The sequence below is a fragment of the Coffea eugenioides genome, chromosome 10 (assembly GCF_003713205.1).
Source record: "Coffea eugenioides isolate CCC68of chromosome 10, Ceug_1.0, whole genome shotgun sequence".
Classification (NCBI taxonomy): domain Eukaryota; kingdom Viridiplantae; phylum Streptophyta; class Magnoliopsida; order Gentianales; family Rubiaceae; genus Coffea; species Coffea eugenioides.
Window position 1 is genome coordinate 7,428,865 of NC_040044.1, and position 53,012 is coordinate 7,481,876.

Consider the following 53,012-nt stretch of genomic DNA (forward strand, 5'->3'; position numbering starts at 1 on the left):
CCACAATGTCGCCTGAACATCTGCATTGGTTATATTGTTACCATATATGCGAACTACCGCACTAACCTCATAAGCAAGCTTCCGGTTTACTTTCCCTGTTATCTCCTGCTGAATGCCATTCCAGCTCTGAGTACGTTCTGTAGCAGATGCAAACAATTTCCCAGATTGTGGAACAATTTTGCCATCTGCCATTGTGTCATGCAAAACAACCTTGCAGCCTCTACCAGACCAACCATTAAGACCATCGTCAAACTTCCAATTTGTTATGATGTTCTCTTCTTCAAACAATGGAGATCCTTTGCTCTGGCTCTGTCAAGTAACAAGTCCTTGTCAGTAACTTGAGCTGATTGCAGAAGCAATGGACACATTTACTATCCTTAAACACACAAATACAGCTGTCCTTCACGCCATCATACTAATCATTTATCCTACTATTGGCTAGTTCTCAATGAAATGCAAAATTCCTAGAAGAAGTGTCGTGGGAGAATCAGATAAACTTACATTACACCAACTGGAGCTAGAACAAGAGACTACTACTGATTCTATAAGCAGGTCCACACCGGGTAAAGGCCCTTCCAGATAAAATATCACCCTATCAGGCATTGTCGACAGCAAGAATGTGCCTTCTAAATTCTCCCAGCAATCTTTCAAAACAGACCTTCTGCACAAGGACACTGCCATCAGAGCAATGGCTCTAAAAATAAAACAGGGCAACTAATCTATGAGAAAGAGAAATGTATTGCCTTCCAATGAACAAGTAGCTAGTATCCATGTTCCTGTATTCCAGTTTTAATGTTGCTAGGACATCAGCATATCCCTGAAGAGCACCTGATACACCAACACGTGCAGACACTGTATATGTGGAACCAGTAGAGACTTGGCTTGTTATATCTTGCTCCAAGCCTTGCCAAGGTTCCTTCCGGTTTGTAATGACAGCATAAGTGCCAGGTTTGGGCGAGTTTCCTTCAATGCTACTTGAGTAAGCTGAGATCACATAGGCCTCACAACAATTCGGATGCCATGAATGAAGCCCCCTAGAGAAGTCATGGTTATGGATGATATTACTATCAGAACTGTTCCTCATTGTCCTCACATTTTCCTCTAAATTCTGCAGTCAGAAATTCATAATGTATATATTAGGATGTATTTGTGCAAGCTAATACATAAAACTCAACAGATAAAAAGGTTCCATCGCAATTCACTGTCATATGATCTCACAAAAGAAGGAAAACGAAAGGGTAACTCTCTTAACATATAACTTTGTTTGACTACACAAGTACAGGGTGTTACATCCAGATGATTATTAACCACCAAGGCAGCAGCTCCTTTTGCATCCAAATTCATAATGCCTCTTGAAGCAAAACAAGGTGGCCATGTAAACCACGAATAATTTAGAATAAATGAATGTTCAGGAAATGTTCCTTACCTACCTGGTACCCCTAATAGTTCTTGGAGTCATTGACAACATTAGCTCAAAACTAGCACTCTGTAGTTGCTCAATTCTTGCACTACTTATCAAAACAAATATGATGCATTGTCACGGATATCATTGACAACAATAGCTAAAAAATGGCACTCTGTAGCCATTCACTCAAAATTAGCAGCTGACGTTCTTATAACAAATTGAGTTTTTAGTCAGCATAATACTCAACAATTCAGTTCTCAAGTGTACAACAACTCTCTGGCCACCAGCTCCCACGCCCCGGTCACCAAGCTCTCCAAAATCCACCAAATAAGTAAGGGGAACTAAGGGGAAAAAAAAGATAATAATAGTGCACAAAGTTTGTTTATTAAGAATATGAGTTTATCATATGTACACTAACAGTACATACACTATTGTGGTTAGATGTACATACATAAGCAAAATTTGGATTGATGTACAACATAAGAATGTGACTTTCTTTGTGTGTCAAAGGGAGACTCATCAATTGATCCAAGTCTGAGAATTAGGAGCTACTAACAAACAACAATTAATTAAACAATTAATAATGCCCATCGGTCCAGAGCGATCCTTCAAAATTGAAATGAGGTCGGCAGAAAATTTAATAAACGAAGGAACAAGAGAAAAGCTTTAAGGTAAGCAATGCATACCTCAGATTGGAACGCATTATTGGCATTGCCCTCTGATGGGTTCTCCATATCTACTTTCGAACTCTAAAACCCATTAAGCAAGATCACTAAACCACACCAAAAATATCAGACAAAGATAGACTTCTAAGAAAAATTTCAGTACCTGCGAGGGACTGTTCTCCGAAAATTGCTTCGGAATTCGACGTCTGAAGCAGCAACACAGCCGCTTCATTATATACAGATACAAACTACTGTATGTTCGGAAGTTTTATAAGTGAAGTCATCGGATATGGCGGGACCAACTAAACCTACCGACCAATCAAAAGTCTTCTGCCTTCTAACTGTTTGATATCTTGTCCCAATAATCTAGACAGCCAGCATTGCAGGAACATTTGTTCTAGGACATTTTCTTTCTGCATTTTAAAAATGGGTTTCTCTTGTTCCTCTTGATTTTCCAGATTTTTTCATTAAATTGTGTACAAGTTGGAGTTGGCGGGGGATTTCTTTGTCTTGCAGACTGGGTTGGCCAATTGCAATTTTGAATGCTTGAATTGAAATAGAAGATTACCGGTTTTAGGGATGCTGTGTTCTATAAGTAAAATCATATCATCGATACCTTTCTTTGTCAACGGGTCTCTAGGTCTTTGATTACAAGTCAGATTTCATTCTTAACAAGTTGCAGGTTAGGTGAAATCCGGCTTTCCTTCGATGCGTGTTGTTGAGTCTGTTCCTTTAACTGATTATTAAGAGCCCACATCTTTCAAGTTTCAAGTTTTAGGTCTTAACTTCCTTTTTTTTTTTCGGTAATGAAAACATTTATATAATTTAATCTATCCTAGAGTCCACATCTTTCAAGTTTTAGGTCTCATATTTTTAACAAATATTCTATAACATTTATATAACATAATCTATCATATTCTACAGGAAGGGGAGTCTAAAGAGGTTGTATAATGGGTTAGCAAGTATACAGATCTGACTACATCAAGGGGGGTATTCTGACACTTCTTTTAGATTTTTGTCACTGCAGGTGGAGTTCGAACCTCTGACTCATCGTCCAAAGAGGGATTTAGTCCCTTTTTTATGACCACTAAACTTTGTTTTTTCAAGTTTTAGGTCTCATACCTAACGTTAAAATTCTACCAATCCATCTAACTTGCATCTTTCACTAAAAATAAAATTTTAAATTTTAAATATTTAACATTGAGTGCGTTTGGATGGGAGATTATTTGAAAATATTTATGGTAGCATTTTTTGTCATGCAATATATATAAGATAAAAAGATAGTTATAAAAACAAAAATATTGATTGAAAAATATGTTTTGAGTACAAGTAAATAATTTTTTGTGACTAATATGATATCCAAACAAACCCAATTGTTTATCTAAAGGATTAATAATACTTCTTTCACCATCTAACGGTGAAATTTACTCGTGGATATGCAGCATTAATTAGTTTTGGCTGTTTTCATGGAGATTTTTTTTGATTTCGTAATTACTAGTTTAATCTTGAAGTCTAATCTAATCCTTATTTCTTTGCCAGCATAATCGCCATGGTTGGTTATGACAAATTGAGCAATAAGACCGTCGCAATTGCCTTGATTTTAATTTGGAGAAAAAAATTGATTACTGCTTTAATGGAAGTGAAAGGGTTTGAACATTAGTGCGGGATATTTTCAGAAATTATTGAGGAAGATTCAAAATTTTGAAGTGGGTGTAGTTTTTAATGTTAATTCAGCTCAGTTTGCTGTTCAATTGAAATTGTTATGAAGAAACTCTCAATCTATGCTAATACTACAGTTTATAATAATTCATACAAACCTCTTATAGAATATTGCATGTGTTTGAATAGAGTATTATCTGAAATATTATTTGGAATAATTACTATAGCACTTTTTGTGATGTGATGATGTACGTGAGATGGAAAGGTGAGTTGGAAAATATGTTAATGATACAAGCGAAGTATTATTTGAAAATTTTTATTCTTAGGAAGAAGCATGAGATTCATAAAGTTTAGTTTATTCGATTTCCATTAATTTTTATACACACGATTTAGAAACTAAAATGATTCTTCTCTACCCTTAGCTTTGAAATAGGATTAGGTTCAAAGTCTGAAATAGGGCTGTAAACGAACCAAGCCGCTTGCGAGCGGCTCGAGTCAAAGCTCGACTCGAGTTCGGTCAATATCGAACTCGAGTCGAGCTCGAGTTGGCGAAATCGAACTCGAGCTCAAGTTCGAGCTCAAAATATTAAGCGAGCTCGAGTATATGTATATATATATATATATATATATATTATTTTTAATTTTACTATATATTTTTTTAATTTTTAATTTAATAGTAAAATTACATATATATCCCTAATATTTCATTATTTATTAAGAAAAAATAATTATTTGTTATTTTTATTAGATTAATTTCTAGAAACTCGAGCTAACGAGCAGCTCGCGAGCCAGAAATCGAGCTACATTATGAGCTGGCAATTCGAGCTGCTCGCGAGCCAAAAATCGAGCTATAGCTCGTGAGCCTTGTCGAGTCGAGCTCGAACCTGGCTTTTCCTTTGTCGAGTCAAGCTCGAGCTCAATTTTCTTGGCTCGTCGAACTCGAGCCCACCTATTATTAAGTCGAGCTCGGCTCGATAAGTCCAAAATTCGACTCGACTCGACTCGTTTGCAACCCTAGTCTGAAAGGCAACACAACACTCAGTGAAATTGAATGGTTGGAACTTGAGTTTTGGGTGCAAATTTTGTCATATTTTTACATGCTTTTTTTAGTGTATATTTGTTACACAACTATCTACACTGCACGATACAATCATTATTAATAATTAGGAATGACAACAAAAGTGAGCGTTCACAGACACACGCTCTATGAGGGGAGGTATGGGGTAGGGGGCAGGGGGTGGAGGAATTTCTTCCCCAGCCTTAAATGGGGCGGGTTAAGGCAGGGCAGCATAGCCCCACCCCATCCTCGTATTAATTAAATAAATATAATAAAATTATTCATATATCTATTTTTTCCATATTATCTTGAGTTAAATTATTAGTAGTAGATTATTTTTTCCTAATAATGTTACTATTAGTAGTAGTAGTAGTAGTAGTGATTGTAATATTAGTGGAACCAAATCATATTTAGACAACAGCATTTGTCTGAAAATGGCTATTGTTTCTGCTGTCCTTGAACCAGTGCAAAATGCTGTTGCAAGTTAGGAAAAGGTGCCTCGGACTGAGACAAACCTTGAGCTCGTTGTGAATTTTGGACTGCCTCATTAGTGTTTTGCTCTTGTATAAGTAGGCGTACTGATGATACTTGTATTAGCTTGTGAGTCTGATGTAACTAGGATCTAATAAACACCATTGTATGCACTTATTTCTTATGAATAAAGTTTTTATTTGTTCAAAAAAAAAAAGAGATAAAAAAAGTGCCCTCATGGGCACTCGCCGGGGAAACAGAGCTGGAGGGGCGGAGGCGAGGATAATTTTATGACAAGGAGGCGAGGGGCGGGGGATGTCGGAAAAAGTTAGTGATGAATTCCACATTAAAAGTGTGTGAAGAATGAAAGAGATTTATAATCAAGTGCACACCTATTCAAATAAATTTGGATAGTGGGAAACTTCAAAATTGCACATATATTTGTCATGTTGACTATTGAATTAGAATATAAATTTAATGGTCAAAAGATTGGCACTTGGGCACTTAAGAACTGAAATTAATTTTAATTAATTTTGTTTTAATATTTCTTTTTAACTAAACAGTTTTTTTTTAGGGGTTGTGTCTAATGATACAACTCTTAAATGTCCGTTAAGTATCCATTCATTTTAAAAGGTGCCTATTTCGGAAGAAATATGTTTCCAAAAAAGGTGACATTTCTTTTGGGATATCTGAACGTTATAAATAAGGATGTCCAGATATCAGAAAGCTCACTTTTTACTTCTACTTTTACTATTCTTCTACTTCTTTCAAAACGATATTCTCTAAAACCGTTCTTAAGAGAATTTCTGCATACTACTGTGTGAAAATTCTGGTTGACTTTGTTATTCTTGGAGGAAATTGCCGCAAACCCGGTAGTAGAATAGTGGGGACAAATTTTCTTAAGGAAAATGAATCTTTACGTCAAAGCCATTTACTGTAGTAGTTATTACTATTTACTAACAGGGGAGCCTTACCTTATCCCAAACTGCCCCATTGCCATCCCTATTGATAATTATAAGTGCCCTTTGTTGAAACCAATAGATGGCAGGCATGGCACTATAGTTAAACCCCGCAATTGTTGTACTCAAAATAATTTTGTTTAAAAGCACAAAAGGCGTAATAGTTTCACTGCATAATGTCAGGCTCTAATTTTTAAGCCCCATTTGGCGTGGCCTTCAGTGCTAAATAAAAAAGCACGCCTTTGGCTTCAACTCAGAAAACAGGCTCAAATCTGAATTATGGACGTTTGGATGGTCTTTTTTGTTACCTGTTGGTCTAAAGCTTGTTGTAGTAGTTTTTTTTTAATATTTATTTTTCCGAAAAAACACCCTTCCCTTCCCCCACCACCCATCACCAACTATGTTCGTTATCACCACCACCCACACAAGGATGCCAAACAGAGAAAATTGGCTTGTTTATTCATTGAAGCAACATATCAAGTCGTATGAATAAGGATCAGTAAGTTTCCAGAAAATAACAATTTACATTGCACAGAGAACAAAGACATCAAGGCACTTTTGAACAGTTTTAGGCAAGGATTCTGTGAATTAGCAAGCACAATGAAGACTATAGATCTATGGGTATTACCAGGGGTTCCACACCCTTGTCAACAACAAAAGTTTTAACAATGTTGCGTTCATCTGTAATAATTTTCACTTGATACAATCCCTGAAATCCTCTGAAGGAGAATTGTCCTCGTTCATCAATGTGGCCCTGAGCATGGGACAGCCACTCCTCCTTTAGGGCCAGGTATCTTCGACCAGCTTCATTGAGATCACCTTCTGCATTCACCAAATGCGCGTTTTTGCTGTACATGAGCAACTCCCAGAATCCCCACAACATTATACCGGCAACTGCTGGATGGGTGAAAGTTTCACGAAACATAACTTCCAAATCGTCAGCTCTAATGTACTCGTTGTTAGAAGACACATCTAGCTCTGTAAACCAGATTGGAAGCCCAAGAGTTCCTAATTTATCAAGAGCAGAACATACAATAGGCCCTACCGGGCAATCTATATGCCCCTGGATACCTATACCTCCCGCAGGTGCCCCCGGTTTATTGAGCTCATCTATTTGCTGGATGTATTTCTCTGGGGATGACCGGCTGTCTGAGCCATCTTCAACATTGTAATCATTCACAAATAGAACGGGAGAGGGGTCTAATTGTTTTGCAATCTTGAACATGTTAGCTTGGATATCTTTGCCTACTCGATCTTGATAGAATGAACTGTGCATCATCTCATTGTCTACATCATAATGCTGGAATTTCCCTTTGTAGCGTGTTAAGAGCCCTGTTAGGCGGTTTTGAACAGCAGTCAGCAAATCGGTGTTGTTCAGATTGCGCATCCATTGTTGAACTGCGCTCTCAACCTCCCAGAAGATGCAATGCCCCGCGAACTGGAATTTTGTGACTTGTACAGAAGTTCAAGAGTTCATCAGCATCTTTATAGTTGAAGGTTCCTTGCTGCGGTTCTGTGGAAGACCACTTCAACTCGTTCTCAAAGACAGACCAATTAACATGGTTAACAAAGAAGTCAACAAATTCTTCATTGTCGATGTTTGTTCTGCTCAGACATGATCCCAAGGGAAAGCTATTATGAGTTTGTTTAACTTTGATCGAGGTTCCAAGCAAACTATCCGACTCTGATCCTGAAAATTTCAGGACAATGTCATGCTTTCGTATCTGCAGGGAAGCACAAACTTTAGTTTGTAATCATTTAAGAATATCTGATTATTAATTTTCACGATTTCTCAAAGAAGCCAAAGGAAACGTAGTTTAGCGAACACATTAGAAAGTGAGACTACATAGACAGCTTTGGCCACTAGATGCTGGCTATGCTAAGCATGAAGCAGCTAAAATATCCATGTCCAGTGGTAAATGTAACAGAAGACAAAGTTAGAGAATGAAGCATCTTTCGCTTGTCTGGATGAGGAGGAAGGAGAAAGCCTCATCTCAGAAAGCTTATAGAACACATTTCTAGATATGAACATATGAAAACTTGGCAGACTAGATGAATCAGAAGGTAGTTCAGGATCATTTTTTAACTTATTCTACTCACAAAAGCAACAAAAGCCAAAGAAAAATCACCTTATCTGTTTGTTTTCTCAAGGCTTTAAATCTTGCTTTCCTGTCAACTGGAAAGATTTGTAGTCCAGCCACCATCAAATCAATACCAGAAGAAGGACCCTGAATACAAACCATCACCTTAGTTGGTAGTTCTTCAATCCTAAAAGAGCCACCAATTTCATGCCATCTGTCGTCGCCAATCTCAACTTGCCCCTTGTTAGCCAAGTCATCATCCACAGAAAGAGCAAAATTTACATTCTGAGGGCTATTAGCTCGAGGACCTATTCTAACCCAGGCAGATAATTGATATGTCAAATAAAGTTTCACTTTATCAGTAATCATCTGAGCAGGACCCATTGATGTTTCAGTGCGGTTTGACACAAGAATATGGCTACCACTTAAAGGCTCATGAGGTCCAAGTGAGTCGTCTCTAGCCATTGGAGGAAGTATGCGTGGTGATCCAGTTCCAACACTAAGGGTGCAGTTGCCCAATGGAAACCACCCATTAATGCCATCATTAAGGCCGCTATTAGCAACTATATTGACTCCATATGCTGGATTCTGAAAGACATCGACTGCAGAATTATGCCGAGTCTAAAAGAATTAATGAGAAATGAAGTCAGAGCAATTAATAACATACAAAAAACACATTCATTTCATGGAACCTGGCTATTCAAACTAACCTCAACTATTGGAGGAGGTGAAGGAGGAAGTTTTTCTGCATGTTTGATGACTAAGCCATCAAGAAGGATATCAGTGCCTGGAGGAGGACCTTCCAGAAAGATTATTACTCTTGATGGGAAACCATTGAGAAGAAACTTTCCTTGCATCTGCACCCATTCCTTTTCTGCAGCCTTTACACTGTAGATTTTTTAACTTTAGAAAACCTTTCCGATATTTTTACACATATAAAACATGTCATGATGAATAGTAGAAAATACAAGACAGTGAAAGAGCGCAATTTTATGTTACCTAGACCAGACAATCAAAAATTGACACAGATAAAGATGAATAAGCCTGATTAAAGATAATGCACTTGCAAGTCACTTTGTTGCATCTATATGAGAAGACATAGGATGAAAACTCAAAGCACATGCCAAGTAATTGAAGACCACTGTATATCACTTTCTTCATGCAAATGAACGGGTTTTTTTTGTTTTAATGTGCATGAGCATGTCAAAGAATTGCCAACAAAAGTTTTTATTTTAACCAGTCAACTCCTTAACTATTTTCATGTGAATATACCCACGAAACAGGTCTAATTCACATGAAGGAGATTGTCAATTGGGTGAATATGGTGTATAACCTGTATTAAAGAGAAACAAAAAAAAAATGAAGCTAATTAAGGATCTTCCTCCAAATGATTGAGCCTTAACAAAGGAAGACTTTTTCCTCCAAGTAATTAAGCATGTCTTGACTCTTGGATGAGACCATTAGCTTTTCAAATTCATATTTATAACGATTGCAACTCGTGCTATACATTATACAGACCTCCTGCATGCTGCATTTCAAACTACACGAAAAAGTATCAGACATGGCAGGCGATAACTTACCTCGCAAGCCCAATGTAATGCTCGCGCTGATCATCTGCAGCCTGAATTAACAATGTTGCACGAACCTCTGCATCAGCCCCATTGTTACCAAATACAGAAACTACAGCTACAACCTGATAAGCAAGCTTTCGCTGTACTTTGCCTGTAATGTCCCGCTGAATGCCGTTCCAGCTACCAGTGCGATTCGTAGCAGATGCAAAGAACTTGCCAGACGGAGGAACAATTTTGGCTTCATGCAAAACAATCTGGCAGCCTCTTCCAGACCAATTGTTAAGGCCATCGTCAAAGTTGGGATTGGATATGATGTTCTCATCTTCAGAGAAAGCAGGTTCTTTGCTCTGGCTCTGTCAAGTAATAAGTCCTTGTCATTAATATGGGCTGATTTTCCATCCACTGTACTAGTAAGTTGTCTTGTTTTTTTGACAAGCTGAATAGGTGCTTAGTACTGTACAGCCCGAGTAACATATTGATATCTCCTGATTGTACACTAGAATGGTGACAATTGCTCCAAATTAGAGCATACAGTAGTTATTGTCTATGGTGGTTAAACTATTTAAAATTCCTCATTTTGGTAACTAAACTTTTCGTTAATCAAAATGGTCACCGTCATTCTTCAACTTAAAAACGTAATTTTTTTTGTCACTCAACTAATAAAACTGTACATTGTTTGGTTGAACGGCTAATCGATATATGCTTTTAATTAGCCGAATGACTATTTCGTCAGTGACCGAGATATAAAATTTTAAATACTTTAGTGACCATATGTACCATTTGCTTTACAAATTAAATGTAGCATTTCTCCAGCTGTTGGACTATTTCAATGAACTTTGCTAGAATATGGACTGTAAGCCTGAATGCTAAAACAATGTAAGCAAACCATCTGATAATCAACCACATTGTTTCTTTGTTCAGTATAAGATGAAAATCAGGCCAATAGAAAATCCCAGCCGGAGGAAAACTCACAAGGAAAATCTCCGATGTCTGATCAGGTTGATCAAAGCCATCACGGTGGACATTGCTCGTTGATGGGTTCTCCATATGCCCTCCCGAAAATTTGGATAATAAGATAAACAAGCAGCCTTAATACTACAAACTCTGAAGACTCGCACATACCTGCAAATCAATGACTCTGCTGTGAAAAGTGCTCGAAGAATCTAAGACTCGGCGTAAGAAGCAACATGCAGGAGGGCGATTCATTTATAGCTAGCCGTGATGAAGATTGTTGGAGGGTTTGGAAGTTTTGCAAGTTAACTAGACGCCAAGCGCGGGATGTCACATGCAACTCTTTGCTGTTTTCGACATTTTGTCTCGGAAATCCAAGAACCGTGCATGACAGCAGTAGGTTTATTCTTTATACAAATATGTTATCCGTTGATTCTACAATGCCCATGGATGAAGATCTTGCATGCAACGCTTTGCTGTTTTTATCTTGGTAATCCAAAGACGGAGCATCACAGCATATATTTTTAGTACAAATATCTTTTGTCCAAGATCTTGCGAGGACAAAACACAAGAAAGTTGAGACCCAATAGATAAGTCCAAACTCATATTTCACTTCAAAATTTTAAGTTATAAGAGGTCTTGAATCTTTACCTATGTATTAAGTACTCGTTTTTCCTTTCCCAAACTAATGCGGGACAAATATCTTACTCACAAACCTAGCATTTTTGTTTCTTTGGTTCTCCTGACTTGCAAATTTGCAAATTTAGTTTCCAAAATTGGTTTTTTTTTTTCCCTTCATCTCTTCCACTTGGGCTTAAATTGGACTGAAAAATTCATTAACTTTTGGGATCCTTTGATAGCATTACTTTGGCTTGGTTTTGGATGTAGCAGATGATTTCTGAATAGTTAGCTTAGTGCAGTGCTACGGTGCCGTAAAGAAGCCTATGATAGTTTGCCATTGTTTGAAGTTAAATCAACCAATGAGCATATTTCAAGGAGTCGAATCAGCCTTGAGAAGATAAATTCTTTCATAATCTATATATTATTAAGAAAATGTTTAGTATTAATTAAAAAAAAAAAGAATATGTGTAGTATTTTTCTTCTTTGTGACGGCTGTTATTGGCTTGAGCCTGATGTGGCAAATTTAGGGTTGGGATTCCAAGGTTTCTAGACGTGGTCATGACCTTCAATATGGTAAAAAGTAAACCAAGGAAGGAGAATCTAAGGGGTTTGGATTATGAATTTTCGCCAAAAAATTTTGGGAACATTCCTATCACGCATTCTTAATTATTTTTTCAAATTACATACATCGTCTCATCATTGTATTTTTTATATAAACTTCAAAAACTTATAATCCAAACGGAAAATTTTAGTTATACCAATTTAGATAAAACTAAAATAATTGCAAAAGTACATTAGGCTACAAGGCAGTTTTTGCACTTTTGCACAGGATTTTATATGCTTACTTCTTGTACATTTTACATGTGGAAAAGTCTGAAGTAACGATAGTTATGGTAACGAAACTATTTTTACCTGATATAACAGGTAAAAATACTTTTAGCGACCATTTGATTACCTGTTGTACTGGTCATCTAAACAAGATAATGCCTAAAATTTTGGGTAGTAAGTTTCGCATTAAAAATAGTAAGTTATCCTTATAAATTAGTAACTTTTATGTCTCAAAAAGTAAACTTGAATAAATATGGAACTAACCTTTTTTTTTGAAGTAAAATACTACTCTATATCTGATACTTAGTTTTTGGAGAGTTAATTTAGTTCAAGTAATAGTAAGTTTTTATAGATTAATAGTAAATATTGTTGATAGAATAGTAAATTTGGTTAATCATCAAAACTTAATAGTTTGTGGCATAAATTTACTATTTTACTTAAAGAAACTTACAATTGTACGTATCATTTATAAATGTTATATGTTTGAAGCATTTTAAATATACTATGAAAACTTTTTTTTTTTTGCATATGACCTTATAAAATATGTAAGAATAATTTGTCATATGTTAAATTTTTTATTACGGGAAAATAAACAACTAAGTTCCCAAAATATTTCACTTTTATTGTTTAAAAAATCTCAACTTGTTGGTTAAATTCAAAATAATTCTATTGTCAAAAATAGTTTTTCTCAAATTAACTTTCATGATTAGATGTGAGATACAAATATGGTAAAATATCCCTCATACATATGTCATGGATATTTCAGACTTTTAGTAAAAAAAAAATTTGTTGTTAAAATAACATATATCATAGTGTACTAATTATTTTAGGACCATTTTATAGGTGAACTAAATTTAATTTAAATTATATAATAGATTATACATGCATGTGATTTTCATTTATAATTATTGGATCCTATTCTTATGAACAATCTCCCAAGGGAAAAAATCCAGATCATACTGATTTTCTTATATTAATTGTTATACTAATTTTGTCATTTTTATTATTATATTATTTCTCATTTTGTTTAGGCTTTTACTCTTATTATTTCTTGTGTCTCAGATGTAAATTTATTAAAACTTTATCATCTTATTATATTCATAGGTGTTAAATTATAAAATTTTGATATATAAACAAGTAATATTCTATATATAACTAGGAAGATTTGTTGTTATTGTTATTCGAACTTTCAAAGTTTTAAAAAATTGAAAATGATTAAAAGCTTATAATATGACAAATTTTTTTTACATATTTCACAAGATTATGTGAAAAGTCAAACTATTTTTCATAGTATTTTAAACTATATAAATAATTTTTTTTAAATTAAACCTATAATCATGTATTATACAGGTATATTATGAGTACTTACTAACTAAGGTATTAAGAATTAATCATTAATAAAACATCTTATAGTTATTTCAAATAAATTTCCTAATACTAGTTTGAAATATGTTTTAATCAAATAGTACATGTGTCCCATAAATCAGTAAGTTTTGATTATTAATCAATTTACCATGTTATTAGTAAGAGTTACTATTTATGTATAAAAACTTACTATTACTTGAATTAAACTTACTCTCTAAAAAGTAAATTTGGGATATAAAGTAGTAATTTATTTATTTAAAAAGTAAGCTTAATATTTATTCCAACTTACCTTTTGAAGTATAAAAGTTACTAATTTATTACTGTTACCTTATTATTTTAGATAGAAAACTTACTTTCTTATTTTTAAGTGTTATCCTATTTAGGTGGATAAACCTATCAAATAATCAAATGGTCGCTAAAAGCAAATAAAAAATAATTCGAAAATGGTCATCTAAGTGTTATCCTATTTATGTCTAAAAAAGTAAATTGAAATAAAAATGAAAGTTACTTTTTTAAAAAAAATAAATTACTACTCTATATTCAAAACTTACTTTTTAGAGAGTAAGTTTAGTTCAAATAATAGTAAGTTTTCACGGATTAATAGTAAATCCTGTTGATAGAATAGTAAATTTGGTTAATCATCAAGACTTACTAGTTTGTAGCATAAATTTACTATTTTACTTAAAGAAACTTATATGAAACAAGTATTAGGAAGTTTATTTAAAATAATGCAAAGATTTTTTTATTAATGATTGAAACTTAATATTATAGTTTTTTTTTTTTGACCTTATACTTTTTTATTTATCCAAAAGTAAAAATTACAAAAATGCGCCCTGCGCAGTTTAAGGCCTAATATATGGCATCTCTAGCTGATCTATCCTAAGGAGAGTTTTAATCTTGCGTGGAAGTGACTCTTCTCCGGTGTATACCACACCGTGGCCCAGCTGCAATGCGGCTAAAGCATCCGCTACCATATTGGCTTGTCGAAAGACGTGGCTAAGATCGGCCCCCAGCTCTGATAACAATCAACTTAATATTATAGTTAGTAATTGCTGGTAACGTAAATGTATAATATATGATTGTATGTATCATTCATCAATGTTATGTGTTTTAAGCATTTTAATAAATGTATGTATCACTTACAAAGGTTATGTGTTCTAATAAATTTATTTTCTAGGTCACAAGTATAACAGTTAAATTTGTACTAATGTGGCATAATCTTTGAAAACTATAATAAATTTACCCACATATTAAGTTTCGTGAGACTCAAATATATTTTGTATCATTTACAATATGGATTTATATGCACATTTTTATCAAACTTACTTTTAATTGGCAAATAGTATGTAAATTATTATAAAATGTCATTTTATAATAATCATAATTTTTATAGGTGAATGGTATATAAACTGCTAAAATTGCCAATTTATAAATGATCAAATCTTACTACTTTATGGCATATATTAGTTTGGTCAACTAAAAAATTATCGTAATTAAGTGTACGTTGGTTGTTGATTTGAAATTTGCACCCCTGTCACTATTTCGTTATTTCTATCACAAGTTTTTCTAATCAAAGTAAAACAAAGTCAAATATCTTTTCCTTTTGTATGTAGTATTTATATTTAGTAAAAAATTAATAAACCATGATTACATTTCAATGTTTCTAATGGAATTAGTAACATTTTCTAAATAAATTGGAATAATTTGTAAAATATGTTATTTTTTTACCAATATAATTAGGGGTGGCAACCGGGTCCAAATCGGAGCAGCGGGTCGAGTTGAGACCCAGGTATAATAGAAAACTGGCTGACCCGAACTTGACCCTCCAACCCGAAACGGGTCAGGATATCTGACCCGAATCTGAAAATTCCAGGTTGTTGGGTTGGCGGGACGACCCGAATGATCCAAAACGTAATTTTAATTTATTAATTTATCACTGTAATTTCTAATTCGCACAAGACTAATTACATAATCAAGTAATAAAAATTAAATAAATAATCCTAAACCTAATCTAAAATAAATTCAAAACACCGTAAAAGTGTTTTATTCCAAACCAAATATAAAATAAATAAAAGTAGTATAAAAGTAAAAAATAATATAATACATTATTTGTCCAAATATAATAATTTCAACTTCAAATAAGTTAAATAAATTCATTTAGGATTAAGTGATTAATGCCTTTGAAAAAAAAAGAATAACGTAGTTTAGTTAGGTAAAATAATTTTTAATTCATAATCAGGTGACCGGGTCATATCGGATCACCCACGGTTTGACTCGAATTCGACCCGTTTTCTTTGTCGGGTTTGTCGGATTCGACTCGATTCTAATCTGAACCCGCGAAACTTCAATCCGAATCAATTAATTTCGTGTTAGGTTCATATCGTGTTTTCAGGTCGTTCATGGTAATGCACCCCATAATGGTAATTTTTTGTGGTGAATAATTATAAATGTCAGTGTAACTGTTATCTTTACTTGCATGGTTAACTCACTAATTCTATTATGGTGTCATGAATTTTCAGTTTCAATCCGAGACTGAACGTTTTAACATTGCAATGGAATTGGTCCTACACCGTAAGAATGCATGGGGATTTCTTCTACAAGATCATTTGCAGAGAAGATGAACAATAAAAGTATTCATAGTTAGGAAAAATTCTAATTTATCTTGGCTATTTCTAGCTGAATACCAAGTACTTTATAACCAGAAGAACGTGCTTTATATTTGCTATTCTCCTATCTTACTAAATGTGCTTTATATTTGAAGAGAGAAGCGGTATTCTCCTGAGTGCATATGACAAACACTAATTTGCTGCGAGACTAATGGGATATACCTGTGATAAAAGGAAAAGTGATCCATCCATTGTCATTTTTTGGGCGGGATTGGAAAGTTGAGCTGCTTGGTTCTTCTATGTCCATGGATGCAGGAATTAACTGTTAATATGATGCAGGTGCCTAGCTAAAAGTTTGTCCCATTATTCCTAATGGCAGATTGTCATTAAATAGAAAGGTGGATTAGTTGTTTATTCGTAGAGGACGTGGGAAGATACTATTTGTTTGGACTTCTGCTAATGGCTTACTGAGGAAATCGGGCACTTAAATTCACAAAGGCCGATGCTCTCTCATAAAAGTGCCGTCAGTCTATATAGGAAAGCAACACACTTTTTTTTTGGTCGAAACGAAACGATACATTCGTTTCGGAGTAAAAACTTCTAATGCTCGCAGAAATAAATAAGAGTACGTGCTCCTACGACAGAATGGATGTTACACAGCCATTAATGTGGTAAGGGCATCCTCCTTAGTACTTTATAGCAAAATGTAGCATGTAGTAAGTAGCTGCTTATATAAAACTACCGAGGTTTTATCATGGTTAAGCATTAGAACAACTACTGCATAATAGTCCCTGACTAAGCTGAACAAAATGTGACAGGGTCACAACTACAAAAGTAGTAGCGCAATCAGAAAACACCTATAACAACTAAGACCAAAAGAGAGACTGTGTCCGATGCACCCCATGTTTGACTAGAACCATCCATATGGAATTTCATGATTAATGCTAATCTTCCCTGCTTCCTTTCACTTATTCCATCCCGTTGAGATATCCAGTCCTGAAAAAGAACATGACTTTCAGTTTTAGCATATCTGGAAGCGGAAATAACCAAATGATGACAAGAATAACAGTAAAACGTATGCGTGCTTCAAGCCCCTAAGCTTTAGCAGCAGAACAAGCCATGTGAGAAACATTTCTATAGTAAACCACCTGTACCAATTTTAATGCTCGAAACAATCGAAGTAGATAATTCATTTATTTGAGAACATAAGAATAAAAATCAAGAATACGGCTGTAAGCCACAAGAACAACTCAGAGAAACCAGTAATTTTTTTTTACTTAAATATGTACATTTTTTACTTTTAGTATTAGTAAGTTTGATTCAACCATAAGTAAATTTTGTCAAATAATAAGTAAATTAAATTATTCAAAGTGTAAATTTCTATTCCTGACTAAAACTTATCTTTCAGGCATATACTTACTAGTTTTAATTAAAAACTTACTAAAGTTAATATTAATTATTTTAATATAATATTTAAAAAAGTCGCTAAAAATTTTGATCTGTCACTAAAGGTAATAGAAACCTATAATAGTAGGTTTCCCTAATATCGTTACTGTAACTATAGGCACTGTAGCATTGTCCCTAAAGGAAAAGACTGATCATCAACTAACATGTCATAATAATTATGAATCTTAAAATTAATTTTCCAGTCAGCCCACCCAAACTGAAATCGCGCAAATTTAACACATGTTTCACACCATAAACACCTGCAAATGCTAAAGCAAGTCACTCCTATCTATCTACAGGAAAAGTAGTCGTAAATTCTCAGTTTTTACTTCAACCTCAATAATTGAAAACTTTGCTTACCAATAAAAATAAAAATAAAAATAATAATAATTACAATAATAAGCAACGCAATTACACATTTTTGACTATATATGATAAATCGACCGGAACTGATCAGTGGTCTAAATAATGGTATTCCCAAGTCACTTTTACACAAATTGATGCTTAATTCCTTGACTTTGAGGGAGACTATCTGAAAATTTTATGAAGGAAATCATACTACATATAGAGCAGAGATTAGTTCACTTAGCTGAGCCTTAATTAACCATATGTTATCTGAATTTTCCTTCAGAAGATTCCAAAAAGAACTGATTCCTAGCCACGAGATCCCCCCCCCCCATCACAAAAAAAAAAACTCTTTAGACAGCAGGGCAGGGATTCACGAAGACTCCATATATTAATGAAATTCATACATACTTCTAATTTAGGCAAGAGATTATGCATTCTAATTGATGTGTACATGCTAATGTAATTGAACCAAACATGCAGCTCCAGGACGGTGCTTTCTTGCTCAGGAGTCAGGATTCATTCATTTGGAGTATTTTAGCTAGTAATGACAAGTTTACAAGAAATGAGTTTGATTGTACTTGCTACCTATCCCATTGGCGTAAACCCCCAAATTTTTGACTTCAATACACAAAGTCGTATTTTTTGGACAAAAAAAAAGAGAATACACATAATTGTATTTATGAATACTTCAATCACTATGCTTGTCTTATTATGGAGCTTGGAGTCATCTTAATTGTCCATATCTTATGATTGAGAGTGGCGCAAGACTCCTTCCTAGCAAGTAAGCAGTGGTAATTAATATGTATGGATGAAACTTGGACCGATTCCCACAGACATCCAAGCCAAGTAACCCAAATCATTAATATGACCTTCAAACCACATATATACATACACTTTCTTTGTTTAATTGAAGGACAATGTTAGAGGGCCCCAGTGGAATCTTAGTCAATAAAACCACATTTATCCATTGATATATTTACGCCATTGGGCTGCAGCCGGCTGACCATTATCTTAAGTGCAATATTGTGATGGATTGTAGATTTCAATGATTATTATACTTTTGGCAAAATTTTTTTTCAAATGTCAATAATCTATGTCTTTACCTACTCTTGCTCCTAAATAACGAGGAAAAGGACAATTCTAACTGGATTATTAGGAATAGAAAGAGACTAAATTACCTTTGAATTAGACGGATGCCCTATGACACCTGTTGGATTTAAAAAAATTACATAAAGTGGCAATTGATAGAAGGCAAGATTCAAAACTCTGACCTCCCAACTCACAAAATCTTAAAGTACTTTTTGTGGTTTAACAAGTAGCGTACATATGCAGGTATCATCTATCCTTGCATCTTTTTCATGATAAGAAATCTATCTGGTCATTTCTTTCCCTCCAGCTTGCGTTTTTCTCAACCCAGTCGGAAGCCATTGAAAGCATGGCAAGTGCCAGTGAACAATTGAGTGGTAGGTGGTCTCTTAATAGAATGACTGCCCTTGTTACTGGTGGCACCAGAGGCATTGGGTAAGCAAATTTCTTCAAATATAGTTCCTGGTATTTATATTTATATCCAAAAATTAGTAAAATCATTTCAACATTAGTTTTCTCATTCACTCCTCAAAAGGGTATGTTAACTGTTAACAACCAATTGGACAACTTTTAATGAGCAGAAAAACCTACTCAATCACGGTCATATCTCGTTTCGTATACATAAATCCTTACTTCCTTCACTTGTTCTAGTATATATGTGCGATTATGTCCCTAGTAGCTTTAATGCAACATCCAAAATGCGTGTCCCCATTTTAACTATTTGACCCAAAATTTCAGGCATTCCATAGTGGAAGAGTTGGCAGGATTTGGAGCCATAGCATACACATGTTCATGAAACCAAAAGGAACTTAATGAAAGGCTGCAAGAATGGGGAGCAAAGGGTTTCAAAGTTTATGGTTCAACTTGCGATAAGGCTTCAAGAACAGAAAGAGAGGAACTAATAAAGAACGTCTCTTCCACCTTCGACGGCAAGCTGAACTTACTGGTAAGTACAAACTCTGATCCATAAAAATGGTTGGTCCATCTATTTCTTGACTTGTTAAAGAATCATAAACATCATCTCTGTTTAGAGTTTTAGTATATGCATCCAGAGTAATTCTTAGGGGAAATATTTCCGATATCTTGGTTTGAATTAATTTCCCAAATGCGGACTGCAGTGCAGATATTTTGTAGGATGTGCCGGCTGAAAGTGAATGATATGCTTAAAAAGGAGTAATTTAAGAAGCCTCCCATCAGATTTTTAACAATTTGACTGCCATTTCTATTTGGCAATTAGAACTTTTAATTTTCTCACCCGCACAGAGTAGCAATCATAACACAGAAATTTCTCTTTGACATTTCACCAAACATCTTATATGCATTCACAAATTAATCACATTTAACTTAAACGCCTAGTCTCAAGTCCTTTTCTAGATGTTTCATATGACTATTAAGCATATTTTACCCGTAGACAATCAAAACTACAACCATTTCCTAGATGTTTCAGTGGACATTTTCAGCCCCAAAATTGCAATAAAATCTTCAAATTCTCAGCCTTGATTTCGCAAGAAAATCTTGACAAAGAAAACAAATAAAATATAAATAAATTACAGCAATATAATCAAACGATTTCAAGAGGACATGATGGTCTAACCTCGTCACTGCTCTTTTTCATATACTCTTTGATTGGCTACCACCGTCGCAAACCCTTTTGTTGTGTCTGCATATGGCAGCACCCAAAAACAGCCGATCAACACCCAAAAAACGGAATCAGATTCGGAGAATTTATTAATTGGTCACCCGGAGGACCCTGTTCCCAACGTAAATGATGAGTTGAATCGAAGTAACAGATGCTCCCTTTTATTGTGTCTGCATATGGCAGCACTCAAAAACAGTCGATCGATGAGAAAGGATATAGGGAAAGTTTGAACTAAAGATGAAAATTTTGAAGTGAGAAAATTTATTCAATTGTAACCAAGAGAAAGTGTAGACCAAAGTGAAAATCTTTGTCTGGGAATTCAATCGTATCGTTGGAACTGAGAACTAAGTAAGAAGAAGGCAGATGACTTTAAAGAGATGAACCAAAAGTGTTTCAGGAACCCAAAACCGTTTTCAGAAACTGGTAACTTTTTAACTAGAATATGTACATTTTTTACTTTTAGTATTAGTAAGTTTAATTTAAATATAAGTAAATTTTGTCAAATAGTAAGTAAATTAAATTACTCAAAGTGTAAATTTCTATTTCTGATTAAAACTTATCTTTCAGACATATACTTACTAGTTTTAATTAAAAACTTACTAAAGTTAATATTAATTATTAACATATAATATTTAAAAAGGTCGCCAAAAAAATTGATTTGTCACTAAAGATAATAGAAACCTATAATAGTAGGTTTTCCTAATATCGTTACCATAACTATAGGCACTGTAGCATAGTCCTTTACATGTTTTTTGAACTTAATAGATAACTCCATAATCTATGCTAATGCCACGAAAATTAACTATTATTATTTGAGAGTTTCTTAATGATTTTACCCAATTTCTTTATAATTAACTCAAGATGGTCCGTTGCCGAGAAATTTAGCTCCGTTTGGATTGATCTTTTTTTAAAAACTCCAATTTTATATACAATACTACAGTAATACACAAATAAAAACAATATCAAAAACATCAAAAACAACGTTAAAAATCAAAAATAACCTCAAAAACACAAAAAAAAAATAACCTAAAAAAATAAAAAACAACTTCATCTACAGTAAAAGTTTTTCATCTACATAAATATAATAAAATATTTCAAAAACACCCCAAAAATAGCTAATTCAAACGGTATAATCTGTCATGAGAAGTAATTGATCTTTAACCAGTAAAAGTGCTCCAAATAACATTATTGAAAAGTTCGTAAATTCTCCATAAAATACAATCTAAATAAGATAATTGGCCAGCCCTTGTTTGGCCAATTGACAGCGTGAGATTCGTCAAAAACAAACCTACACTTGCCAAGATGTTGGTTTAAATTTGCCTTGTGGGACTCGAAAAGTAGTTTAATTCAAATTTTCTTCAGGATACTGAGTCATTTAAGATCCTTCCTTCAATTCGCTGGCACCTGTCTGGAAAGTGGATTCTAGCCATCTCTCCGTTTCTTCCCATGTATTCTTTCAATCGCAGCTGGAATATTGTGGCTCAGTCGAAACATATGATTCTCGACGAATAATACACTAGTATTCAGGATTGACAACAAGAATATGTCCACTATTTTCCTTAGCACCAACTTGTTTTATATGCGCTTGAGGACTAGATGGATGTCAGCATTGTTGTTGTGTGATTTGGAGCTGGTCTTTGGTTGCAAGTTTGATGGTACTCGTGATTTTGTGAATATGCCGATGAAGTGTTTGCGCATTTGTCTGAACAACTAGTCTGCGTTTAGATGCATCCTTTTCATGTTAGCTTCATAAAACCTTGTTATTAGCGAAGAAGAAATTTAGCTGAAATTGGAAAAAAGAAAACATCTTGGTCATGGCTTTCTGGTACTTACGGTTACTAGAAAGCTCGACATATTCAGGAATCAGAAAATTTTATTTAATTATACTTTCTTGGATTAAGTTTTTGTAGTAGATTCTCCCAATTCTGATACTGAACTGATGGACAGGGTGTTCGTATTGAATTTTATTTGTTAATTACATTTTCTTAACAAAATATCACTTCTAATTAATTGTTTCTTTTTGTGCTTAGCATTTTTCAGCTTAGACCTCTCTGGCTTCTGCAATGTCATAATTCTCTTGTGTATTTGCGTGATGGTGAGTTTTTGATTAAATTGCACCTTTATTCTTTTTCAGGTTTGCATTCTGTGGTTGCCATCCCTCGTTTCATGGTTATAATATTGCTGCTGAATAGCTGCCAGAATTGGAATTAGAATGCTATGTGGATTGCTGAATCATCTCATTCTTGGAAAGGATTATGGTCTGATTTCTAATCAATTTGAGTAGATGAACTATGCTACATGGAGATATGATGTCTTTCCGGAAACTGGCCTACCATACTCCAAGACTATCTTCTGCATTACTTCAATCACTTGCTACTGGTGGTTTGAGGACTTATGAGAAATTTTCAGGAGCAGAATGGAGTTGCAGGCCTTCCACCCTGTTCAGGGAATTCAAATCAACCAACTTAATAGAGAAAAGCAATTGTTTGGATTTCCAGACAGGCTTTACTCGTTCTTCACTACCTTTTTCTACTGTTGCAGGAACAATTCTTGTCCAGGCTCGAGACCCAGGCAAACTGTACCAGGAGTTAGAAGTTGCAATCGAGGAACTCAGACTAAGTGATGCTTGGAATTTATACAAGCAATACATGCATATGGAGGGATTTCCTAGGAAATCAATTGTCAATGTGCTTGTAGCTACGTTGGTAGAAAGTTTAGATGTTCAATGGCTGGAGAAGGCTTATGCATTGTTTGAACAAGCCTCAGAAGAGCACAAGCAGAACCTCTTTGAAAAGGAGACTCTAATTTATCTCTCTTTGGGACTTGCTAGATGTGGACTGCCTGTTCCTTCATCAACTATTCTGAGAAAGCTTATTGAGATGGAGCAATTTCCACCCATTAATGCTTGGGCTACAATCCTGGCATATATGTCACAGACCTCTCCTGGAGCATACATTGCAGCTGAGTTGGTTCTTGAGATTGGTTATTTATTCCAGGATGGAAGGGTGGACCCACGTAAAAAGGTCAATGCACCATTGATAGCCATGAAACCCAATACAACTGCATTTAGCATTGCTTTGGCCGGTTGTCTTCTATTCAATTCTGCTAGGAAAGCCGAGCAACTACTTGACATGGTGCCTCGGATCGGTTTAAAAGTGGATGCTACCTTGTTGATCATTATGGCTCATGTGTATGAAAATAACGGACGAACAGAAGAGCTGAAGAAGCTTCAGAGGCAAATTGACGAATCTTATGGTGTAAGTGACTTACAGTTTCTCCAGTTTCATAATTGCTTACTCTCAAGTCATCTAAAAGTCGGGGATCTAGATTCTGCATCTCAAATGGTGCTGGAAATGCTTCACAGGGCAAAGAAAGCGCAAAGTGCTTTTGGGGCAACTACTTCAGCATTCAAAATGGTAGCAAATGGTAATAGATCATCCTCTGGACATGTTTCTAAAGAGGATTTAGACTGCAGAGAACCAGATGGATTGGAATATCCTACACTACGCCCTCTTTTGTCTTATGAAAATTTCTCTAGAGACAGGAAGTTTTTGAAACTTGGGGCAGAGGCCAAAGAATTACTTGATGTTTTGGTTTTCAAGGTACAGAGACAAGTAGAATTAATAACTACTGAACATGGTATTCTCCAGCCAACAGAGAGATTGTATGTGAAATTGGTTAAGGCTTTCTTGGAATCACAGAGGACAAAAGATTTGGCAGAGTTTCTAATCAAAGCCGAGAAAGAAGGTTCTCAAGTTTCTGCAGATAATTCTACCTTAATACACGTCATAAAATCATGCATATCCCTTGGATGGTTAGACCAGGCTCATGATCTGCTTGATGAAATGCGCTTGGCAGGTATTAGAACTGGTTCTTCTGTATATGCCAACCTCCTAAAAGCATATTGTAAAGAAAATCGAGCAGGAGAGGTAACATCATTGCTTAGGGATGCCCGCAAAGCTGGAATACAGCTAGATGCAAGCTGCTATGAAGCATTGATTGAGTCACAGGTGCTCCAAAAGGATACTCAAGGGGCCCTTTGTCTGTTCAAAGAGATGAAAGAGGCTAAAATACGCAGAGGTGGTCATCAAGATTTTGAGATGCTGGTTAAAGGATGTAGTGAGAGTGGTGAAACTGATCTAATGTCAAAACTCTTGCAGGAAATTAAGGAAGGGCATAAAATTGATTGTGGAGTTCATGACTGGAATAATGTTATTCACTTTTTCTGCAAGAAGAGGCTGATGCAGGATGCTGAAAATGCATATAAGAAAATGAAAAGCTTGGGTCACTCCCCGAATGCACAAACTTTCCACTCTCTTGTAATGGGCTATGCTGCTATTGGGACAAAATATACAGAGGTTACAGAATTATGGGGTCAGATGAAGGCTCTTGCCTTTTCCAGCAAGATGAAGTTTGATCAGGAACTATTGGATGCTGTGCTTTATACATTTGTGAGGGGTGGGTTCTTCGTTCGAGCCAATGAAGTTGTTGACATGCTTGAGAGGGGAAACTTGTTCATCGACAAATATAGATACCGAACCCTGTTCCTGAAGTACCATAAAACACTATACAAGGGCAAGGCTCCAAAGTTTCAGACAGAAAACCAAATGAAAAGAAGAGAAGCAGCTTTGAATTTCAAAAAGTGGGTTGGTCTAAGTTGAAGAAGACATCAATGTGGTGATATTCTAGGAATTAACTATTTCATCAAGGCTTTCCTGCTTTGATGAATTTGTTTTAGCTGGCCATTGAAAAGAAAACCGTTAACAAAGCTCCCACAATTTAAAAAGAAGATTTGCAGATACCAAGTTCCCAACTGCCGATTGTGGTCTTTGAACTCCACTTATTTGGAGGAGTGGAGTTGGTTGAAACCACTTCCCATTAGTCTTGCCATGTAATCTAAGTACTCATCTTGGTGCCTGCGCAGAGTCCGCTCCGCAATTGTATTACCTAGTTGTGAGTTCAGTTATTTTAGTTCTCCAAATTCTTCATTAAAAAATTTGACTTGACAGTAGTGAATGATCTACTAATTTGTCAATGGTTTCCATTTCATATTACATGTAAATTTGTACATATGTAGAACTCGGTTCATGATGGGACCGCTTGTTGAACTTCTCATTGACAATAACATCATCTGATTTTATATCAACATGGATAACTAAAGGACTGCCCTGATCTGCTGATAAACCATTTTACTGCATCCATTTTATATACATTTGAGAATTTATGTGTGCAGTACAATTTCCTTCTGAACTTGGTGGAGAATAATCCAGAACACTAGAAGCATGAATAATTTTCATATTTCTCAGCTGTACCTGCAGCAGTGCCTTGATGAAATTGTTATTTGCTAGACTCTTGCTCCTTTCCTTTTCCTTATTCTGATGACACGTATAATCATGTTACTTAAGGGACTCTTTTTTGCCGCAAATTTTCGAAAGAAGATAGCAAGGTGTTGTGCGTCAAATTTGAGGTGCTACCTAAGGCTTACTCCTTTATGGAGATTTGAAAAAAAGCGAAGGGGAGTATAATTGAAAAACTTCTTTTCTGGGTGAAGAATATGTAAAAGGCATTTTGGGAAGCGTCCATTTGAATTTTAATCTGATTGCTTCAAAAAAGCCGTCGATTTGAGAATTTATTCGTTGTTCTTCATTTTTGCATGTTCTATAGTCACCTGAAGCCCGGGGAACTAGACTGCGACAAGTCGTCGCTAATAGTCAATAACGAGCTAACACGAGTCGGCATTAACGAAATAGTCTAGTCAGCCTAGGAAGGGAAGGAACGATTTCTGCACACGTTGACCCATGGAAGACTTTTAAATGGATTGTGAATGAGCGAACAAAGATAAGAAATACTACTTAAAAGCTCTCCTTGAGCGAAGATTAATAAAGATTGCGAGTAAGTCGCAAAGAAAAAGATTTAAAGCTCTTACTGGATGTGAGTCAAGAAATCAAATCTCTTAATTTGTATTTTTTTCGGACTTTTTTGAAAGTATTCGGACTTGTCCAGTCGCGATTTAATTCTTTCTATATCTCTCATTGACTCCTTTAGATCCACCTTTTTTACTTCATGTATAATAAAAATTATCGTATCGAAAAAAAAGAACAAAGAAAGGAAAGAGGTAAAAATCTGTTATTGCCAATTTTATAAACCTGGTCTTGTCTCCTGTTATTGACTCATTAATTGTTTGCAAATTGCAAATGTTATTTGAAGAGCATACCGCTGCCTGGTTTATGTTGGCTTAGTTAACATATCGGATAGCTCTATTTTGTCAAATAATATTTGGCTTGTATCATAAACACATTTCCCAACTCACCTTTTCATATTCTCAACAATATTTTTATCTCATCACAAAAAGTACAACAGTACTTATTTCAAATAATACTCTATCCAAACAAACCCAGTGTTTGTAAAAAATAAAACACAAACTTTTTAGGAAACAAATTCCTCACAACTCAAAGGAAAGAGTTTGCTTCTTAACTAGATGCAAACCCAGATTTTTTTTCTATTTTTGAAGGAAAGGTACTAGGAAAACAATAAAATTATATGTCAATTTTAATTAAGTTTGAGAAGTTAGGACTGTAGTTTTTGGACCCGTTTCCTTTCAAAGCCAAAAATAAAACAAAAACAAAAATTTTTTTTGAACATTTGATGGCTTATACAAATGGAAATTTCCGTCCAATAATGTAAAAATAGGGTCGCGAAATAAGAGAAAAATGCAATTTTGGTACCTAAACTTTGACGCATGAGCGGTTTTAGTCCCCAAATTTTGGACGAAAACAAATTTGGTACCCGAACTTTCAAATTTTGAGCACATTAAGTACCCTTGACGATTTTTTCCCAAATTGTTACCGGAAAAAGCCATGTGACTGTCACGTGTCCGGCCAAAATGGAATAAAAAAAGGTCAAAAATGCAGTTTTGGTACCTAAACTTTGACGCACGAGCGGTTTTAGTCCCCAAATTTTGGACGAAAACAAATTTGGTACCCGAACTTTCAAATTTTGAGCACATTAAGTACCCTTGACGATTTTTTCCCAAATTATTATCGAAAAAAGCCATATGACAGTCACGTGTCCGGCCACAATTGTATAAAAAAAGGCCCAAAAAATATCAAATGCCATTCTAATACTAAGTATTAAATTTAAGGACTAATAGCGTAATAAAGAAAAAATCCAAGGACTAAATAACATCACATGAGTCAACAAAACCCAAGAACCGATACAAATGAGCTCCAATTCCAGACAAATTTTGTGACTTGATTCTTAGATTAATGAACTGGAATTGGAGCTCATTTGTATCGGTTCTTGGGTTTTGTTGACTCATGTGATGTTATTTAGTCCTTGGATTTTTTCTTTATTACGCTATTAGTCCTTAAATTTAATACCTAGTATTATAATGGCATTTGACATTTTTTGGCCTTTTTTATACAATTGTGGCCAGACACGTGACTGTCATATGGCTTTTTTTGGTAACAATTTGGGAAAAAATAGTCAAGGGTACTTAATGTGCTCAAAATTTGAAAGTTCGGGTACCAAATTTGTTTTCATCCAAAATTTGGGGACTAAAACCGCTAGTGCGTCAAAGTTTAGGTACCAAAACTGCATTTTTTGCCTTTTTTAATTCCATTTTGGCCGGACACGTGACAGTCACATGGCTTTTTCCGGTAACAATTTGGAAAAAAATCGTCAAGGGTACTTAATGTGCTCAAAATTGAAAGTTCGGGTACCAAATTTGTTTTCGTCCAAAATTTGGGGACTAAAACCGCTCGTGCGTCAAAGTTTAGGTACCAAAACTGCATTTTTCTCGCGAAATAATGACCAAACTTATGCGCTACAATTTTAAGTCATCCCTTAGAGCGCCATTTTTTTTTTTTTTCCTTTCAACAACAAAAACAAATTAATTAGTTAATCAATAACAAACATACATAAATTTGGCCAAATAAAACTAGATTGCACATCATATGTTTTAGAAAAAGCTGAATAACAAATTTTTTGTAAAAAATAGACTTTCAACAATAGCAAACAATTCTAGAGCAGGAAAACATACAAAAATTCAATATTCCTGAGACCATTGAGTTGGAGTTCTTGAATGTTCCTGGAACCTATTCTCTCTTCCCTTTATCAGAGCAACTCTGATATACAAAGTTCAACAATTTATATTGTTTGATAATTTTGTTCTGCTTTCCCATTCTCACCCTCATTTTTATACAATAACAACGTGAATTTTGAAATTCTTAAAATTAGGGGATAAAACCACCTCTCTCTCTCTCTCTCTCTCTATGGGGATAGAATAATAGCAATTTTATTAATGAGATAGTTGAAAATCATCCTTCACGATTTACTTGACAAAGTCACGAGAGATAAAACTATTTTAACATCGAATTCAAATACAAATTAATTATGAATAGAACATAACATTCTTGAATTTGGCTAAAACTAATTGAAACCACCAGCCTCTTGGATTAATGCTCAATCCAATCCGATTAAGATTCAAATTCATCAATTTGATCAACAAAATAGCTTTTCCAAATGACCCATAAAATAGCCTGTGGATGTTGATCAATTAGAGGTGCTAGAATAAACGCTATTAAAAGTTCTTATAGTGTTTTTGGTAATTAATTTTCCGTACCTTAAGTGGCTCAAATTTTGATAACTTAAAAGTACTTTTTATTAAAAACACTTGTTTCAGAAAAACTTCTTTATAAGCCGTCATAATCCCAAATGAGACCTTAGATTGATTCAACAATAGAATTTTGAGACAAACATTCCCATCATCAACTCCACAGTGGAATTTTGAGGTAAGGAGAAGGATTCCAAAATTTCATGTATAAATTTGCTTCTATTTTTTTTGGTTCCATTAATGAAAAAAAAAAAACAATTATTCAATGTACATTAACAGCAAACCTACTCGTGTCAATCAAGTTTTCATAGTCCAATGAATAAGATGACTAAAAGAAATCATGGTACGCAATTCAATTTTCGTCTCCTCTTTTTTTCCTAAGTCCAAAGACTTTTAATATTTTGACAAACCTAAACCCCTTGAGAACCCACAGAACCCGGCAATTTTCGTCTCCTCGCCCACTTCTTTTTCTCCTTCCTCTAATCTCATGTGACAAAAAAAACAACTATTAAAAAAATGGTAGCAGAATAGCAACGCAATTTCGACCTCGTCATGCCCGACAAATTGATTAGTAGTCAAATCCCATGACGGCAGCTCCAAAGACTCCGAAGTTTGAAAATTCAATTCAAACGGACTACCAAAAATAGCCAACCTTTGACTTTGTCGTATTCTAGAAACCAAGCACATTACTACCAGTATTATATTTATTAAATGAGGGTACTAATTATATTTAACTCTCCATTTCATTAGTTGGACCAAATAAAAGATTGTCGACCATTATTCTTCTGAATCTCAAAGCATCTCCAAACTTGCACCTGCCCTGCAAAATTGACGTTTCCCTTTTTGCCCTTTTTGCTAAAGGAAAAACTGGATCTGAACAAATGTACCACATGGCATTTCGAAAGACTCCAAAAAATTAGGTGAAAAAGAAAACGGATCAGCCCAAAGTGGAAAGCTAAACTAAGCATTTACTTATACAGTAGTTAAAATTTTTTTTTTTAAGAATAAACAGGAAGTCTCGAGTCTGGGAATGTGAGTTTGATAAAACTGAAATTTGAAAATTGAGATATGAAATCTGAAGTTTAAATCCATTAAACTGTTAAATTGTTAAATACTAAATATGATATATTTGAGTGTATATCACATTAAGTGATAAGTGCGAATTTTGTTTAGAAAATTCAATGTCATTGAATTAATTCAAATGTTCAATTTTTTTTATTATTAAACATGTTTGAACATGTTAAAATTTGAATCCATTCATTTAAGTGATGAATTAGGTTATCAAATAGGGTCTTACACTCTCTCATTCGGACCATCTAACTCGTCTCTCTCCATATACACAGTATTGTTCTTGTTATAGTATAAAAAAATAAATCTAGTAGTACTTAATTATTATGATTAATTCCATTTTGCACCCTTCAACTATATTCAAATTTTTGCTTTGGTCCTTTAACTTTAAAATGAGACTCTTTAGTTTTTAAACTATAAAATTTGTCTCACTTAAATAACATGATTAAGGAAGTGAGACAGATTTTATGTCTAAGTGAGTATATTTTGAGGACTAGATTGAGACAAATTTTATATTTTAGGAACTAAAATGGACAAGTTTTATATTATAGGGACTAAAGTATGACAAATTTTATAACCATTCTAAAGTTTAGGAACTAAAATGAGAATTCAGGTCCAGTTAAAGGATACAAAGTGCAATTAACCCTAATTATTACGAATTGTCCGCCTTATTATTTTGACTGTACAAATTGTAGCATTTGGCAGTGGTTGCCATGCACAAGCTCCCAAATATTCTGAATCTGGAAGCATCTTCGAACTTTACAACCCTGCAAAAGGCGCTGAATTTAGCATTTGGCAAAAAAAAATTATACGTGCCCGATAGTTAGTGGAAAACTAAATAGCAATTGAAATGGGTTCAATCAAACTTTACGTCTTTTATAAATATATTTTTTAATTATTTTTTTATCTCATGTATATCAGATCGTTACGTTACATTTTTAACAAAAATTTCAAAAAATAACAATCTTATTGGCCTAATCAAAATTTATTATATTTTTCAATTGGAAAGTGGACTACAATTTAGGACAGATAAAAAAAGAAAACAGGACTATCAAAGTGGGACGGAGAAAGTATTAGTATTCTTAACAAATTCTTCTAGTTCCTGAGTGTGTTCTCGTGCATTCAAATAATATCAGAGGCAAAAATATATCACTCACAAAACACAAAAATATGTATAATTTTGCTTTTTTTTTTAGGAAATTGGTATTTAGAATTTCAATAATGACACAGCAATTTTTACCTCAATTAGTATCAAATCTGTCTTTTCAATAAATCATTCCCATCTTGAATTAAAATTGAAAGATAGTATTAAAAAATTTGTTATGGCATTAAATTTGTTGTCTGAACAAAAGTTTTTGCGGGTAAATGAATACTAGAAGGCCGAGGCGGGTGGTCCCAACCTTTTTAACTACTCACCGGCGAAAACAAACTGAAACAGACAGCATACTTATTCCGAACAAAAGTCTTGAGTCCTGACTTAATGAGCTCCTTTCTGCTGACATTTCATTCGTTCCTCCATTAGTCCTCTCGTTTACACGTAGTCACACAGTAGCTCCGAACATAAACACCTTCTATTACAATCAAACTAATTGAACAGATTGTTGATCGATATTTGAGGTATTGCGAGATGGGTTCTGTGGAGGAGGAGATGAAGGAAGATTCTAAAGCTGTTGAAGATAGCAACCTTGAAATGGGTTCAGAAAAGAAGGAGAACAGAGCAGAAATGCAGAAGAAAGGAAACAAGGATAAAAGGAAGAAGAAGTTGAAACAGAGGCGAAATTTTATTCTGCGAAGATTCAGTTGTATCAGAATGGACGATGAATATCCGACGGTTGATGAACCGACTGGCGAGGGAAGTTTTAATATGCAGGCTATTACGGATCGTACACCGACTCACTTAATTGTTATGGTTAACGGTATTATTGGAAGGTTAGCTTTTTGTTTTTTTTTTTTGGTACTTTAGTTTTTCATATTTTTGGTACGTTGTTATTCATAAGTTTAAAAGTTTCAAAGAATTAAATTAAATTGGCAAAGTATGAAATGTTAACTAAAATTAATGTTTAGCTCTTGGCTTTTTTCTCTTCTTTTTTTTTTTTTTCGGGCGGCGCGCCTTAGTGTTAGTGTTTAGCACTTGGATTTTTATTTGTGATCCTTTTGTATTGCAGTGCACAGAATTGGAGGTATGTTGCAAAACAGTTTGTGAAGGCATATCCCAAGGATGTTCTAGTGCATTGTAAGTTGTATCTTCAATAAATGTAGTGCTTAGATAAATTTGCATTGTTTGTTATGGTGACTTACTAAGCTACATGAGCTTGAATTTAACTTTGTCGACCATCTGATTTGATTTTAATTCAGCTGGAGCAAGTCAGTGTAGATGCATTATACAATCATACAAATGATGTCGAATTAACGTGTTATTTTCAGGCAGTGAGTCTAACTCAGCAATGCTGACATTTGATGGGGTTGATGTAATGGGAAAGAGGCTGGCTGATGAGGTTTGTTGTTCATGGCTTTTGTCTTAGCGCTTAACTATTGCTTTTGCAATTCATTATTGGGCTAATTACCAAAATCTATCCAAATTTTCAGGTGTTATCTGTTGTTCAAAAGCATCCAAACCTTCAGAAGATATCATTTCTAGGTCATTCGCTTGGTGGCCTGGTAACAAGGTATGCTATAGCTGTGCTTTATGGAAAAGATTTTACCAGAAAATCCCACGAAGAAAATGGAGATTGTAAGCTTGACGAATCCAAAGAATCATTATCTGAAGACAAATATAAAGGCAAAATTGCTGGACTGGACCCTGTGAATTTTATAACCTCTGCAACTCCTCACCTTGGTTCAAGGGGCCATAAACAGGTGAATAATTGCTAGCATCAATTTTCTGGATTTTGATTTTGATGATTATGACCTCTAACAGATTAAGCATTATATGTGCGTACAAATGACGAGCAGGGAGAAGTGCTCATATACTACAGTATGAACCTTTTCTGTATGCACCTTCTGTTTTACTTAACCACTCCAACAATGTAGCAGTGCCATCATGGCTGCAGTGTTTCTGGTTTAAGATCTGAGATTTATCTGCTAGTTTGTTCTTTAATATTTCTATCATATGTTGTTAGAATTATATCTCCTAGTTTAAAGGTAATGTAGCAGCACCAAGTAGCCAACAATTGGAACTTTCATAGGCTGCATGCATTGCTTTTGTGTGTTCTTGCACTCCAGTACTCTAGTAATGATTCTTTTATCATTTCATGGACTTGCAGGTCCCTTTGTTCTGTGGATTGTACACCTTGGAGAAAGTAGCATCACATACAGCATGGATACTTGGAAAAACCGGAAAACATTTATTTCTGACTGACGGTCATGATGGGAAACCTCCACTTCTGTTTCAAATGGTCAATGATTCTGAAGATCTTCAATTTATGTGAGCAAACATGAGTGAACTTATTGTCCCAAAGAATTAAACAAAAAAGAATAAACTTTTTATTACTTCTTTTTTCATGTGTCCAACAGAATATCTGAAAATTTTCTTCTATTTCTTTACCATTTATTTCTTGTTCCTGGATTTGCAGATCCGCATTGCAATCATTTAAGCGACGTGTGGCCTATGCAAATGTACGATATGACCGTATCCTGTTATACCCTTGAATTGATGGAGCTTTTCCACTTTAGTAGAAATTATTAGATACCTTATGCAGTCAAGAAACTGTTCAAGTTACAGATATTGAAGAATAACATTGCTGCAGGTTTAATTACTTTCATTTGTTTTAAAATCTCTGCCATACTTGAAAAACTTAACTAAGTGCAGACCTTGTTGGGTGGAGTACATCATCTTTGCGACGTCGGAATGAACTTCCAAAGGTAAACATTAGCATTTAAAGTCAGAAAGATGTTTTCATATAATATGATTTTCTGACAGTTCAATTATATTTTCAGCGGCGCAATCTGTTAAAAAATGATAAATACCCACATATCGTGAACGTAGAGACGGCAAAAACAGCCATTTCACAAGAAGAGACGGATGTTCGAGTCGAGGGATTTAGGATTGCGGACATGGAAGGTTTGTTTTTTCCTATTCCTCCCTTAACCGATAAAGTCTCTTTTTTATCAGAGGTCTTCAATTGGGAGTTTGACCTGCAATCCATTTATCATTAGATAATGGTGTTGATCCTGCAAAGTGTAAATAGTTAAGTTTTGGTGGAAATATGTTGATGATTTTGGTCTAAATCCAGGAGAGACCACTGTTAAATTTATGGTTACACATCATGATGATACACAAGTAGTAGTTTCCATGTAGCTTTTCAGACCAGGATTGAGAGCCAATGACATGCAATGTTGCATGAGCAATTAAATGTGACTTTGAAGTGTAAGCTGGTCTTAGTAAATCAATTTTATGAACTCTTGGTGGAAAACATAATCCCTCTTATTAAACTATCCAGAACATTAATCCTATCTGTATGTTAGTGGCATGAGAAAACGTCCAGATTTTGGTAATTTGACACGTCTCAACAGTGTGCTGTACACTCAGTGACATTGAGAGAACTAAGTTTAAAGCATCCTATATGCGGATCGGTGATTTATATTTATCGAATCCATCTCATGTTACTGTAAATTAAACTGTTTAAAAATGGTGTTTTAAGTGGCTTCTCTGTATTCTTGAGCTGGTAAATAAACTCCATGTGTCTTTAGGCAGTGCCGAACTGCCAATCGGGCTGAAGATTATACTCTGATGAGAGAGTAGATGATGCTATTGATGTCGAATGAAAAAGCAATTCAAGATTCTTAGAAAGGATTTTGGAAATTTCAGAAGAGATTAGAGATTGCTGTAGTCTTCATGCAACTGAGAGTTCCATTTTTAATCCCGTGTTTTACCAGACTTGGATAAAATGAAGTTCTGTGTCAAAATGTGGGCTTATCAAGTGTTGGACAATTTAAATTCTTTTGGTGGGAAGTTGGACCGGACCATTTTACAGGCCATGTTATCTTCTTTCGATCGCATGGTCGAAAATTCAGAAATTAATCCTATGGTGGAGGACCATATGAACTACTTTAGTTCTTTGCAACTACAGCCACTTCTTTTGGTGACATCAGGACCCAAAACATGGCATGATGTCATGAGAATATATACATCTGGAATTATATGCCAATTATTTTATTGACACGCTCACTTGTCGATTTTCTTAGCATTGAGCTGTTTGCATCTGCTTAAATATTTTTCACAGATTGTTCATCCATTTTGATTTCGTGTGATGTTTGATTCATTCATTTAATCTCTACTTTCGAAATCTTAGAGGTCATGCTGAGAAGTTTAACAAAATTGAGCTGGGAACGTGTTGACGTCAGTTTCAAAGGAAGTAAACAGAGATATTTTGCTCACAACACCATTCAGGCATGTATTCAACCCCTAGCTCCACAACGAGTCAATAATGCCTTTGCTCGCTGCAGGAACTTCCAAATCATGTGTTTTTTGCTTGCTTAGGTCTTTTATTCTGTCATTTTTGTCTCATTTACGTTAGACGCGTGAAAGTTACCAATTTGAGTTTCTCCATTGAACAGCCAAATAAATGAACATCCAAGCACTAGAATTCCAGTTCACACAAATCTCTTCCATTGCTCTGAGTCCGTAGTTAGATGCTTACTGCCTTACTGATAACACTTGACAATGGCATCATCTATCTTCTTCTTGATGATGTTAGAGGTGTTAACCATCTAGGATGACGCTGAATGCTGCTACGGTGCAATCAACTAATATAATTATTTTCTGCCACTGCTGCGAGTTCTGTGGTTCAAGAAACTATTCTTGTTTTCCTACTTGTTCGGGTAATATATTGGCGCACCAATTCTGATGGTGCCGATGTTATACAAGACCTGGTTTACAGTTTCTTTATGTTGTAGAATTTGCCGATTCAAGTACTCTGTCTTGCTCTTCATCTTCATATAATAACTTAAAAGACTTACGGTTACCTTTTTTCCAGGTACAGAGCTACTGTATGAATTCTGACGGTGCCGATGTAATACAGCATACGATTGACAATTTCCAGCTGTAGAAGTCGAAATTTTGTATTGTTATCACTGCACATATCTTAGGTATATCATCATATATACCGTATTCTTGAGAATCCTGCTGTCTTGCACCATTATCAACCCATGTACGCTTTTGGAACTGGACTTAGAGGAGTCAAATTTTTGCTGTTTATTGTCTTATTCCAGAAGAGCCAGCAACAAAAACAAAAAATCAGAGGTCCGATATGTACATACTTCATTAATTCTTTGAGGTGGTATTTTCCACTGTAATATACCCTTTTGATCGTGTATACTACATAAATCCCTTTCTTTTTCACTAGATTGTTTGAGAAAATAATCAGGTAGATCATGTACAATTATTGTTTCTTTCTGGCCACCCTGTACAATATGTACCTAAATAGTAGTAGATACTGTTGTCACCGTTGGCACGAGGAAGAAAATGAAAATGCATAAAGTTGAGCATAGGTGAAGCTCCCACCACATGGAGTCCTCTGTGCCCCAAAGCAGGTGAAAACGGGTAAAGCCTATGGTGGGGAGATGGGACCTTATCTACTACTGGTGTCCAGATTGCCAATGTGGACAAAGCCTTGCAGGGTACGTACCTGCAGCAGGAAGCGCTGCTGACAGAATTATGGGTAGGTAGGTGTCCACTGTCCCCGGATCTCCATTATTAACTCGGTGATTTGATAATTAAATTCTGCAGAAGTTGGTTGAATCAGGATGGCGTAAGGATGCTACTAGTAGTAGAAGTAACTAAGATGAATCTGCAGCAGGGCAAACTGAAACTGCCCGTTTTACAGTACCATGGTGTAGTTAGCAGCTCAATAAAATGTAGAAATAGCCCTTTTCAGTTTTCATCATTGTACCTTTGCATAATTTGTGAGTGAGTTTAATTGAAATTTGACAAAATCCAATGCCCTGTATTTGTTAGTACTTTTTAAGTTCGAAGGATCTGAAATCACTACATTACCATTGAGAGAGAGAGAAAAAAAACAGCTAGCAAAACACCATAGCAAGCTGAACGAGGCATTGGCCCATTGCAATCAACTTTCTGTGGAGAAAACAGTAAAGATGATGGGAACCCCACTTCTTCTACCTCTGATGTGCCAAAACATAATAGATGATCAATCCCCACATGATTCTCTATTAGATTGCATACAATAGGAACATCGAGGAGCATCTGGCTTTCAAATACTCCTTTCAGATAGTAGAGGGAAAAAAAAAAAGGGTCATAGACACACGAGTGGTTTCACAAAAGCCCAAAAAATCAAACTTTGAAAATGACCTTTTCATCTACTCCTATGGAGAAGTGCAATAATTGCTCTGTGTTCTCTGAGAAGGAAAATCAAAGAAGAAAAGAATCGGTACAAAATAATTCTGTGCCTGCCACACTTAGCGCACCCCAAAAATTTTTTTTTTTTTCGATGACATACCCAATGCCGCCAATGATAGATACTATACATATTTGCAAGCCAGTTTCAACCAGACGAGTCCAATTCTTTATTCGTGAATTTCTCAAATTATACATGATAAAGGATAGCAATTGTCCCTCAAGCACACAGATAAGTATTTAAAAAAAGAAAAAAAAAAGAAGGTCAAATTTCTTTATGCAACTCAAGTTTCAGCATATTTTATACTTCTAGGCCAAAAGAATTGCAGACATTTGAGGTGAAGTAATTCTTGTTCCATCTTTTTGTCACATTAAAATGGCTTGTCGGTTCCTTTTTCTAATTCCTACGTACAAGTTGACACAAATAAGAGAATTGGGAAAATATATTCAAAATTTCAAGATTTACAATAATAATTTGTTTCGGAGTACTTCTTGGTATGGTAATTATAATTTATAAGAAGAGAAGAAAATTGGTCAATCAATTTGATAATACTACAGTAGTGTCTGTTTACGACTTCCATCATTCCTACTTTTGATCACCACTAGACATTTCCTTTTTTTCATCACAAGACTAGACAGAAATTGATTTGAGGCTGTGATATGACCATAGGCGTGAATGCCACCACTAGATCGGATCACCCTACACTATAACGATCCCGTAAACAAAAGAGTTTGCGTGGATTCGGAGGTAAAATTTTCTCATCAAATTCATGAATCATTATCATAGTTTACTTGCAGAGACACAGACACAAAGCTAGCTATATGCATAGCTACATCAAATCTACTAAGACTCATCTCTATAGTAGTATCCACCTGCCCTAACCTATAATCTTTCTTGGAAACTCGATATACTGTTCTGAGGGGAGAAGACGAGAGAATTTTGCGTGTTAAATACATAAAGTAGAGGCTAGAGATCGCCATTGAAGTTTACCATGCATGGCTGATTGGCCTCTAAATAATCAAAAAATCTACTACAAGCAGTAGTAGTATTTAATAATAAATGAACTGCTCAATAGCCAAGCAAAACAGTGATCCTACGATATACGCATAAATGAAGGGGACAAAATGAGTGAAAATGAAGGAAAAGGAAAGCCCATAAAGCCACATCCTTTGTGTTCTCATGTCTGATATCAAATGTCCTTTTTGCCAAATCCCTTTTATCCATCGTCACGTATCATACCGGCTATGAGTGCTTTAGTGTGTGTGTGCTGCGTGCAAATAATTGGTAAACTACCTTCCCTTGTTCCTTTCAGCAGCACTGCACATCATTCCAAATAGGCAAATACTAGTAATCTCATTCTGAAATCTGAATTCTCTCCCACCTTCAGTCTCTCTATCCTTAATTTTGTTTGGAGTTCCCTTTTTTAGTTTTTAAATTTTTTTTTCGCCCCTCTCCCCCTGGTCCCATAAGACTAGTAATAAAAATTGGGTCTTTTTCCCCTTCTGGATCAGAGTCTCAGAGCTTCTGAGTCTCGGGCTCATTTAAAGAGGTTCGAGATCTTTCCCTTTCAAAACACTTTTGTCTCTCAAGTATTTTTCTTCCATTTGGTAAAACCTTGCACTCCACATTCTATTATTATTTTGTCAAGAAAAGGACTGCTTGTTGTAGAAAACTGGTGTGTACAAATTTGCAAACTGCATAGAAGCTTTTGAGAGTAATGGAGAGCAGGTGGCAGCGATGCCATGCAGTCACTTCTGATTGACCAATCTTTCTTCTTTTACCTCAATATATATTCCATCTTTCTGACTTCCCGACTTGCTCTCTCCCTCTTTCCCCAACTCTTTTCACCTTTTTAGCTCAATGGGTTCAGGAGCTGGCCGCATTTTTCACTATAGAAATCGACATCTCCTCACTTTTGTGCTCTTTCTTCTGATTACAAGATCGAACCCTTTTAAAATCATTGCTGAAGGTAAGTTCCTACTTTATCATTTCTCCAACTCTTTTAAAACCCTCTCAACGTTAGTATTTTCAAGTGAATTTATTACTGAAGTCTCTGCTATCATTCACTTTATAGGCAGAGCAACTCCTAAATTGCAGGTTCAGAGCCTTGAAGCTAATCAGGTACTGAGCTTTTTCTTCTTTTACTGGTTCTGCAGAAGGGTGAAATTAACGTTTAGAATCGAACCCTCGTCTTAAAACTGTTAAAAATGAGAACAAAACTATATCCAATTTTCATTCAAGAAAATCCAGAGAGGATTCTTAATTAGTGGAATGTAATTTGTTGTTTGTTTTTGTGATCATTAAGGTCTTAAACAATTCTGACAATTTTCTTGTGTTTGTCGAAAATTGTGGATGGTGGTGGCAGAAGAGAGTTGAAGAGAAGGTTGTCATGGTGAGGTCTTTGATAGGATCAAGGCCACCAAGATGTGAGAGAAGATGCATGTCTTGTGGGCACTGTGAAGCAGTTCAAGTTCCAATTGTTCCCAGTCTAAAGCACCAAAAAACAAGGAGCAATCAGTTCTTTGCAACACCTACTATAGCTTATTCAAGAGGTGATGATATCTCCAACTATAAGCCTATGTGTTGGAAGTGTAAATGTGGCAACTTCATTTTCAATCCTTGATTGTATTTTTCAATTATTAGACCAAAAAAAAAAAAAAAAGGACCCACAAGTCGAGCCTTTTGTATGAAGAAAATAAGTTTCTTCACTTGTCTATATATGTGTAGTCTTGGACAAAAATATTTAGTTCCGGCCTCTAATATGTGTTGTTCCCAAGCTTATATCAATTTGTATATCTAGTTTTGCAAGTGTTTTAGGATTCATTAATGCCCATTTATCTTTTAATTATTAATGTCAAGATCTATTTCCTACATATCCAACCATAAATGCACTTTGTTGTTACATTCTTGTCAAACTCCAGACAGTCAGTATGTACTGTTCCCCAGCTTATCAATTACTAGTATATATAGATAGCTTTGCAAGTGTTTTAGGAGTCATTAATCTCCTTTTTAACTGTTAAATATTAATGGCTTGAACTATTGCTACCTTATCCAACCATACATGCACTTTTTCCTTGCAATTTCTATTTATATTCTTGAACTTCAAGCATGATCACCAATTTGTAAATCCCACATGCACGTGTTGAATCATCCAAATTCACGCCTGATCAAAAGTTGATGATTCTCAAATATTTGTCTCAAGTGAACGTTAAACATCATGGCAAGATCATTATTCTTAATGATTAGAGAATTGATGATTCCCCAAGTAATTAATAGTGGATAATTGCCAAATGGGTCATTGTCCCAGTACAAATGGAACCACTTTTTGGGAGCTGTAAAAGGAAAAGAATGAGGCATAGGACTGAGGAAGGGACATTTTTTTTGGAGGGGGAGTTTTGTTTGATATATTGTTAATGTCTTAATCAAGATGTTTAGTACAATCAAGAATGGAGGGGAATGTGAGGATATTGGAATTGAAATGGAGATTTGGTACTATTTTTAATGCGATAGAGATGTGAGAGTATCAACCATGTCAGTTTTGCAGTCCTGTTTTCGTATCATACAAGATTTTCATATATAAATATTTTTTGCATCAGGATTCAGAAAAAGAGCTCCTGAGTTCTGAGTCCTCTCCTGCAGGCCTCCTCGAATGGATAAATCTATGGGTCTGCTTGGACGCTAGCTGCTCTTACTGCTACTGCCTCATTTCCTTCTTTGATATATTATTCCTATCACTACAGTTTTTCTTGACACCCTACATGAATACTATAAGAGTGAATTTCACAGTTTGGTTTGTGAATAGAAGGGACAAACCAATGGATGTTGGCGCAAGTGGAAGGAATTTAAGTCCTTGACAGTGTCTTGGTTCGAAACCTATTAGAATGAAGAGAATAATGGGAGAACTTCTCCTATAAGGGTTAAATTCGATTCGAACAAAATTAGTCGCAAACTGTAAGTAAAATAGATGGATACCTGCGACTTATACTAAAAAAAAAAAGAATAGGAGGGACAACATTTAGCTAGTTCCGCAATAGCTATATGTATATATATGTTAGGTAAGTGAGAGAATTTAAATCTAATACCTCTTAGTTAGATACAATTCCTTTCACCTTACTACATAATCCAACTCTTGTATATGAAACGATAGTAAAGTTAGTTACACTCGTAGTATTTCTAAAACAGTACTATAAAGTATTATATCCTATTGATCCTAATTAGTGGGGGAATTTAGGCACCTAGTACAATTTTTGACGCATCAATGTTACTAATTATCGTTACCTATGTAATTGCTCTTGTACTTTGTGACCATATTCATGCTCAAGATCGACTCGATAAATTCTAAGGATAGTTTGATCCTAACTAAGGTTTGGCGCTAAAACTAATGGTGATTTTGATAATTTAGCTATTATCGATGAACACTTAATATAAAGTTTGAGTTTGAATTCGATTTCAAATTTGAGTTAAGTCGAGTTTGAATTTGAGCATATTTGAGCTTAAAAAATAAAAAATTATTTTTTAAAAAAGAATAAAATACTAATTTTTCCTTAATAAATAATAAAATATTAGAAATATATATGTAACTTCACTATTAAAATAAAAATTTATATATATATATATAATCAAGTGGCTCATGAGTTAATGAATTGAATTTTTCCGTGTTTAACTTCGAGCTCCAACTCAACTTGGCCAGCTCGAACTTAACTTGAGTTCGATATTGACCAAATTCAAATCAAGGTTTGATCGAATCAACTCACGAATGCTCGGTTTTTAGTTGAATCCTGATCCAGCTGCCAACTTCTTGGGCCCCCGCCAGGGAAGCTCACAGCTGGGCCTGTACAGTTCTTCTCATATAAATGATTCATGACTGAGGAGAAAATATGGGAAGATATAAAAAGTAGACAATCGACCCCATTATCACTATAGAAGTTGCTAATTTTCCAGTTATCCTTCTCAAAAGCGAGGCTGTGAAACTTTAAAAAAAAAAAATTTTGTGAAGGGTTGTGAAACAGGTTTGAAGAAATATAAATATTGAATTGGATTGGACTGAAAGGAATAATAGATGGTTAAGGAAAGATGGGCCCAAATTTCAACTCGTTGGGCAGTTGCCTGAGCCTTAACAGTAGTCAGCCCAGGATCCAAAAGTGGGTTGCTCCGATTTGGACTCCGTTATGGATAGTTCCAGCCTGATTCAATTTGCACTTTGGGTGTCTACGTACTTGAAAAAAAAGTAGAGAGAGAGAGAGAAGAAGAAGAAGAAGATGTACTTGAAAGGCAAACCAATCCCAAAAAAAAAAAAGTGCAAAAATGAAACCATCTTTATTCTTCTTCTAAAGCACATAAAATTGCTAACTTTGAATTGAAAATATCTAGTTGAAAGAATAGAGCAGCCTTTATCCTCTTTGTCCATTATTATCAAATATGGGTTACGTTTGGACTAAGAAATTGGAGGAAATATTTGAAATCATCCCAAATCTCTTTAGGTTGTTTGGATTACGCAGAAGATATCTGCCTCGATCATTTACCAATTATTTAAATATATTTTTATATAATTATTTAAATACATTTAAACACTAAAATAATTGATGAATTACAGTTTCAAATACCTCCTAAGTAATCCAAACAGTATAAACATATTTGGAAGGATATAAAATCCTTCATAAATCCCTCAATTCGCCTCGCCAACCATTTTGCCACAAAATTCTAGAGAAGTGATTTTTAAAAAAAAAGGTCTCCAAATATCCAAAAGAGAAAAAAAATCATAGACAGCCATCCTACCTATACACCTTTACGAATGAATGACATCTCAAAGTCTCTCAGAGCCACCGAGGTTGGTCTAGTGGAATTGGTTTAACGATAAGAGGAGGGTTTTTAAAATTCTTTTCGCTACCAGATTTAGGATTCGAATTAGGGGTAAGAAAGGCGTAAGAGAGGATGGAAGGTAAACAAAAATTATATATATAAAAAAAAAGACACCTCAAAGTCTCATACCACGAATTACATTAAATTCAAGTAAATGTAAGGCATGTTTATGGTTCAACAAATTATATCAAACCAATCCATCCCATCCAAGCACTCACTAAACCAAAAAAATATGGTCACTAGTCACTCACCTTGGTCGCTACGCATTGCTTGGGACAAGAACTGAAATGAACTCGACAACAAAATATTGGCACCAGTACAACACTTTGGGCTGGATAGCAAAAGACAGCCTAATTTAATTTGCTAAACTATACTATAAGTGTGTGTGTGTGTGTGCAACTGGTGGTGAGTCGGTAAAGCAGAATCCTACGATTCCCAATGCCTAATCATAAACCCCACGGCATAAGCATTTTGTTGGGCGGTTTGTTACAAGATGCGCTAATGGCCAAATAGAAAGAAGCCATTTTTCCACGTACATTTATTGAGAGCTTTCTCTATCGTAGATTACTGTAGGTGCTCTATGATCGACACGGATGGATAAAGCTGAGCTGCATTGGTTTTGTCTTCCTGCTGCTACTGGTACTAGCATTGTATTGTACCTTTTTTGTGTCGGAACCATAACATTCCTATCTTATTCTACAGAGAGAAGCTGCTAGCAGGTATACAAACTCGATCAAATCTAAAAAGTATTTTTTTTCTTGTCGTAATGATAATATTTTTATAATTTAATCTATTTTTTTTTTATAAAAAAAGAGCCTAACAGATATATATACATCTGACTCTAAATCATAGAGTGCTTCGGCATTTCTTTTGAATAGGAATCAGTAAGTACCTGGATAGATGGGGTTATAACGTTTCACCTACAGCGTAAATACCTTTTTTTTGGTGGTCATTGAACCAAAACTAGGTGGTTAGTATATTGTTTTTTACCTTGGCCACCATAAATAATAATGATAGCAATAAAAACGGCACCGACACATCCGTCCTCCATCACCTTATTAACTCCTTACCAAAATATCTCATAAATTCATGATATTCTGAATCCAACCAGTGCAGTACATGTGACTGCAACTTAATTAAGTATCATTAGTAGCATTATTTTCCACACGCATTCTCACTCGCCTGCAAGTGCAACAGCCTAGTTGCTTTACTGGTATGTTCTTTCGTAGCAGTTTATTTGGTTTACAGTAGTTTATCGTAATCTTGCTTTGTTATATATGGAACCCTTAGTGGCTAGTTGCTGTTTTTTTGGGATGGTTGGGATTCTTTGAAGCAATCTTTCTTGAGGTAGGGCGTCATCTCCGGAATCTGCTTATCAAGAACTTTATAAGATTGTTGTCTGGCTAGGAATGTAAATCTTTGTTGATCTGGTCAATTAGTTTCTCTATCTCTCCAATGAAGTTTGTGTAAGTTGTGTGCTTTTTTGTTCCTTGCCAGTGAGTTGCGTTCATTTTGTTTTGAAGAGGATTTCAATGGACCTTGTTTCTCTCTTAGCATTACTGCATAAATGCAGGAATCGATAGTTGTTGTTGTGATTGGTATTTAACCACCCCCCGGATTCTGCAGCAAGCACTGAATTTGACTGAAGTCTGGTTGGTGGCTATCTATGTCAAATTAAGTTTCCAGCTAAGGTTTACATTGCAATTGACAAATTTTTCTCCAACCTCTTCCCTGCTTGTGATGTGCATCAATTAGTTGAGAAGAATGTGCTTGTGCCCAAAGAAAAGGGGGGCGGGGGAGTTTCTTTGATGTTTTACAATACTTTTATGAATTCCGTACTACTTAGATATCGTAAAAAAAAATTGTATGCAAGTTTCTGATTACAGTCCATATGTTTTCTTGACACATTTCCACTAACTGGATGTAGTATATTTGGGTGGTGATACAGGGGAAACTCCGGCAAATCAAATGTTCTAGGTTAAGGTGGAAGTATTAAGTTGATAATGTTGAAGCAATCATCTAGTAGAAACCAAAGAGTGAAAGGGTCCAAATTGAAGCTAGCTCTTCAGATATGTTTACTGCTTGCCATATGCATTTGGTTGCTTTATCAAGCCAAGCAATTCAATGCCAGGAAGGTAGCTTTGGTGGAGAGCTCCGAAGTTGCAGCTGAAGAAGGGAAAATTGGGTATCCATTATTGAAGATGGGGAGGAAGAATCTTAATCCTAGACTAGACGAACTAGCTGCAGAGTTTCGGAGAAATCAGGATGATGAGCTCGAATTTGAAGATGAAGAAAACAAGTTCCAGGGGAACGAGGAAGATGAGATTGCAGGTGGAAACGGTGACATGAGTGTTACCAGCCAGGAAAAGATTGAAGAAGGAGAGCATGAGCAATTAGAGGATTTGATTGATGAAGATGACAAGGAGGAATAGGTTAGTGTTGGAAGTGACTAAAAGGTTGCATGTAAACGGAATTATAGTATACCTATATATCTTGGAATGAAGTGATTATGCTTGAAAGCTTGATTAGAGAATAAAGCAGAAACATCAAATGGTTCCAAATGCAGGTATCTTTTGAGGTTCAACATCAAAAAAAGAAACAGTAGCTTTAGTAGAGGAAGAAGTTAGGTACGAAAATTTGGAAGAATCAATAATTAGCTGGAAAAATATTGCAACAACAAGATCCGGGCTCTGATATAAAGTTTGGAATAAAGAGCTATGTGAAAGTTGCACTTGCTGACAAACAACATGCCAATGGAAGGAATCCAGAATCCATTTATCCTTACAGCTGTTCATCAGTTGATATATCAGCAGAAACAGCAGGGATATATCATAAAACACAAGTGGGAATGGGAAAAGATCTGACTGCACCAGAAGATACACCGTCCTCTCTTTCAACTTGCAATTGCCAACCAGTCCACTGTGTTATAATACCATCTCTTTTAGAACTTTCCACGAGAAGATATCATAATACTCCAGAGCCCAGAGCCCTGCACCTAAATGGAGGTAAGATTCAGCGTAGATACTTCTTGAACCCTCTTGTGGCTTTGAGCTGTGGTGTTTGGAAATCTTACAGTTGGATCACTACTGAATATTTAGGATTACCTTCTTGTTATTAAAAGTGCATTGGTGTTGTATAATGTAGAGAAGGCGGCTTGAGATAGTAAATATTAGAATTGAGGTTCTTAGAGAAGAATAAAGTAGCAGTGTTCAACTTCATATTGGCTGGCTGATCTATAAGCACCTTGAAACCAAGAATTCTAGCACTTTAATGAAGGATTTATTATATTCCAAGTTACCAACATAAAGCGTCCTTGTGTCCTTGAAACGACATGAAATTGTCTTCTTTAGACTTCAAATTGTGTTTGCTTATTTGTCATCTCGACAAAAAGTGTCTTGATTTCAGGTGGCTCATCCTACCGGATAAACCAAAGAAAATATAAAAAGAATTTGTGGATCAGGAGAAAAGAAGATGGCAGATCACTTTTGATTGTGCCACGTAACATAAATTCAAATTATACACGTGATATATATCTAAACTTGTTAGTATAAAAAAAAAAATTCACTACGCGGTCAGCGCATGAAAAGTTAATCCATGGAACAACGACATTTTCCTGATTTCAAGCCCAAGAGTAGATTTGACGTTTTTAACTTTCTCAACAATTTTGAGCGGCTGAATATACAGTTTAAGAAATGAAACATCTCTAGATAGGATTGCTTGCTAATTTAAAGTGGATCATCATTATAATCCTTTTAGACTAATTGCAACGTCCTGTCCTGGTTATATTCCATATATTCATGCAGCATAAAATCATGATCTTTGATTAGTTTATCCCCTTAAACATTATTACCCTGCTGCCGGGAGTGTACTTGGGCTTGAACATATTACACTTCGCCACAAGCCCAAGCCCAAGAATCTGATCCAGACTTGATGGTAGACTTGTGACATAAAATCATGATGAAGGCATTGGAGATCTACAGAGTTCATAAACTGCAAATTCATCAACTACCACCAAAACAAATCATGAATCCCTACTTGATTAACGCCCATCAATGTTTGACTAAAGAACAATATGGCCCCCAATTGTAGCAAGATATCAGAAAAAATGTTGAAGGACCACGAGTACAGAAAGAATAATTAACGCCAACAAGGTTATCCAAAGAAGGGATGCAAAAAGATGATGAGATTGAAAGCTTAATACCAAGAAACACCCAATATCAAAGGTTCTTTGAGAGCTGAACCATCAAAGCTAGTTTACCCAGCCATAGCCATGACGAATTTCCTTCAGCAACAAAGATAAAGCACAGAGCAACTAACTTGAACTCATCTGCTTCATGTGCAGAATAATAGCTTCTGATGCTTTACAGCTCTACTTATTCTTAGTCTTCACCGGCTGATGTGCATTCCATTGCAATAGCATCCATATTATGGATGTGCCTGTAATAACAGAACAACTTCAGTTTGAGAAAACTAGCGCTACAAGTACATCAGGTGAATAAACTTGACAAGCAATTGAAGTACTAGCATGCTGATTGGAAAAATGATCAACTGTAACTATTTCAAGAAATGAAACCATCCTGCACGAAGAAGTTATCACATAATGCTCACAGAAAATGTGTTTCAAATAGCCTCAGAAAGAATCTGAATCTCTATTAGGCCTATGCTTGGCATTATCATTTCTTGTTACATCATTTTCCTTTTTTATAGAAATCGTCATTCATGCTGGAACAGCAGAAATAAATCACTTGAGCAGCAGCAGCCAGCTCATCCTACCAATACTTGTCAGACCAGCAGAATTAAATAGGCAAGCAAAGATGTTTTATATGAGTTTCCGAAACAAGAATGAGGATACACAACATTCAGTTACAATTATGGGAAGCACTATTCCACATCCAAGGCAGACACAAGCTTAATTTCTTGTTCCATTCTGCTCAGTTTCAGGTCACATACAAAATACGTTGAAAACAAAATGTAGTGGTGACAAAATATGGTATTTTGAACAAATAGTTAGCGGTATAATGAGAAATGAATCTGTTGCTCATTCCTTTGAGGGATAGGACAGGCAGAACATTCTTCAAATCTTCTTCTGTGGAATAGAGGATTAATGAAGCAGAATCCGACTTAAATCTCAACATGTCAAACAAAAGGCAAATTTTTATCAAGATGGTGAAAATGGAGCGAAGAAGGACCTCAAGTAATTTCATTCAATAATTTCTCTGGTTACCATTGTTCACAGATAATGGAGTATAAACATTCAGAAGAAGTTATAGAATCCCGAAAATAACCTATTTCAATCTTCTCAAACTTCAAAATTATGGCCTCCTAGGGGAAACTAAAAAGATTGAAAAAAAAAATTTACACGATTTAAAGATATTCAAGAAGCAAAAATACCAAGATTGCAGAATATTTCAAGCAAAATACGCAATTGCATAGAAGATCAAGCAGAAATTGATGATATTTCAGACGAGCATTGTATAGCCAGAAGTACCTGCAAAGATGCCAACAGTTGTAAGGTTCCCAATGGCCATGGTATGATATATCAGGTACTCGGTCAAGAAATGACCAAAGGCATAGATGAAGGATAAGAATGTTGCCAAATACAATGGCTTATTGTCAAGGTTAAATGCACAAAGAATGCAGAGGGTGCATGTCAATAGTGTCCAAATCCCAAATGTCCTTCCATGAACTTCAGTCACTACAGAAGAATACAAGACATTTTACATTTTAATTAGGAAGATGCTCTAACTTCAAACCACTCACAAAAGTACACATTTTTAAATAAATCTTTCGAAATATAGCATATTACCAATCACATCAAGAAAAGCATGTGAATATAAAAACATTTGAATTTGCTGGTTAACAGGTCCATCTCCTAGAGAATTTCTAGTAGACTGCTAACCTAATGCTTAAGCATATAAGTTTACAGTGACAGCAGACCATTTACAAAAAGCCTTTTTCTTTGTTCAGACCTGCATTCCATATTGAAACCCATACAAAGTTGCAAAATGTTGCAGTCAGAGCTCAAATTCTGTTGCCCTACCAAAGCTGAATTGTTGTACTCAAGGAAGTGATTGTATTCTTCTTAGACTACATGACATTGAACAAAAGCATTGGCATTCTTTCAAATCAAATAATTAAGTCCATCGTCCATGACTCAATTAAGTTTCTGGCACCACTCCATGCTCTATCTCAATAGCCCTTTTTTTAGTATTACAAAAACTCTCAGCATTTTAATTTCGTCAACATCAGACATCTTATGGTTAAAACCAATCGTCACAATACCATCCACTCATCCACTATCTTAAAGTAAATCAATCATTTGTCCCTCTAGGATTAGACTAAGAAGGATCATGAACTAAGAAATAGACGCACAAAGACCAATTTGGTTCAGACAATTTCACTGCATAGGGAAATTAGTGAAGCCCAGAAAAACGTTCAAAATATAATTTTCCAGTGAAGATCAATTCTTTGAATGAAAGCCGCTGATACAACATAATTCTTCCAGCAAGTAGTAGTCCTATTCCATTACGAGGGGAAACAAAATCCCGGTAAATCAGCAAAAGCAAATGAAGGAAAAGAAATCCCAGTACAGAATCAAGAAGCTTTTAGCACGGAGGAAACATTCACTCCCTACACAAGGCGTAACTGAAGGGATTTGACTCTTTTGGGATCTCAAGGAAAAATATACTACTGTCACGGGTTCTTTAATTTCCCAAAACGAAATCACATCACAATCCCAAGAAGGAGCTGAATTTGTACGTAAATTCAAGCACTAGTATTATATGATTCACGAAATCATGCTGACCAAAATGTACACTACAGTTTGCACGATCCCAATAAATGGGAATCACAAGTGTGATCTCTTGTGAAATGTGTAAATGACAAAGTAAGTAAAGAACAAGAGTGGCGCTATGCTATTTGCTTAACTGGTTGTCTGAGAGAAAACGGCGAGGCGTAGAGCCCAAATATCCACGAATCCGAACCATACCGATGCCAACCGAAGTGAACCCACTAACATTAACCACCATCCCAGTAGTTTCATCTCCTCTTTCCTCCTTTTTTTTTCTTCTTCTTTTAATTTTTTTTTTCCCTCTTTTCCTTTTCCCGTTTCTGGCCGCTGCTGCCCTGGGTCTGTGGCTACGCTCGTGTGAGAACTGAGTAACTGTAAAGTAGTAGTACTTCAGCTGCTTCTTTTCTAAAGTTACTTCGTAGACTAGAATCTAGATTTGCTTTTCCTTGCTGGAATTAAAGTTGTTGACTTTTATCAGTTATTTTTTTGTAGGCCTTGTCAAAGTGGGCTTGAAGTCTACTTATGAGACAAATATTTGTGTGTGTATATATATATGTCTATGGTATTGGATCCATTTGGGACTTGGCCCATCTCAATTTACATCAATTTCTTGCTAACCTTTTACCCTCAATTAAAAAAAAAGTTTTTTTTGCAAAATTCAAGTAATGGGCTTGTTTTACTTTATTTTTATAAATTTGGTACTGGAATTAGGTTATGCCATTTAAAAATCCCCAACCAGATGCCATTCACCACAAGGTGTGAATTTGGATTTTGATTTTTGATTATGGTCACTTTTTACACCTTGCTTGGGAGGTGAGAATAGGGGGCAAGAGAAAAGATTCAGTAATCATTTATCTCTCCTTTGCGAGTTAAATCGAGGAAGAAAAGCAATCAAATGAAGGAGGGCCAAATTGCTTCCAAACTTAAAATAGCTTTACTTCCATAGTTGGAAAGAGATGGGAGGGAACAAAAAAGGACAATAGGTATAATTTCTGACGTATCCATTATTACTAATGAATGTGAGAGTTGATTCTATGTTCCTTTACAAAATACTAAAAGAGAGGGAAAAAAATGGAAACATAGAATGGAACAAAAAAATTTTTTATCTTATCTATTTATACTACGATAGATCATTTTTGTATGTATTCATAGATTGTTTTTGCTTACATAAATGTATAGTATCAAAAAGTATGCAAATCGTTCTTGAAATAAGAGATGAAGCCTCTAGTGTAAGTGACAATCATACAAGTCTTAATTAAAGAATTAAGGACTTTCACGTTAACATGAGATCTTCACATGCGGATCACTTGGGAATTGCAGCGAATAGACAGAACGAGGCACGTTTCTAGCTACTAGATATGCTAAACAGATTGGGATTATGAAAGTTGGTTGCCCGATAACGTTGGAAGTATAGATTTCCCTGCAAGCTTAGGGCAAACTTAGCTCAATTTGATTGAAGATGATTTAAATCATGTTGTTTACGGACCTTAACAAAATGTTCCTCTGCGTATTAATTTGGTACATGTCTAATTATTAGTCAATCACATATACAAAGCTAAGATCGAGGAATGCGATCTGAATAGGGTGATATTGTCAGACTTGCAAGCTAATTTCTGGAATTGAGTTTGAATTTGCGGAAGAACAAGGAAGAGGGAAATGAGATTGAGAGAAGAGAGAAGAGAAGAGAAATGGGAGGGAATTAACAGGCAGGAGAGAGAGAGCAGAAAGATTCATTTTTATTAAAGTCATAACCGAAATTCTGTTACTGGAGGGCTATTTATGTAATTTGCCCCCAACTAATTCTGCACTACAATACAAGCAACGCCATTCTTAGTAGAACGACGTAGTATTGCTTCTAAATTCTTAAACGCACAGCCCTTCAAACGACATTCCCCTTTAATTTCTTGTTCTTGACAATCTTGTCCCCTTAAACAAAGCTTGTCCTTAAGCTTGAAATTATGGAAATTGTCTGTCAATGAAGCTCCTATCCTCCCACGATGCTTCGGATTCTGGTAAGTTGTTCCATTTCACTAGCTATTGAATTATTGGTTGAGCAGCTCGCATTATAACACGCCTCTGGAGGACATTCTCTGGCTTCAGCAAGCACTGGTCTGTTGCATCCACTTCTGGCAATGTGGACTCCACCTGCTGTGTAATTCCCACTTTTCTTTTAAGTAAAGAGACGTGGAACACTGGATGGACTCGAGCTCTCTCTGGTAACTTAAGTTTGTAGGCGACTTCCCCTACCTTCACAAGGATCTGGAAAGGTCCAAAATATTTGGCAGCCAACTTCAAATTTCTCCGAATGGCCACTGATTGCTGCCTATAATGTTGCAACTTGAGGAATACCCAATCTCCCACCTGGAAGACTCGTTCAGACCTATGCTTGTCAGCAAAAAGCTTCATGCTATTCTGAGTCTTGGCCAGGTTCTCCTTGATGAGGGATATAATTTAGAGCCTAGACTGCACCATGTTACTAGCAGCAGGTACAAGGCTATCATAGAAGGGCCCCAAGGGAAGGTGAATTTGGCCTATACCCATACAATGCTTCGAATGGTGTTACTTACA

At 35.3% G+C, this 53,012-nt stretch overlaps 6 protein-coding genes and 1 pseudogene across 10 annotated transcripts in view; 4 read left to right on the forward strand and 3 right to left on the reverse strand.

Moving 5' to 3' along the window:
- The window catches only part of LOC113750050 (endo-1,4-beta-xylanase 1-like), a 5,911-nt gene extending 3,283 nt beyond the window's left edge, over positions 1-2,628 (reverse strand). Inside the window, exons 1-5 of the mRNA XM_027293966.1 lie at positions 2,234-2,628; positions 2,092-2,154; positions 744-1,108; positions 502-661; positions 1-309 (exon numbers count right to left, since the gene is read on the reverse strand). The exon at positions 1-309 is cut by the window's left edge and continues 44 nt beyond it. Of these exons, the coding sequence (XP_027149767.1) occupies positions 1-309; positions 502-661; positions 744-1,108; positions 2,092-2,154; positions 2,234-2,302 (966 nt within the window). The 5' untranslated portion in view covers positions 2,303-2,628. The remainder of the gene's footprint in view (positions 310-501; positions 662-743; positions 1,109-2,091; positions 2,155-2,233) is intronic.
- Positions 2,629-6,823: 4,195 nt separating this feature from the next.
- Positions 6,824-10,915, reverse strand: LOC113750313 (annotated as a pseudogene).
- An 11,106-nt stretch (positions 10,916-22,021) lies between these two features.
- LOC113748812 (pentatricopeptide repeat-containing protein At1g03100, mitochondrial) lies at positions 22,022-25,904 on the forward strand. The gene is made up of 2 exons (XM_027292376.1): positions 22,022-22,413; positions 22,893-25,904. Exon 2 carries the CDS (start codon positions 23,050-23,052, stop codon positions 25,417-25,419), a length of 2,370 nt encoding a protein of 789 aa, XP_027148177.1. The 5' UTR covers positions 22,022-22,413; positions 22,893-23,049; the 3' UTR covers positions 25,420-25,904.
- Positions 25,905-31,917: 6,013 nt separating this feature from the next.
- LOC113750914 (putative lipase ROG1) lies at positions 31,918-37,317 on the forward strand. Of its 2 annotated transcripts, XM_027294860.1 has the most exons (10): positions 31,918-32,369; positions 32,606-32,673; positions 32,865-32,935; positions 33,027-33,296; positions 33,704-33,864; positions 34,013-34,068; positions 34,249-34,301; positions 34,377-34,500; positions 35,732-35,829; positions 36,416-37,317. In XM_027294860.1, exons 1-10 carry the CDS (start codon positions 32,068-32,070, stop codon positions 36,485-36,487), a joined length of 1,275 nt encoding a protein of 424 aa, XP_027150661.1. In that variant the 5' UTR covers positions 31,918-32,067; the 3' UTR covers positions 36,488-37,317. The 2 variants fall into 2 exon arrangements, with proteins under 2 accessions (XP_027150661.1, XP_027150662.1); XM_027294861.1 differs by lacking the exon at positions 35,732-35,829.
- A 2,141-nt stretch (positions 37,318-39,458) lies between these two features.
- On the forward strand, positions 39,459-40,473 carry LOC113750912 (EPIDERMAL PATTERNING FACTOR-like protein 2). The gene is made up of 3 exons (XM_027294859.1): positions 39,459-39,764; positions 39,870-39,916; positions 40,161-40,473. The coding sequence occupies exons 1-3, from the start codon at positions 39,656-39,658 to the stop codon at positions 40,416-40,418; spliced, it is 414 nt and encodes a 137-aa protein (XP_027150660.1). The 5' UTR covers positions 39,459-39,655; the 3' UTR covers positions 40,419-40,473.
- Positions 40,474-44,740: 4,267 nt separating this feature from the next.
- Positions 44,741-46,951, forward strand: LOC113749140. 4 transcript variants are annotated; one of them, XM_027292806.1, is made up of 2 exons: positions 44,741-44,867; positions 45,603-46,951. In XM_027292806.1, exon 2 carries the CDS (start codon positions 45,658-45,660, stop codon positions 46,084-46,086), a length of 429 nt encoding a protein of 142 aa, XP_027148607.1. In that variant the 5' UTR covers positions 44,741-44,867; positions 45,603-45,657; the 3' UTR covers positions 46,087-46,951. The 4 variants fall into 4 exon arrangements, with proteins under 4 accessions (XP_027148607.1, XP_027148608.1, XP_027148611.1 ...); XM_027292807.1 differs by lacking the exon at positions 44,741-44,867 and adding an exon at positions 44,897-45,001; XM_027292810.1 differs by lacking the exon at positions 44,741-44,867 and adding an exon at positions 45,035-45,120.
- A 682-nt stretch (positions 46,952-47,633) lies between these two features.
- Positions 47,634-50,817, reverse strand: LOC113749279 (ergosterol biosynthetic protein 28). The gene is made up of 3 exons (XM_027292963.1): positions 50,582-50,817; positions 49,143-49,349; positions 47,634-48,091 (listed from the first exon to the last, which is right to left on the reverse strand). The coding sequence occupies exons 1-3, from the start codon at positions 50,694-50,696 to the stop codon at positions 48,024-48,026; spliced, it is 390 nt and encodes a 129-aa protein (XP_027148764.1). The 5' UTR covers positions 50,697-50,817; the 3' UTR covers positions 47,634-48,023.
- Between the last annotated feature and the right edge of the window lie 2,195 nt (positions 50,818-53,012).

What these genes read in the sequence shown, in the direction of transcription:
- LOC113749279 (XM_027292963.1), bottom strand. Translation starts at nt 50,696, where the DNA reads ATGAAACTACTGGGATGGTGGTTAATGTTAGTGGGTTCACTTCGGTTG. An exon ending in CGTTTTCTCTCAGACAACCA is followed by an intron (nt 49,350 to 50,581) that starts GTTAAGCAAATA and finishes ATTCTTCTGTAG; the next exon opens with TGACTGAAGTTCATGGAAGG. An exon ending in AACTGTTGGCATCTTTGCAG is followed by an intron (nt 48,092 to 49,142) that starts GTACTTCTGGCT and finishes CTGTTATTACAG; the next exon opens with GCACATCCATAATATGGATG.
- LOC113749140 (XM_027292806.1), top strand. Translation starts at nt 45,658, where the DNA reads ATGTTGAAGCAATCATCTAGTAGAAACCAAAGAGTGAAAGGGTCCAAA.
- LOC113750912 (XM_027294859.1), top strand. Translation starts at nt 39,656, where the DNA reads ATGGGTTCAGGAGCTGGCCGCATTTTTCACTATAGAAATCGACATCTC. An exon ending in TTTTAAAATCATTGCTGAAG is followed by an intron (nt 39,765 to 39,869) that starts GTAAGTTCCTAC and finishes TTCACTTTATAG; the next exon opens with GCAGAGCAACTCCTAAATTG. An exon ending in AGAGCCTTGAAGCTAATCAG is followed by an intron (nt 39,917 to 40,160) that starts GTACTGAGCTTT and finishes TGGTGGTGGCAG; the next exon opens with AAGAGAGTTGAAGAGAAGGT.
- LOC113748812 (XM_027292376.1), top strand. Translation starts at nt 23,050, where the DNA reads ATGCTACATGGAGATATGATGTCTTTCCGGAAACTGGCCTACCATACT.
- LOC113750914 (XM_027294860.1), top strand. Translation starts at nt 32,068, where the DNA reads ATGGGTTCTGTGGAGGAGGAGATGAAGGAAGATTCTAAAGCTGTTGAA. An exon ending in GAAAGAGGCTGGCTGATGAG is followed by an intron (nt 32,936 to 33,026) that starts GTTTGTTGTTCA and finishes CCAAATTTTCAG; the next exon opens with GTGTTATCTGTTGTTCAAAA. An exon ending in TCTGAAGATCTTCAATTTAT is followed by an intron (nt 33,865 to 34,012) that starts GTGAGCAAACAT and finishes CTGGATTTGCAG; the next exon opens with ATCCGCATTGCAATCATTTA.